Genomic DNA, 72,089 nt, shown 5'->3' on the forward strand with positions numbered 1-72,089 from the left:
TTCTTCAGATTGTTCAAATGTGGGGACTTCCAGAAATAGATCTGAGTAATTTCCAAGATTCTAAAGGAGTGCTTGTTTGTTCTGCTGGTGGCTCCAGCATGGCCTCACAGGTTTTGGTATGCAGATCTTGTCCGGATGGCCACTTGCCAACCGTGGACTCTTCCGTTAAGACCAGACCTTCTATCGCAAGGTCCTTTTTTCCATCAGGATCTCAAATCCTTAAATTTGAAGGTATGGAGATTGAACGCTTGATTCTCAGTCATAGAGGTTTCTCTGACTCTGTGATTAATACTATGGTACAGGCTCGTAAATCTGTATGTAGGAAGATATATTATCGAGTCTGGAAGATTTACATTTCTTGGTGTTTTTCTCATCATTTTTCTTGGCATTCTTTTAGAATTCCTAGAATTTTACAGTTTCTTCAGGATGGTTTGGATAAAGGTTTGTCTGCAAGTTCCTTGAAAGGACAAATCTCTGCTCTTTCTGTTCTTTTTCACAGAAAGATTGCTAGTCTTCCTGATATTCATTGTTTTGTACAAGCTTTGGTTCGTATAAAACCTGTTATTAAGTCAATTTCTCCTCCTTGGAGTTTGAATTTGGTTCTGGGGGCTCTTCAAGCTCCTCCGTTTGAACCTATGCATTCGCTGGACATTAAATTACTTTCTTGGAAAGTTTTGTTTCTTTTGGCCATCTCTTCTGCCAGACGAGTTTCTGAATTATCTGCTCTTTCTTGTGAGTCTCCTTTTCTGATTTTTCATCAGGTACCTAAGGTTGTGAATTCTAACAACATTAGTAGAGAAATTGTGGTTCCTTCATTGTGTCCTAATCCTAAGAATTCTAAGGAAAGATCGTTGCATTCTTTGGATGTAGTTAGAGCTTTGAAATATTATGTTGAAGCTACTAAAAATTTCCGAAAGACTTCTAGTCTATTTGTTATCTTTTCCGGTTCCAGGAAAGGTCAGAAGGCCTCTGCCATTTCTTTGGCGTCTCGGTTAAAGTCTTTGATTCATCATGCTTATATCGAGTCGGGTAAAACTCCGCCTCAAAGGATTACAGCTCATTCTACTAGGTCAGTTTCTACTTCCTGGGCGTTTAGGAATGAAGCTTCGGTTGATCAGATTTGCAAAGCAGCAACTTGGTCTTCTTTGCATACTTTTACTAAATTCTACCATTTTGATGTGTTTTCTTCTTCTGAAGCAGTTTTTGGTAGAAAAGTACTTCAGGCAGCTGTTTCAGTTTGATTCTTCTGCTTATAATTTCAGTTTTTTTCATTATAAGATTTAAACTTTGTTTTGGGACTTTGTTTTGGGTGTGGATTATTTTCAGCGGAATTGGCTGTCTTTATTTTATCCCTCCCTCTCTAGTGACTCTTGCGTGGAAGATCAGCATCTTGGGTATTCATTATCCCATACGTCACTTGCTCATGGACTCTTGCTAATTACATGAAAGAAAACATAATTTATGTAAGAACTTACCTGATAAATTCATTTCTTTCATATTAGCAAGAGTCCATGAGGCCCACCCTTTTTTGTGGTGGTTATGATTTTTTTGTATAAAGCACAATTATTCCAATTCCTTATTTTTTATGCTTTCGCACTTTTTTCTTATCACCCCACTTCTTGGCTATGCGTTAAACTGATTTGTGGGTGTGGTGAGGGGTGTATTTATAGGCATTTTGAGGTTTGGGAAACTTTGCCCCTCCTGGTAGGAATGTATATCCCATACGTCACTAGCTTATGGACTCTTGCTAATATGATAGAAATGAATTTATCAGGTAAGTTCTTACATAAATTATGTTTTTTTGGTGTGAATCCAAGGGCTACTCATGGAGTACAGTTAGGATTCCAAGGATTCTGTCTTTTCTCCAAGAAGGATTGGAGAAAGGGTTATCAGCGAGTTCCTTAAAGGGATAAATGTCTGCTTTGTCAATTTTACTACACAAACGTTTGGCAGATGTTCCAGACGTTCAGTCTTTTTGACAGGCTCTAGCCAGAATTAAGCCTGTGTTTAGACCAATTGCTCCACCCTGGAGTTTGAATTTAGTGCTTAATGTTCCGTTTGAACCCATGCATTCCATGGATATTAAGTTGTTATCTTTGAAAGTTTTATTTTTGGTTGCTATTTTTTCTGCTCGAAGAGTTTCTGACCTTTCAGCTTTACAATGTAACTCGCCTTATCTTATCTTTCATTCTGATAAGATGGTTTTACGTACCAAACCTGGGTTCCTTCCTAAGGTTGTTTCAAATAAGAATATCAATCAGGAAATTGTTGTTCCCTCATTATGTCCTAATCCTTCTAAGAAGGAGCGTCTGTTGCATAACTTGGACGTGGTCCGTGCCTTGAAAATTTACTTACAGGCGACTAAGGATTTCCGTCAATCATCTTCATTATTCATTGTTTTTTCTGGAAAGCGTAGGGGTCAGAAAGCTACGGCTACCTCTCTTTCTTTTTGGCTGAAGAGTATCATCCACCTGGCATATGAAACTGCTGGACAGCAGCCTCCTGAAAGAATTACGGCTCATTCTACTAGGGCTGTGGCTTCCTCATGGGCATTTAAAAACAATGCTTCTGTTGAACAGATTTGCAAGGCTGCAACTTGGTTGTCTCTTCATATTTTTTACAAATTTTACAAATTTGATATTTTCGCTTCTTCTGAGGCTGGTTTTGGGAGAAAGGTTCTTCAAGCAGTGGTGCCTTCCGTTTAGGTTCCTGTCTTGTCCCTCCCTTTCATCCGTGTCCTGTAGCTTTGGTATTGTATCCCACAAGTATGGATGAAATCCGTGGACTCGTCATATCTTGTAAAAGAAAAGGAAATTTATGCTTACCTGATAAATTTATTTCTTTTACAATATGAGTCCATGGCCCACCCTGTTATTTTTAAGACAGACATTTTTAAGATTAAACTTCAGTCACCTCTGCACCGTTGGCTTTTCCTTTCTCTTCCTAACTTCGGTCGAATGACTGGAGGTGGAGGGAAGGGAGGAGCTATATTTACAGCTCTGCTGTGGTGCTCTTTGCCACTTCCTGCTGGCAGGAGTTTAAATCCCACAAGTAAGGATGAAATCTGTGGACTCGTCATATCGTAAAAGAAATAAATTTATCAGGTAAGCATAAATTTCCTTTTTTTGTCAGCTGTAGGACCGCCCCTTTTAGGGAGGTTCTTATTCTTTGATGTCAGAGTTTTTTTGGGGGCTTTTCTTCACTTTCTGTAGAGGGAGGTGCGCATATTTCAGATGGCTCTGCTGTTTAGAAGCCTTCTTGCTGTTTTTGCTTCTCTGGAATCTTGATTGTAAACGGGATCGTTTTTTTCCTCAATTTGCTGCAGGTTGCAGGACAGGTAGGGCACCTCAGTAATTCTGCTGAGGTGTAGAGTGTTGCCTGGGGTATGTTTTTCTTGATTTGGTAAATTTAAAAGGAACATTTATTTATGAAAGGTTTTTTGTTCTGTCTTATATCCTTTGTTAAAAGGTAAAAAAAAAAAAAGTTAGATTTTTTATTTGCTTCTTTTTTGTATTATGGATCAAGAGGCTGTGCAGGATGTTACATGTAGCTTATGTTTTGATGCCCAGGGGAAACCCCCAGTACCTTTTTGTTCTTCATGTATTGAAAGAACTTTAGCTTATAGAAATAGACTTTTTGACCCTGAGCCATCATTAGCTAAGGCGTTCAGGAGCCTCCTGTTTCAGATGTGCCGCAGCTGTCTCCTCAAGCGTCCCAATCCTATTCATCTGCCTGCACATACAGTGCCCTGCGTTTCCTCTCATGCTCCGTCTGGGGTTACTTTGCAAGATATTGCTGCCCAGGTATCTTCTGCGGTATCTGAGGCACTGTCTTTTTTTTCTATGCTGCAGGGAAAACGCAAAAGGAAATTTTTAAAGAAACAGTAACTAAGGTTTCTGATCCTGATGTGGATAATCAAAGTATTTCCTCTCAGAAGTCTGAGGATGACAATTCTTTGGGTGCATCTGAGGGTGCAATCTCTTATTCAGGCAGTATAATTCCTTCTGCTGATGCTGAAGTTGTGTCCTTCAGATTTAAGCTGGAACACCTCCGCTTGTTACTTAAGGAGGTTTTGGCTATCTTGGATGACTCCGATTCTTCTATCGTTGTTAACCTTAAGAAGTCTAGTAAGCTGAACAAGTATTTGATGTTCCCTCTGCGGTGGAGGTATTTTCTGTTCCAGACCGTGCTTCTGAGATTATTGCACCGGAGTGGGAGAGACCTGGTATTCCTTTTTCTCCATCTCCTAATTTTAAGAAAATGTTTCCTATAGCTGACTATTAAAGAGTTGTGGCAAACGGTTCCTAAGGTGGAAGGAGATATTTTCACTGAGGATAGTTGTTCCTTTAAGGATCCAATGGATAAGAAAATAGAGGCATTATTAAAGAAAATGTATGTTCACCAAGATCTTCAATGGCAGCCTGCGGTGTGTATTGCTACTGTTACCAGTGCTGCAGCTTACTAGTTTGATGCCTTGTCTGATTCTTTTCAGACAGATACTCCTCTTGAGGAGATCCAGGGCAGGATTAAGGCTCTTAAATTAGCCAATTCCTTTATTACGGATGCTTCCTTACAGGTCATTAAACTAGGAGCAAAAATGTCTTGTTCTAGCTCGCAGAGCCCTTTGGTTAAAATCCTGGTCTGCGGATGTTTCTTCTAAGTCTAAGTTATTAGCTATTCCCTACAAGGATAAGACCTTGTTTGGGCCTGGTTTGGCTGAAATTATTTCAGATATCACAGGAGGAAAGGGATCTTTTCTTCCTCAGGATAAAAAGAATAAGCAGAAAAGGCGTTAGAGTAATTTTTGTTCCTTTCGTAACTTTAGATGTAAACTCTCCGCTCTCTCTTCCAAGCAGGAACTATCCAAGTTTTCCTAGAAGTCTGGTCAGTCTTGGAACAAGGGGAAACAGTCTAAGAAACCTTGATTTCAAGTCAACATGAAGGGTCGGCCCCTGATCCAGGAATGGATCTAGTAGGGGGCAGGCTTTCTCAATTTGCTCAGACTTGGATACGAGATGTCCCAGACCTGTGGGCTGTGGAAATTTTATCTCAGGGGTACAAGATAGAATTCAGGACGTTTCCTCCCAGAGGCAGGTTTCTTCTATCAAGATTATCTGTAGACCAGATAGAGAGGCATTCTTAAATTGTGTCAAGGATCTTTTTGCCCTGGGAGTTATAGTTCCAGTTCCTCCACAGGAACAGGGTCTGGGATTTTAGTCATATCTGTTTGCAGTTCCCAAGAAAGAAGGGACTTTCAGACCTATTTTAGGCCTAAAGTGTTAAAAAAAAGTTCCTCAGAATACTGTCCTTCAAGATGGAGACTATACATTCCATCCTTCCTTTGGTTCAAGAGGGTCAGTTTATGACGACCATAGACTTAAAGGATGTGTACCTTCATGTTCCCATTCACCGGGATCATCACAAGTTTTTAAGGATTGCTTTCTTAGACAATCATTTTCAGTTTGTGGCTCTTCCATTCGGTATTGCCACAGCTCCCAGAATTTTCTCAAAGGTCCTGGGGGCTCTTTTGGCAGTGATTCGGTCTCGGGGCATTGCAGTAGTGCCTTATCTGGACGACATTCTGATTCGGGCGCCGTCTTTTCAGCAAGCAAACTCTCATATGGAGATCTTGTCTTGTCTTCACTCCCACGGTTGGAAGGTGAGTCTGGGAAAGAGTTCTCTGATTCCAGCCACAAGAGTAGTGTTTTTAGGGACCATAATAGACTCCCTACTAATGAAGATATTTCTGACAGAGGTCAGAAAAACAAAGATCTTCGGCTCTTGTTTTGTCCTTCAGTCCTCTCCTCGGCCGTCAGTGGCTCTATGTATGGAGGTAATTGGTCTGATGGTAGCTTCTATGGACATCATTCCGTTTGCTCGGTTCAATCTCAGACCTCTGCAGTTATGCATGTTAAGGCAATGGAACGGGGACTATGCGGATCTGTCTCCGCAAATAGTTCTGGATCAGGCGACAAGGGACTCTCTTCTGTGGTTGTTGTCTCAGGAACACCTCTCCCAGGGAACTTGCTTTCGCAGACCTTCCTGGGTGATCGTGACCACGGATGCCAGCCTTCTAGTTTGGGGAGCAATTTGGGGGTCATTGAAGACTCAGGGTCTTTGGACTCAGGAGGAGTCAGTTCTCCCTATAAACATTCTAGAACTGAAAGCTATTTTCTATGCTCTACTAGCCTGGCCTCAGTTAGTCTTAGCCCGGTTTATCATTTTCCAGTCAGACAACATAACATCAGTGGCGTAAATCAACCACCAGGGGGGAACTCGGTTCCTTGGCCATGACAGAGGTGGCCCAGATAATCCAGTGGGCGGAGTCTCACAACTTTTGTCTTTCTGCGATCCACATCCCAGGAGTGGACAATTGGGAGGTGGATTTTCTGAGCTGACAGACCTTTCATCCGGGGGAGTGGGAACTCCATCCAGAAGTATTTTCCAGTTTAATCCTCAATTGGGGCAGCCAGAACTGGATCTCATGGCTTCTCGGCAGATTGCAACGCTTCTGAGGTACGGCTCGAGGTCAAGGGATCTACAGGTTTCAGTCTAGCTTACATTTTTCTTTTGTTCACTCTCTGTTATTCTGATAGCGCTGGCGTGGCCTCGCAGGATCTGGTATGCATATCTAGTAGAAATGTTGTCTCTACCTCTGGGGAGACTCCCTCTGAGGAAGAACCTTCTACTTCAGGGTCCTTTTCTTCATCCAAATTTCGTTTCTCTGAAGCTGACTGCTTGGAGATTGAGTGCTTTATTTTATCTAAGCGTGGGTTTTTATTGAGACCATGATTCAGGCTCGTAAGCCTGTGACAAGAAAGATTTACTATAAGATATGGAGTAAATATCTGTATTGGTGTGAATACAGAGGCTACTCTTGGAGTAGAGTTAGGATTCCTAGGATTTTGTCTTTTCTCCAGGATGGTCTGGAGAAGGGTTTGTCAGCTAGTTCTCTGAAAGGTCATATTTCTGCGTTATTGCATAAGCGTTTGGTGGATGTGCCAGACATGCAATCTTTTTGTCAGGCCTTGGTTAGGATCAGGCCTGTGTTTAAGCCCGTTAACCTTGTTTTTAGAGTTGTACAGCGGGCTCCGTTTGAACCTATGCATTCCTTAGATATTAAGATGTTATCTTGGAAAAATTTGTTTTTTTGTCGCTATTTCTTCTGCTCGGAGAGTTTCGGAACTCTGGGCTCTGCAGTTTGATTCTCATCTTATTTTTCATTCTGATAAGGTGGTTCTACGTACTAAATTAGGTTTCCTACCTAAGTTTGTTTCAAACAAGAATATTAATCAGGAGATCATGGTTCCTTCTTTGTGTCCTAATCCTCCTCCTAAGGAGCGTTTGTTGCACAACCTAGATATTGTGCGTGCTTTGAAGTTTTATCTTCAAGCGACTAAGGACTTTCGTCAGTCTTCTGCTTTGTTTGTTTTTCTGGGAAGCGCAAGGGTCAAAAAGCTACGGCTACTTATTTCTCTTTGGCTAAGGAGTATTATTCGTTTGGCCTATGAGACTGCTGGATAGCAACCTCCTGAGAGAATCACTGCTCATTCCATGAGGGCTGTTTCTTCTTCCTGGGCATTTGAAAATGAAGCTTCTGTGGAACAGATTTGCAAGGCTGCAACTTGGTCCTCTTTGCATATCAGCGGAGCAGTGGTTTGTGTCTCAGCCTCTCTAGAGATCTTCAGGAAGACTTTTGCTGTGATCTGCAGGATTTCTCCTTGATGCAAAATCGTATTTACTCAAAAGGGTCAGGTTGGCCACCTCAGACTGTCTGAGGTGTTGATGTCCTCATTTATATATTTTTTTAATCTGAAGTACAATTCGCTCTGAGAGAATTTAATTTTTAAAGTGACAGTCTCATTTTAAATATAATTGTCATTCCAATAATTTTTGGGAATTATGTCTACTATGGATATGGAACAGGAGTCTGTTCTTATGGATAAATGTTTGTGTCTAGAGGCCCAAATTGTTTTACTTATGCAATTTTGTTCCTCTTGTTTAGAAAATACATTGAAATGTAAAGATAAATTTCTTTTTTTTTTAGCCTAATGTCTTTCAGGATGATGCTGTTCAGGGAATGCCACAGCTTTCTCCTCAAACGTCCCAAGCCTCAATGGCGTCACATACAGTGCCCTGCAGTTCCTCTCAGCCTCCTGGAGGCGTATATTTGCCTGTAGATTTTGCGGCACAGATATCATCTGCAGCATTATCTGCTTTTCCCATGTTGGGGAAGCGCAAGAGGAAATCTAAACATTTTTCTGATAGTAAGGTGTCTGTCGCCTTTGCTGCTGCAAAGGACCTTCATCTTAAGTCTGATGAGGAGGATACCTCGGTAGATTCTGAGGGTGATATCTCAGATTCGGACAGAATAATTCCTTTGACTGACTCTGAAGAGGTAAACTTCAGATTTAAGCTTGAACACCTCTGTGTACTGTTAAAGGAGGTACTGTCTACTTTGGACAACTCCGATTCTTCTTTCGCTGTAAAACCTAAGAAATCTAGTTAACTTAACAAATACTATGATGTTCCTTCCCCTGTGGAAGTGTTTCCTGTTCCAGACCGTGTGTCGGAGATCATTGCTCAGGAGTGGGATAAGCCTGGGATATCTTTCTCCCCATCTCCCATTTTTAAAATGATGTTTCCTGTTGCTGACTCCATTCAAGACTCATGGCGCACAGTGCCTAAGGTAGAAGGCACTATTTCTACTCAGGCTAAGAGAACCACAATGCCTATTGAGGATAGCTGTTCCTTTAAGGATCCCATGACAAAAAGCTAGAGGCTTATTTAAAGAAAATGTATGTTCATCAGGGTTTACAATGGCAACCTGAAGTCTGTATTGCCACAGTTGCAAGTGCGGCATCTTATTGGTGTGATGCTTTGTTAGTTGGTTTTAGAGGAAACTCTGTTGGAGAAGATCCAAGATAGGATTAAGGCCCTCAAACTAGCTAATTCCTTTATTTCTGATGTGAACATGCAAGTCATTAGACTGGGAGCCAAGATCTCTGGCTTCACTGTTTAGCCCCCAGGGCTTTGTGGCTGAAATCTTGGTCAGCTGATGTCCAAATACTATGATGTTCCTTCCCCTGTGGAAGTGTTTCCTGTTCCAGACCGTGTGTCGGAGAGCATTGCTCAGGAGTGGGATAAGCCTGGGATATCTTTCTCCCCATCTCCCATTTTTAAAAAGAGGTTTCCTGTTGCTGACTCCATTCAAGACTATTGGCGCACAGTGCCTAAGGTAGAAGGCACTATTTCTACTCTGGCTAAGAGAACCACAATTCTTATTGAGGATTGCTGTTCCTTTAAGGATCCCATGACAAAAAGTTGGAGGCTTATTTAAAGAAAATGTATGTTCATCAGGGTTTACAATGGCAACCTGCAGTCTGTATTGCCACAGTGGCAAGTGCTGCATCGTATTGGTGTGATGCTTTGTTAGAGTTGGTTTTAGAGGAAACTCTGTTTGAGAAGATCCAAGATAAGATTAAGGCCCTCAAACTAGCTAATTCCTTTATTTCTGATGTGAACATGCAAGTCAGTAGACTGGGAGCCAAGATCTCTGGATTCACTGTTTAGCCCGCAGGGCTTTGTGGCTGATATCTTGGTCAGCTGATGTCCAAATCCAAGCTTCTGTCGCTACCTTACAAGGGTAAGACCATGGTTGGTCCTGGTCTGGCAGAGATAATTTCTGAAATTACAGGTGGAAAAGGGTCTTTTCTACCACAAGACAAGAAGAATAGACCTAAAGGGTGTAAATTTTAATTTTCGCTCCTTTCGTAACTTCAAAGGTAAGAAGTCTTCCTCTTCCAAGCCGGAGCAGTAAAAGTCCTCTTGGAGACCCAATCAATCTTGGAATAAGGGGAAACAATCAAAGAAGCCCTCATATGAGACTAAGTCAGCATGAAGGGTCCGCCCCCGGTCTGGTACTGGATCAAGTGGGGGGCAGACCTTCCTTGTTTCATCAAACTTGGATATGTGATGTCCCAGACCCTTGGGCTGTGGACAAGTATCCCAGAGTTACAAAATACTTCAAGTCTTGTCCTCCCAAGGGCAGATTTCTCCTCTCAAGATTATCTGCAGACCAGATAAAGAGAGGCATTCTTGAACTGCGTTCAGGAGCTTTTCTCCCTGGGAGTGATTGTTCCAGTTCCACTAATGGAACAGGGACTAGGATTTTATTTAAATCTGTTTGTGGTTCCCAAAAAAGAGGGAACTTTTCGTCCCATTTTAGACCTGAAGTGTCTCAACAAATTTCTCAGGGTATCATCCTTCAAAATGTAAATCATTTGTTCCATTCCTCCTTTGGTCCAAGAGGGTCCGTTCATGATGACCATAGACCTGAAGGACGCATATCTTCATGTTCCCATCCGCAGGGATCATCACAAATTACTGAGATTCGCTTTCCTGGTCAAGCACTTTCAGTTTGTAGCTCTTCCCTTTTTGCCTTGCCACAGCTCCAAGAATTTTTTCAAAAGTTCTGGGGGCTCTTTTGGCAGTTGTCAGGTCTCAGGGAATCGCGATGGCACCTTATCTGGACGACATGTTGGTTCAGCCACCATCTTTTTATCTAGAAGAATATCATGCAGAGAGATCGTTGTCTTGTCTTCGTTCCCATGGATGGAAAGTGAATCTGGATAAGAGTTCCCTTTGTTCCAGCTACAAGGGTGGTTTTCTTAGGAACCATCATAGATTCCCTATCTATGAAGATTTTTCTGACGGAGGTCAAAAAAGCAAAGATTACCTCTTCTTGCCTCTCTCTTCAGTCTACTGTCCGGCCGTCAGTAGCTCAATGCATGGAGGTAATGGGTCTGATGGTCACCTCCATGGACATCTATCCCTTTGCTCGGTTTCATTTGAGAGCTCTACAACTCTGCATGCTCAGAAAGTGGAATAGAAACCATTCAAATCTGTCCCAGAGAATAGTTCTGGACCAGTTGACAAATCGATTATCTATTGTGGTGAATATTTCAGGATCATCTGTCTCAGGGAACATGCTTCCATAGACCCTCCTGGGTGATTGTGACCACGGACGCCTGCTAGGTTGGGGAGCAGTTTGGGACTCACTAAAGGTTCAGGGTCTATGGACTCGAGAGGAGTCTACTCTTCCGATAAATATCTTGGAGTGGAGAGCGATCTTCAATGCTCTAGTGGCCTGGCCTCAGTTGTCTTTAGCCCGGTTTATCAGATTCCAATCGGACATCACCACCTCAGTGGCTTACATCAACCACCAGGGAGGAACTCAGAGTTTCTTGGTCATGAAGAAGGTGACTAGCATTCTTTCTTCTATCTGCCATCCACATTCCAGGAGTGAAAAACTGGGAGGCGGACTTCCTGAGCAGACAGACCTTTCATCCCGGGGAGTGGGCTCTGCATCCAGAGGTGTTCTCCAGGTTAACCCTCAAGTGGGGGGTGCTGGAGTTGGATCTGATGGCGTCGCATCAGAACGCCAAGCTTCCAAGGTAGGGTTCAAGGTCAAGAGATCCTCAGGCCGCTCTGATAGATGCTCTGCTGGTTCCGTGGGATTTCGGTCTAGCATACCGGTTTCCTACGTTTGCTCTCCTTCCACGACTCATTGCTCGTATCAAACAGGAGAAAGCGTCTGTAATTCTAATAGCTCCTGCATGGCCTCGCAGGATCTGGTTAGTGGACCTAGTGAGGATGTCATCTTTTCCACCTTGGAGGTTACCTCTGAGGAAGGACCTTCTAACGCGGGGTCCTTTCCTCCATCCAAATCTTGTTTCTCTGAAGCTGACTGCTTGGAGATTGAAAGCTTATTTCTGGCTAAGTGTGGGTTTTTGGAGTCTGTCGTTGATACTATGATTCAGGTGTGCAAGCATGTTACTTGTAAGATTTACCATAAGGTATGGCGTAAATACCTTTATTGGTGTGAATCAAAGGGCTACTCTTGGAGTAGTGTCAGGATTCCTAGAATTTTATCTTTTCTCCAGGATGGTCTGGAGAAAGGGTTGTCAGTCAGTTCTTTGAACTGCCAGATCTCTGCATTATCCTTTTACATAAGCGTCGGGGGATGTGCCAGATGTTCAATCTTTTTGTCAGGCCCTACTTAAAATCAGGCCTGTGTTTAAACCTGTTACTCCTCCTTGGAGTCTTAATCTAGTTCTTAGTTTTGCAGCAGGCTCCGTTTAAGCTATTGCATTCAATATTAAGCTGTTATCTTGGAAGGTTTTGTTTCTTATTGCTATTTCTGAACTCTCGGATTTGCAGTGTGATTCGCCTTACCTTAGTTTTCATGCCGATAAGGCAGTACTTCGTACTAAATTGGGGTTTCTCCCTAAGGTGGTTTCGGATAGAAATATTAATCAGGAAATTGTTGTTCCTTCTCTCTGTCCTAATCCTTCCTCTCATAAGGAATGTCTGTTGCACAACTTGGATGTGGTGCGTGCTCTAAAATTCTACCTACAGGCTACTAAGGATTTTTGCCAGTCTTCTGTCCTGTTTGTTTGATTCTCTAGAAAGCGTAAGGGTCAGAAGGCTACTTCTCTTTCCCTCTAGTTGAGAAGTAGGATTCACTTTGCTTATGAGACTGCTGGACAGCAGCCTCCTCAGAGACTCACAGCTCATTCCACTAAGGCTTGTCTCCTCTTGTTGGGCTTTCAAAAATGAAGCTTCTGTGGAACAGATTTCCAAGGCTGCAACTTAGTCTCTGCATATTTTTTTCAAATTCTACAAATTTTATACTTTTGCCTCGGCTGAGGCTTCCTTTGGGAGAAAGGTTCTTCAAGCGGTGGTGCCTTCTGTTTAGGTCTGCCTGTCTTATTCTCCCTCCCTATTGTCCTCTAGCTTGGGTATTGGTTCCCACTAGTAATTGGAATGACGTTGTGGACTCTCCATGTCTTAGGAAAGAAAAGAAAATTTATGCTTACCTGATAAATTTCTTTCTTTCTGAACATGGAGAGTCCACGACCCCAACCTTTAGATTAGACAGTAATTTTTTACTAAACCTCAGGCACCTCTACACCTTTGTGTTATCTTCTTTATCCGTTTCCCTTCGGCTGAATGACTGGGGGTTATGTGTAAGTGAAGTGACACTTAACAGCTTTGCTGTGGTGCTCTTTGCCTCCTCCTGCTGGCCAGGAGTGAATATCCTACTAGTAATTGGAATGACGTTGTGGACTCTCCATGAAAGAGAGAAATTTATCAGGTAAGCATAAATTTTGTTTTTTCTTTCATGATTCAGATAGAGCATCAATGGCGAACCTATGACACGCGTGCCACAGCCGGCTCGCAGAGGCCTTTCGGTTGGCACACAAGCCATAAGTTCGCAAACATTGCCTACTGTTTACTAAGAGACTCTGGCCGCTTGTCATGTAAAGAGCGCGCATTATTTAGGCTTAGAGTATGACAGAGGGGCGGAATAAACCAAGCCAAACTTCAGTGAGGGCACACAGTGAGAAGCAGGTGGTGTTGAAAGACTGATAAGCAGTAGCAGCGGCTGTATGTTTGGTTTTTCTGGGTGTTTAATTTTACATTGCTGCTGGTGGACTACTATATAGTTGTGTGTCACAAAGTTTTCAGGAGGAAAATCTTTCTGCCTACACTTCAGTAAATTTATGTTCGTTATGGGTTCATAAAGGTTCTCAAATCTTTAGTTTCTCTTGTTAAGTGTGTTCAGTCCACGGGTCATCCATTACTTATGGGATATATTCTCCTTCCCAACAGGAAGTTGCAAGAGGATCACCCAAGCAGAGCTGCTATATAGCTCCTCCCCTCACATGTCATATCCAGTCATTCTCTTGCAACTCTCAACAAAGAAGGAGGTCGCGAGAGGAGTTGGAGTTTTTACTTAATTATTCTTCAATCAAAAGTTTGTTATTTTAAAATGACACCGGAGTGTGCCGTTTTTTGTATCTCAGGCAGTATTTGGAGAAGAATCTGCCTGCGTTTTTCTATGATCTTAGCAGACGTAACTAAGATCCGCTGGCTGTTCTCTACATTCTGAGGAGTACTGTAACTTCAGAAAGAGGGGAATAGCATGCGGGGTCCCCCGCAAATGAGGTATGTGCAGTACATTATTTTCTGGGAATGGAATTGACTAAGAAAATACTGCTGTTACCATATGATGTAAGTACAGCCTTAAATGCAGTAGTAGCGACTGGTATCAGGCTGATAAATGTATGCGCAGTTGAGCTATTTTCTAGGGACTAGAATTTGACTGAGAAAATACTGTTAATACTGAAATAATGTTTAAGCCTTATCTGCAGTGGAAGCGACTGGTAGCAGGCTTAGCGATAACTTTGCATGACATTCAAAATGTTGTTTTTAAAACGTTTACTGGCATGTTATTCGTTTTGTGAGGTTTTTGGTGATAAATCTTTTTGGGCATGATTTTTTTCCACATGGCTAACGTATTTTCTGCATAGAAACCGTTATATCAGGTCTCCCACTGTTGTAATATGAGTGGGAGGGACCTTGTTTTAGCGCCTTGTTGTGCAGTTAAAATTCTAGCACAGTCTTCCTGTTTCTTCCTCCTTGATCCAGGACGTCTCTAGAGAGCTCAGGGGTCTTCAAAATTCGTTTTTGAGGGAGGTAATCAGTCACAGCAGATCTGTGACAGTGTGTTTGACTGTGATAAAAGCGTTAAATCTTAATTTGATATCCGTTTTTGGGTATTGAGGGGTTAATCATCCTTTTGCTAATGGGTGCAATCCTCTGCTAATTAATACTTTTCTCGTTAAGAATTGTTGACTATAACTGAATTAGTTTTCCTTGTTATTCAACTGTATTTTTAAAAGCGCTGCAGCGTTTTTTATATTGCTTGTAAACTTATTGAAAGTGATTTCCAAGCTTGCTAGCTTCATTGCTAGTCTGTTTAAACATGTCTGATACAGAGGAATCTGCTTGTTCATTATGTTCAAAAGCCGATGTGGAGCCCAATAGAAATATGTGTACCAATTGTATTGATATTACTTTGAATAAAAATCAATCTGTACCGATAAAGAAATTATCACCAGACAACGAGGGGGAAGTTATGCCGTCTAACTCTCCTCACGTGTCAGTACCTGCGTCTCCCGCTCGGGAGGTGCGTAAGATTGAGGCACCAAGTACATCAAGGCCCTTACAAATCACTTTACATGATATGGCTAATGTTATGAAAGAAGTATTATACAATATGCCCGAATTAAGAGGCAAGCGCGATAGCTCTGGGTTAAGGACAGAGCGCGCTGATGACACGAGAGCCATGTCTGATACTGCGTCACAATTTGCAGAACATGAGGACGGTGAGCTTCATTCTGTCGGTGACAGTTCTGATCTGGGGAGACCGGATTCAGAAATTTAAAATTTTAAATTTAAGCTTGAGAACCTCGCGTGTTACTAGGGGAGGTGTTAGTGGCTCTGAATGATTGCGACACGGTGGCAATCCCAGAGAAATTATGTAGGTTGGATAGATACTATGCGGTACCGGTGTGTACTGATGTTTTTCCTATACCAAAAAGGCTTACAGAAATTATTAGTAAGGAGTGGGATAGACCCGGTGTGCCCTTTTCCCCTCCTCCGATATTTAGAAAAATGTTCCCTATAGACGCCACCACACGAGACTTATGGCAGACGGTCCCTAAGGTGGAGGGAGCAGTTTCTACTTTAGCCAAGCGTACCACTATCCCGGTGGAGGATAGCTGTGCTTTCTCAGATCCAATGGATAAAAAATTAGAGGGTTACCTTAAGAAAATGTTTGTTCAACAAGGTTTTATATTGCAGCCTCTTGCATGCATTGCGCCTGTCACGGCTGCTGCGGCATTCTGGTTTGAGTCTCTGGAAGAGGCGATTCGCACAGCACCATTGGATGAGACTTTGAGCAAAGTTAGAACACTTAAACTGGCTAATGCGTTTGTTTCGGATGCGGTAGTGCATTTAACCAAACTTACGGCTAAAAATTCCGGATTCGCCATACAGGCGCACAGGGCGCTATGGCTTAAATCCTGGTCAGCAGATGTAACTTCTAAGTCTAAACTACTTAACATTCCTTTCAAAGGGCAGACTTTATTCGGGCCCGGCTTGAAGGAAATTATTGCTGACATTATGGGAGGTAAGGGCCACACCCTTCCTCAGGACAGGGCCAAATCAAAGGCCAAACAGTCTAATTTTCGTGCCTTTCGTAACTTCAAGGCAGGAGCAGCATCAACTTCCTCCGCTCCAAAACAGGAAGGAACTACTGCTCGTTACAGACAGGGTTGGAAAGGCAACCAGTCATGGAACAAGGGCAAGCAGGCCAGAAAGCCTACTTCCGCCCCTAAGACAGCATGAAGACAGGGCCCCCTCTCCGGAGACGGATCTAGTGGGGGGCAGACTTTCTCTCTTCGCCCAGGCCTGGGCAAGAGATGTACAGGATCCCTGGACGTTGGAGATCATATCTCAGGGATACCTTCTGGATTTCAAAACTTCTCCACAAGGGAGGTTTCATCTGTCAAGGTTATCAACAAACCTAGTAAAGAAAGAGGCATTTCTACAATGTGTACAAGACCTCTTAGTGATGGGAGTGATCCACCCAGTTCCGCGAACGGAACGAGGACAAGGGTTTTACTCAAATCTATTTGTGGTTCCCAAAAAAGAGGGAACCTTCAGACCAATCTTAGACTTAAAAATCTTAAACAAATTCCTAAGGGTTCCATCGTTCAAGATGGAAACCATTCGGACCATCCTGCCCATGATCCAAGAGGGTCAATATATGACCACAGTGGACTTAAAGGATGCCTACCTCCACATACCGATTCACAAAGATCATTATCGGTACCTAAGATTTGCCTTTCTAGACAGGCATTACCAGTTTGTAGCTCTTCCCTTCGGGTTAGCTACGGCCCCGATAATTTTTACAAAGGTTCTGGGCTCACTTCTGGCGGTACTAAGACCACGAGGCATAGCGGTGGCTCCGTACCTAGACGACATTCTGATTCAAGCGTCAAGTTTTCAAAATGCAAAGTCTCATACAGAGATAGTTCTAGCATTTCTGAGGTCGCATGGGTGGAAAGTGAACATGGAAAAGAGTTCTCTGTTACCGCTCACAAGGGTTCCTTTTCTAGGGACTCTTATAGATTCTGTAGAGATGAAGATTTACCTGACGGAGTCCAGGTTATCAAAGATTCTCAATGCTTGCCGTGCCCTTCACTCCATTCCAAGCCCATCAGTAGCTCAGTGTATGGAAGTAATCGGCTTGATGGTCGCGGCAATGGACATAGTGCCATTTGCGCGCCTGCATCTCAGACCGCTGCAACTATGCATGCTAAGTCAGTGGAACGGGGATTACTCAGATCTGTCCCCTTTGCTAAATCTGGACCAGGAGACCAGAGATTCTCTTCTCTGGTGGTTGTCACGGGTTCATCTGTCCGAAGGAATGACCTTTCGCAGACCAGATTGGACGATTGTAACAACAGATGCCAGCCTTCTAGGCTGGGGAGCAGTCTGGAACTCCCTGAAGGCTCAGGGATCGTGGACTCAGGAGGAGAAACTCCTACCAATCAACATTCTAGAATTAAGAGCAATATTCAATGCTCTTCTAGCTTGGCCTCAGTTAGCAACACTGAGGTTCATCAGGTTTCAGTCGGACAACATCACAACTGTGGCTTACATCAATCATCAAGGGGGAACCAGGAGTTCCTTAGCGATGTTGGAAGTCTCGAAGATAATTCGCTGGGCAGAGTCACACTCTTGTCACCTGTCAGCGATCTACATCCCAGGTGTGGAGAACTGGGAAGCGGATTTTCTAAGTTGCCAGACATTTCATCCGGGGGAGTGGGAACTACACCCGGAGGTATTTGCTCAACTGATTCGTCGTTGGGGCAAACCGGATCTGGATCTTATGGCATCTCGCCAGAACGCCAAGCTTCCTCTTTACGGATCCAGGTCAAGGGACCCAGGAGCGGTGCTGGTAGATGCACTTGCAGCCCCTTGGGTTTTCAACATAGCTTATGTGTTTCCACCTTTTCCGTTGCTACCTCGACTGATTGCCAGGATCAAACAGGAGAGAGCATCGGTGATTCTGATAGCGCCTGCGTGGCCATGCAGGACCTGGTATGCAGACCTAGTGGACATGTCGTCCTGTCCACCATGGTCTCTACCTCTGAGGCAGGACCTTCTAATTCAGGGTCCTTTCAACCATCCAAACCTAATTTCTCTGAGGCTGACTGCTTGGAGATTGAACGCTTGATTCTATCAAAGCGTGGGTTTTCGGATTCGGTTATTGATACATTGATACAGGCTCGGAAACCTGTTACCAGAAAAATTTACCATAAGATATGGCGTAAATATTTATATTGGTGTGAATCCAAGAGTTAGTCATGGAGTAAGGTTAGGATTCCTAGGATATTGGCTTTTCTACAAGAGGGTTTAGAAAAGGGCTTATCCGCTAGTTCACTAAAGGGACAGATTTCTGCTCTGTCTATTCTTTTACACAAGCGTCTGGCAGGGAATCCAGACGTCCAGGCTTTTTGTCAGGCTTTGGCTAGGATTAAGCCTGTGTTTAAGGCTGTTGCTCCTCCGTGGAGCTTAAACTTGGTTCTTAAAGTTCTTCAGGGTGTTCCGTTTGAACCCCTTCATTCCATTGATATTAAGCTTTTATCTTGGAAAGTTCTGTTTTTGATGGCTATTTCCTCGGCTCGAAGAGTCTCGGAGTTATCTGCCTTACATTGTGATTCTCCTTATCTGATCTTTCATTCAGACAAGGTAGTCCTGCGTACTAAACCTGGGTTTTTGCCTAAGGTTGTTTCTAACAGGAATATCAATCAAGAGATTGTTGTTCCATCATTGTGTCCTAATCCTTCTTCAAAGAAGGAACGTCTTTTGCATAATCTAGACGTGGTCCGTGCCCTGAAGTTCTACTTACAGGCAACTAAAGATTTTCGACAAACTTCTTCCCTGTTTGTTGTTTACTCTGGACAGAGGAGAGGTCAAAAGGCTTCGGCTACCTCTCTCTCTTTTTGGCTTAGTAGCATAATACGTTTAGCCTATGAGACTGCTGGACAGCAGCCTCCTGAAAGAATTACAGCTCATTCCACTAGAGCTGTGGCTTCCACTTGGGCCTTTAAAAATTTGCAAGGCTCCAACTTGGTCTTCACTTCATACTTTTTCCAAATTTTACAAATTTGACACTTTTGCTTCTTCGGAGGCTGTTTTTGGGAGAAAGGTTCTACAGGCAGTGGTTCCTTCTGTTTAATGTTCCTGCCTTGTCCCTCCCTTCATCCGTGTACTTTAGCTTTGGTATTGGTATCCCATAAGTAATGGATGACCCGTGGACTGAACACACTTAACAAGAGAAAACATAATTTATGCTTACCTGATAAATTTATTTCTCTTGTAGTGTGTTCAGTCCACGGCCCGCCCTGTCTTTTTGAGGCAGGTTCCAAATTCTAAATTATAACTCCAGTCACCACTGCACCCTATAGTTTCTCCTTTCTCGTCTTGTTTCGGTCGAATGACTGGATATGACATGTGAGGGGAGGAGCTATATAGCAGCTCTGCTTGGGTGATCCTCTTGCAACTTCCTGTTGGGAAGGAGAATATATCCCATAAGTAATGGATGACCCGTGGACTGAACACACTACAAGAGAAATAAATTTATCAGGTAAGCATAAATTATGTTTTTTTTTTATGGATGTCTTTAATATGATTGGGTATGTGAGAGGAAGAACCATTTGACTGGTTATAAAATGTTAAAAGTTGTATGTAGACTTTGTTTTGTGCTGGGGTGTAGCATGGTTAGTGGAGTTACTGTGCATCTGCTGAAATAGCAGCATGTGTTTTACACTGGTAAATAGCTATTTGACATACATGTATCTAATCTAATTGTGGACTGCATATGCTTAAAAGTTTGATCTAATTTTGTTAGATTCTAACACGTTGTATTTGGAGGAGAAAGTCAATTGAAGGGATATGCTTGTGTTGCACAGTTGTAGCAAACTATAACAGAGCACTTTTGCTGTGCATTTTATTTTTTTAATCAGTGCCCCATGCCTTGATTAGTTATTTTGTATGCACAGCCCTCACGTAAGCAGAGTATGCACATAGTGCCATTGTTAAAAGAAATAAAATGTTTTACAAATGTGTCTCTCCTCTCTCTCCCTCCTTCTCCTTTTTTCTCCCTCCCTCCCTCCTTTTCTTCCTCCCTCCCTCCCTCCTTTTCTTCCTCCCTCCCTCCCTCCCTCCCTCCTTTTCTTCCTCCCTCACTCCCCCTCTTCCTTTCCCTCCCTTCCTCTCCCTCCCTTCCTCTCCCTCCCTTCCACTCTCCCTCTCTCTCCCCATCTCTCTCTCTCCATCTCTCTCCCTCTCCAACTCTTATTCTTTCCCTCTCCCTTACTCTATCTCTTTCCCTCTATCTTTCCCTCTCCCTCCCCCCCTAATATAAGGACATGACACACAATACGATCGGGCTGATTGACACCACCTGCTAGCGGCCGATTGGCCACAAATCTGCAGGGGGCGGTATTGCACCAGCAGTTCACAAGAACTGCTTGTGCAATGATAAATGCCGACAGCGTATGCTGTCGGCATTTATTGATGTGCGGCGGACATAATACGCTACATTGTATTATGTCCGTCCGCACTTTAATAAATTGGCCCCTTAGAATGAGAATATATAGTGAGAATGATATTATATATTCACTCATAGGAAATGAACTAATATAAGGACATGACACAAACATTTTATTTAATGATTGAGGCAGAACATACAATTTAAAACAACTTTCTAATTTACTTCTATTATCAAAATTGTTTCATTCTCTTTGTACCTTTTGTTAAAGGGATAGTCTAGTCAAAAATAAACTTCCATGATTCAGACACAGCATGCAATTTTAAGCAACTTTCTAATTTACTCCCATTATCAAATTGTCTTTGTTCTCTTGGTATCTTTATTTAAAAAAGCTGGAAAGTAAGTCTAGGAGCTGACCCATTTTTTATTCAGCACCTGGGTAGCGCTTGCTGATTGGATGGCTACATTTAGACACTAATCAGCAAGCGCTATCCAGGTGCTGAACCAAAAATGGGCTGGCTTCTAAGCTTACATTCCAGCTTTTTAAATAAACATACCAAGAGAATGAAGAAAATTTGATAAAAGGATTAAATTAGAAAGATGCTTAAAATTGCATGCTCTATCTGAATTACGAAAGAAAAAAATTGAGTTCAGTGTCCCTTTAAAGTACACCTATTTTCACATCAATTTTAATGCTTTGTTTACCATGCAGACTGACTTTACTTTCACTTTAATAAGCCAATTAGCTACTTTATTAAAGTGCCATAGAACATGTTGAGATCTGTGCATATCCTAAAAGGGTTAATTAAGTTAAAATAGTTTGCATAAAAAAATGTTTAAAAATTGCTGGCGAGTATTTTTAAATAATTTTCAAAAATTAGCAAAATTACTTACATAGCCATGCTGTCTGGAGTAGTCTGATCCACCCCCCTTATCAGTATTTCACATCAGAAACACAGGCATTATATTTCACCGCAGCTTATTTGCTTCTAGGCATGCTCCAGCAGATAATGACTGTACATTACTGCATTCTACCAAATCAAAGGTAGATATAGATGCAGCCTATAGAAAATGTGTGGGCGGAGTTAGAGCTGTAGAATTTGGAAACTTTAAAGAAAGGGTTAATAGTGAGGCACTGCAGTATAAATGTACAGGTAAAGTAATTACAGTACATATTATTATATTTTGTCTCTATCCCAACTTGTTTTATGTCCCTTTAACGGAGCATGACACCACCATAGCAGACATATGCATCAGGTTGGCTTATGCTTAACTGCACATGCCCAGTGTGGTTTTTGCTGTCATCAGTATGCCCTTTTAAAGGAAACCAGACAGCAGCCAAAAAATGCTTTACTTTCACAATATTCCAAGGCTACATTACAGATATGTATAACAACATTTTTAATTCATAATTTAATCTGTCAATATATGTACTTTTTTTTTCTATGTTAAACTCTGCAGCCTTTTCTGACAACCAAGGGGTTAAGAGATGGATTTCCTAGCTCTTGTCCTAGGGGAGTAAATGGGCAGAGGATAATACCAAGAAAATAATTTATACCATGGCTTTAGCTTCACTATTATTCTCTGCCTTATTAACATTGTATTTCTTTGGAGAGGCAAATTGTTTGTTATTTAAAAAGTGCAAAATGAACACATTAATTATATGAATATGTGGTATGTAGCTCATTAGATAAATTGCACCCAGGGGAGGAAAATTACAAAGCAAACAGGTAATGCTGGCTTAGTATTAGAAATTCTTTCTTTGTGTATTGTAGCAAGTCCAGGCTTGCAGATCCGTTACCTGAACTGGTCATTCTGTTTGTGTTGTATAGGGAGACGACCAGGAACAGTAAATCACGCGGAAGCCAGTGGCATTTTGAGAATGTCAATACTTAACTAATCAAGTAGTGTAAATATTCTAGAAACTTGCTAATGAGTAGCCCTTTTTGTTGGTGTGGAGTGACCAGAGAGCTGTCAAACAACTTTGTGAACTGAGTTACTCTAAGTCTAAGCAAAAGAGCAACACTTATGTACTTGTGAGAATCCTTTTTCTGCTCTACCAATGTGAATTATTAAAACAATGGAATCCACAATACAAAATGGATCAAACAACTGCAGTTTTGTGTCTGAAAAGTATCCAGAGAAGTTGCTTGCTAGGATCTGCCAGCTTCGTTCCCAAAATGATTTCTGTGATATCAAGTTGGAGGCTGATGGAACATTATTCCCTGCTCACAAGATCATTTTGGCATCTGCAAGCACCTATTGCAAAATGCTCTTTGCTGATTCCAAGGTGTGTGATATTATCCGACTAAAGGATGTCAGCAGTACAGGACTGAAGAACGTACTTGATTTTATCTACTCAAATAAGCTTAGTCTATCCATCGCCAACATAGAAGATACTTTAAAAGCTGCGGAAGTCTTGTTAGTCCGTGAGGCTATAAAACTATGCTTTCAATTTTTAGAAGATGGCTTGAATCAGAATAAATGTTTGGAAATCCTAAATATAATCAAGAAGCACGGAGCAGAAAAGCTAAAAGAGAAAGCTATGAAATGTGTTGGTCAGCATTATAAACACATATTGGATAACCCAAAGGAATTGCATGAATTGGACAAAACTACACTTTGTGAAATATTGGATAGAATGGATATTCCTGAATACAGTGAGCTTGAACTATTTAATTATGTAGTTGCTTGGTTAAACCATGAACCTTCAAGGTTTAAGGAAGCTGGGGACCTTCTCAAAAGAATACGATTTCCACTTATTTCTCTAGAAGATCTTCAAAGACATGTAAAGGAAAAAACAGTTATGAAGACAGACTCCAACTGTTTCAGATACCTACAAGATGCTCTGAGTTACCACTCTCAACTATACACCCAACCTGCATTAAACTGGGAAAGTACATCTATTCGGTCAAGTTCTGAGAAGCTAGTGGTTCTCGGTGGACGGACATTGGACAACCAAGTCTGTGGACGTATTTGGGTTGGAGACCAAGGTGGTAGCTCATGGAGTGACCTTGGGGAACTCTGCACCCCAGTGTATAATCATTGTGTGGCTGTCATCAATGGCTTTCTCTTTGTACTTGGAGGGCAAACAAAGTATGACCCCACAGGCAAACATCCATCAAATGAGGTAACACAATTAGACCCACTTCACTAAAGTCTGAAAGAATAACATCTGCTATCTGGAAAAGGTTCAATTAACCTTTTAACGCCGTTATGCCGTTCTATTCCGTCATATTTACACTGGGCTTTAAAGCCGTTATGACGGAATAGAACGTCATAACAAACGGCTGTCCTGAAGCCTTCTGTGCTTCAAGGACTTGATCGCGGTCTGGAGGGCGTTCCTAGGGTTGTAGGGACGCCCCCCAGATGCGATCCAATAATTGAAATCTTGCGATCGTATGCACGATCGCGTAGTTTCAATTTGTCTACATCGGAACAGGTGTTCCGATGTAGGCACTTTAACCCTGTCACGAAAGGGTTAAAGGGATATAAAATAGTCTGTTTTGTAATAAAAAAAAAAACACTAAGCAGCTGGTTATACTTAAAGTCATAATATTAATTATTAAAATAATATTAATTGAAGCAATATAATATTCATCATTCTAAAAGGATTTTACTTTTTATGTATTTATTTATTATCATTTGTGTGTCCATTACTTCCTGTCTCAGTCTGACAAGGGGGCTGGGGTCTCTACAGGAAGGCAAAGGAATAGTTTTTCTTTTGATGTGGTTACTAGGAAACAATTGCTCTAACTGCAGTCAAATAATTAACACGCTCAGTAGAAAACATTTCCTGCAAAAATCATGTGAAAGTAGAACTATGCCGTTCCAATTTAATTCCATTATTAAATTAACACAATTCTATAATATTAACTCTTTTTATGGCACCACTTACTACTGAGCATGCGCAAGAGTTCACAGTGTATACGTATACAAGTCTGTGATTGGCTGATGGCTTTCACATGGTACAGGAGGAAATTTGTAAGAGAAAAACCTATCGCTCATTTCGAATTCAGAGTAAATGCAATTGTGTTGTTGTTTTATTATGCACTTGCTGGTTATACATTTCTACTGTGTTGTCTTGCTCCTTTAAAGGGACATTCCGGTCAAAATTTAAATGCACACAGATGAATTAAATCTTTAAAATAAAAACATATTTACAATATACAGGTATTGGCAAATATGCTTCTAGTAAAAGTTATCACTGTTTTAGTGTTTAGCATTTTTCTCTGCACGTGCATGTGAAGCATAGCTAAATATTCTCAGTGCACCAGCATTTTAAATACTGCAGCTGATCAGAGCACCAGTGGGGCTTGTATTATGTCAGCAATTAATAAATTGAGTCATTACCAGATGGTACAAGCACTTTAGTCTCTGTGTTTAAAATACTGGTGCACGGTGCATACTTAAAGGGACAGTCAAGTCCAAAAAAAACTTTTATTTTTCAAATAGGGCATGTGATTTTAAAGAACTTTCCAATTTACTTTTATCAACAATTTTGCTGTGTTCTCTTGGTATTCTAGTTGAGAGCAAACCTAGGAAGGCTCATATGATAATTTCTAAGCCCTTGAAGGCCGCCTCTAATCACATGCTTTTGTATTTGCTTTTCACAACAGGGGAGAGTAGTTCAAGTAAACCATATAGATTACATTGTGAGCATGCCCGTGGATTGTGGCAGACACTGCACTAATTGGCTAAAATGCAACTATATGCAAAATAACTAAAAGTCATGTGATTAGGGGTGGTCAGAAGATTCTTAGATACAAGATAGTCACAGCAGTAAAAAGTGTATTAATATAACAGTGTTGGTTATGCAAAACTGGGGAATGGGTAATAAAGGGATTATCTATCTTTTTAAACAACACAAATTCTGGTGTTGACTGTCCCTTTAAATACACTTTTAAAACAGCTATAGCTTTTACTAGAAGAATTTTTGCAAATACAAGTATATAACAAAAATGCTTCTATTTAAAACTGAAATGCATCCATGTGGATTCCAATTTTGTCTGGAATGTCCCTTTAAGTTTTTATACAAGCTCCCTTATCTAGCTGCAGGCACTGTCTATGCTACGCTGGTAATTCTAAGTGCTCATTTTGCAAGAGATTTCCTTTTTTTTTTTTTTTTTTTTACACATTGTTTCTTTTTATGGGTACTTTGACTTATTTATTTTAACAAAGAAGAACTGTTTAATATCCCTTTAAAGAGAGTAAACTGAAAACAATTTAAAATGCATACAAAAAAAATCAGACCATAAATCATACCTCCTAACACTTCAAAATTCAAAAGATGGCTCACATGAACTAGCAGTCTCCTGTTGTGAAAAGCTAATAATAAAGCATGTGATAAGAGGCTGGCTTTAGTTGCTTAGAAACAGGCAGAAATTTAGAGGTTTAAAGGTTATAAAGTATATTAATATAACAATGTTGGTTGTGCCAAGCTGGGGAATGGGTAGTAAAGTCATTATCTATCTTTTTAAACAATAACAATTTTTGTGTTGGCTGTCCCTTTAAGTATTGCAATTTTCAATACAAATACAACAGGTAAAAATATATATTTCAAATGTCAAAATAAAGGTAAAGGAATTGTTTGTAAACAAATTAATACACTCCAGCAGATAAAAATGCATAATTATGAACACATTAATATACACTGTACCTTTAAAGATTTGGTTATGTGATATGTTATTTTACTAGTTTATAAGACACTAAGTTTAGACTAAGAAATTATTCTATTTTAAAAAGAATGGGTTTTACCAAACGTTTTCTCTGACATCTTCTACAAGCCTCATACTTAGAAGCATTAAACTATCTTATCAGAGAGATTCAAGTCACTTAGACAGAGCAATCTTCCAGTCACCATTTCTATTCAGAGCACCTTAATCTACAGTTATAAGAATAATAGAATGCGCTCGATTTTGTCACGCTTGTGAATTAATGCGCAACACATTATTATGCCTTCACAAATAAAAAATACAGCAGCTTAAAGGGAAAGTAAATAACGAGATGTTTATATAAAATATTTAGTTATGCATAATGAAACAACTTGGCAAGTTAATTGTTTATTTTGCCCCATTTTCATGTAATGTACAGTTTAAATGTAATTAAAATAAAATTGAGAATTTTGAAATTCTCAGAATTTTGAAATTCACCCTGCTGACTTCTCAAGGCTAGCACTGTTACATATATGTCCCTAGTTGGCTTTAACTGATAACAACTGCAAAACAATGCTCTTTATATTAACATAATGATTGTGGCTAGTCTTGTTGTCTGCAGACTAAAGCCCAGATTGGCTCCTTCAAAAAAGGCAAATGGTGAGTGGAGTTTTCCTTTTGAAAACTAATTGCAGTTAAAAGGATGTTAATTTGTTTTAAAAACATTAAAGGACCAGTCAACATAGTAGATTTGCATAATCAACAAATGCAAGATAACAAGACAATGCAATAGCACTCAGTCTGAACTTCAAATGAATAGAAAAAAATGTTCTGACAATTTTAAAAGTTATGTCTATTTCCACTCCCCCTGTACCATGTGACAGCCATCAGCCATTCACAAATGGATACACGTACCATGTGACAGCCATCAGCCAATCACAAATGCATATACACTTATTCTTGCACATGCTCAGTAAGAGCTAATGATTCAAAAAGTTTAAATATAAAAAGACTGCACTTTTTTAATGGAAGTAAATTGGAAAGTTGTTTAAGATTGCATGCTCTATCTGAATAATGAAAGTTTAATTTTGACTTAAGTGTCCCTTTAAGACTTAGCATATATGTCATTCTATAGCAGCACAACAGGAATGTATTGTAATTAAAAGGTGTCTAATATCCCTTTAAATAGGGTTTAGCACATTTCTGTTAGGAGTTTTCATTGTCACCATCTGACTAGGTCACTCTTGAGGTTGAGGGAGCAGTTTCCCTTTTGCATTTTAATACCCCCCCCCCCCCCCCCCAAAAAAAAAATCCTTAAACATTTATTTTTTTATTTTTAGGGAGGAATTATTCAGTTTAACTATTTATCAGAATAACAATTTACACTTCATCAAATAGAAATACAATTACACGCCATCAATATCAATTAACATGTTGGTTTTTGGAACTACATTTCCCGTGATGCTCAGCCGCTGATACGCTGGCTGAGCATCATGGGAAATGTAGTTCCAAAACCTCTGGAGGACTACGTTTGAGGATGTCTGTGTTAAAAGGACATACAAATCATTTTTTTTCTTTCACTATTCAGATAGAAGATTTATAATACAATTTTAAACAACTTTCTAATTTACTTCTATTATCAAGGAGTGTTCAGGACCGTATCTGGAGAACTATATGAGAACTATATGGCAGCAGTTTCCTTTTGCAAGAACACTAGATGGCAGCACTGCAGTGTAGAGGTCAATAAACCTACCTAGGTATCTCTTCAACACAGAATAACAGAAGAAATTCAATTGGAAACTTATTTGAAAAACATTTGCTTCCAGCGGGGGCGCTAAATACCGCTCCACTTGTAATCTGGCCTATTATAGTCTCCGACTTCATTTGCAAGGGGGAAAAAAATCTTACTGATTTGTCCAAAGTTGCTTGGTCTCTCTTCTTGAATGATACCATGATTGAAGATTTTAAGAAAAGTGTAATATTTGTTTTTTGTATGCTATATCCAGAAGCCCTGAGCAAGACTAATTTGTGGTGCTTTTCAACCATGAATACCAAGAGAACAAAGCAAATTAGATAATAGATGTCAATTGAAAAGTCAATTCAAATTGCCTGCTATATCTGAATCATGAAAGTTTAATTTTGATATGACGGTCATCCTGACTGCAGCAATATGCAAATGCTGATTATGTGCAGGCTGCATACGTACACCTCTCGCTGTATGCAGGAATACTGGCTTCTGTGCACAGTGCTGCCAATAGCAGGCGATCTCATAGTACTTGTTTATGATGCATTTTTAACTCCAATCCAATAATAAAACAAGTATACTTGTGTTTTAAAGGGGCATTAAACACTTTGAGATGGTAATATAAAATAAATCATATACATAAGAAAAACTTTGCAATATACGTTTATTGTTTATTTTGTCCCCTTTTCCTGTAATTCCATTCTGCAATTGTGAGCTTTTCAGTTCCTGTTAGAAATAGAAGTACAGAACACTGTTATATACCACACAGCCATTGGCTGCACACTCTAGTGACCTATTTATAACTGTCCCTAATTGGCCACAGCAGAGAAGGTAACCTAAGTTACAACATGGCAGCTCCCATTGTTTTATAGACACTAAAACTTTACACTTTTTTTGTCAATATTTAAACAGCTAATGAAACTTTAAAAAAATACATCTACAAGTTATTCTCAGACGAATCTTTTCTTTGAATGCCTCATTCTATCTAGCATTTATTTAGTTTTTAATATCCCTTTAACATAAAATGAGCTGCTGTTTATTTACACCAATTCATTGTCTTGCTATCATTTCCTTTTAAAATCTTCACATCAGTAAACAGGTGCAATAATGTATAACTTTGGCAAATTCTTTTTTGACACACCAGTTCTGTTTAACTCTTGCATGCCCCGTTACCGTGTTCCATTCTTTTGCGCAGGTATTTCGTTTTGATCCACGAAATGGGTCGTGGCTGCAAGTTGCTGGAATGCTGGAGAGACGGACACGATTTCATACAGAGGTCATTTCAGATCACATAATTGCAGTTGGAGGAGGAACCTTGTTAGGAAGCCTCACTAACACTGTAGAAGAATACAACCCATCTGAAAATAACTGGGAACTCACTGCACCTTTCCCAGTATCTGTGGCTGATCACGCTGGAACCACTCATAAAGGAATCCTGTATATTTCAGGTGAAAAAAAATCAATAAATGTGGCTAAATTAAAGGACAGTGCACTGTAACATGTTATGCCTTTCAATGTGGTCCCTAGTTATCGATTTTACTTGCTGGAATGTATTCAATTTTATGCAAATAGTTCCTTTTGCTTTATTTTGACATTTGAAATAGCTGCTTTTTCCTGCTGTATCCCCACCTATATTGAAAATATCAATACTTAAGTATTGGCTATGGAAAAGCTATGTACACATAACCAGGATAGGAAAGTACACTCCCAGTGGGTAGGGGAGATAAGTACTAAAATGTTAATTTTCAGTCCTCTTTTAAGTATACATACAAAGATAATATAAGGAGGCTTTGTGTGTATGTATAAAGAGAGATAAGGTAAGATTATTGATCTCCCAGTACGTTCAGCCCATTTTAATGGGTTGCCGTTTCAAAAAGCAAAACCTGTTAGTTCATGTACAAAAATAAACCTAAAGGAACTATTTCACATTCATTTTATACCCTTCAGCTAGTACAAGTCATAAGAAACACATTAAAAGGAAAGGAAAGTCAAATTAAACTTGCATGATTCAGATATGTCATTTTCATACACTTTTAAATTCTATTTTCAAATGTGCTTTGTTCTCTTGGTATCCCTTGTTGAAAACAACCCTAGTGGGAGCTGCTGCTGATTGGCGCATGTGGGGATAAGAGAGATAATAAAGAGAGCCTAGCCCATTTGAAAGTGTGTTTCTGCAGCTGCCTGGAAAACAATAAACTTTCATCAGCTACTACTTGCCTAAGTGTAACCCTCCCCCCAGTAACATTTAAAGGGACAGTCTACTTGATTTTTTTAAGATAACGCCTTTACTACTCATTCCGCAGCTTTGCATAACCAACATTGTTACATTAATATACTTTATAACCTCTAAGTTTGCCTGTTTCTAAGTCCCTGCGCTTTTTAATTAGCTTTTTAAATCTTTCACAAAAGCTAGACAGTGCTATCTCATGTGTGCCATATAAGTAACATTGTGCTCACTCCCGTGGAGAATGATAATAGTTATACAAGAACCAGCACTGATTGGCTAAAATGCAAGATTGTCAAATTCACTGAGATAAGGGGGCAGTCTGCAGAGGCTTAGATACAGGTCATTATAGAGGTAAAAAGTGTATTGATATAACAGTGTTGGTTATGCAAAACTGGGGAATAGGTAATAAAGGGATTATCTATCTATTAAACGTTAACAATTTTTAGAGTAAAATGATTGTTTCAGAGTATGTTAGCAACTTATGGAATTTTGTAAAAGACTGGTTTTGCCATTGAAACCTTCACCTGTGATCGACTAGACACACAAATAGTTTTTTAAGTATGTACTAAACTAATTCATTTACATCTTTCTTAGACTCCTATATTTAGCTAATATAATTGTCTTCATAGCTTTAAATAATACATTTAAATAATACAGTATGAATTATGATGTATTACTTTAATAGATTATTTCAGTATGTAATATATTAAATAATATCAGCAATATAAACTATCTGTTCTTTCGCTACACTCTAAATAAAGAGTTCTCTGTCATTACTCCAGCTCATCCTCTAGGGGGAGTAATTGTTTTAGGTAACTCAAAAACTAACAACATGAGATCTAGCCATACAACCTATTTAGCGGCACTAACTATATGACAAATTCAAGTGAAGGTCAAGTTTAGCTGACTCGCTCACGCCGTTGGATACCTTATTAAAAATGAGTGCTACTTTAATTCATCAATTGTTCAAATTATTAATATTAAAGGGACAGTCTAGTATAAATTAAACTTTCATTATTCAGATAGGACTTTTAATTTGAATCAACGTTCCAATTTACTTTTAGCATCAAATTTGGTATTCTTAGTAACATAGGTAGGCTCATATGCTAATTTCTAAGTCTTATCACAGGCTTTTTAAATCTCTTTTCAACACAAAGAGACAGAAAGTACATGTGGGCTATATAGATAAAACTGTGTTCAGGCGCAGGGGGTTATTTAAGATCTAGCACAAACCAATGCTAAGTTTAAGACAATAGATAATAAACAGTCACAGTCATGTGATCAGGGGGCTGGAAGAAGGTTCCTAGATACAAGGTAATCACAGAGGTAAAAAGTGTATAACGGTGTTGGTTATGCAAAACTGGGGAATGGGTAATAAAGGGATTATCTATCTTTTAAAACCATAACAATTCTATGGTAGACTGTCCCTTTAATGTTGTTTTTTACCTTTTAAACAGCCTCCGATACACTTCTTTCCTCCGTACGTCATTTTCTCAAAGTGATTGACAGGCTAGTTCTATTCAATACACCAATGGTGGTTTCACCCCCAGGGCATTCAGCACCTTTCGGTCAACGTCATGCGATCGTTATGCGCATGCGTTAAACCTGCAATAGCCCTGTCTCTTCCTCATGCTCGATCATGAGATGCTCATGCGTAGTCTGCATTCTCGTCAAAAACTTTGATACAAAAAACCTATTATACCCATTGCGTTACAAGTACTAAATCTGCAAAAATCTGTAATTATCCAATTACAGTTATATTATGTACTATAATTCGTTAAAATATTTTAGCAGCCAACGAAATTGACCTATTCTTTGTATAATACTGGATAAATGTGAAAAATGTAAAAAAAATAGACAATGTTCTATAACCAAAGGCTTATAATATGGTTATACATGTTGCTTATATATTTAAAGCGATTATAATAAACATATTCGATTTATGTTTTATAAAAATCGTATAACATAAAAATCTTTCAACATTTATTCTTTTATATATCGATAATATGAATAAAATGTTTGATTACTGAATGAGTTAATATTTTTTACAATAAATATTAAAAATATTTTAGTTATGTTATATAGCACCTAATAAATCCAAAATTGTTTGACCAATCTTTGTCTTGGTATTAGAATTCCTATAAGACGTTCTGTTTAAATGCACAGCAAAATAAGGGCATTCTGTGCACCCTTTTAAAGGGACAGTATACTGTAAATTTGCGACTTTCCAATTTACTTCTATTATCAATTTTGCTTTGTTCCTTGGTATCCTTTGTTGAAGAAGCAGCAATGCACTACTGGGAGCTAGCTTAAAGCATCTATAAGCCAATGACAAGAGGCGTATATGTGAATCCACCAATCAGCAGATAGCTTCCAGAGACAAAAAGTAAATTAGGGAAATATATTGGAAATTCTTAAAAAAAGTGCTATCTGAACCATAAAGGAAACATTTTTGGGCTTTGCATCCCTTTAAGAGGGTAACACATGGATCCTGTTGAGAACCTGTGTGTAATACACAAAATTAGATCATATTACACTTTAAACTATGAAATGTGTACTCAACTTAAATAAACATTTTTTTGGAAGATTTCAAAGTTTTTTAATAACATTATGCAAAGTAATAAAAACCAACAACGCATGAATTGATAATACCGGCAAATAGGAAAAATAGATTAAAACATATTAATATTTAAATCAATAAGCTAACAATTGGTTGTATATATTTTGCTATCATATAGTTGTGCAGGATGCCAGCATGGGGGTGAAATCAGGGTGGACTTTGGACGTAGCCATTGGTTACATGGGTGGAGCTGATGCAGGTCAGGCTGTACCTGGTTTTACTTTGTGAAGCTGGGGCATTTAAGGTGAGGGGGAGAGGCAGGAAGGACAGCTGGACAGATCTACTAAACTAGTTCCATCTCACAAAATGCAAGACTGTTGGAATTTATGGAATTAGAGGGCTAGAAGAAACATTGGAGAGCCACACTTTAGCGTATGGGCGCAACTTCAGTAAGTTCTAATTAGTCGCAGTGTAACCTGTTATTTGTATAAACCTAACCATTTGTGTGAGAAATTAACAGGTGTGGCAGTGGGCAGAAATCCTGGCCCTGCAGACTCTGCAATGTAGGGGGAGGCCTGCAGGTAAAAAGGGCCCACCCCTTATCCAGCTTTTTAGGACAACAAACAATTTTCTCCAGCTTTCCAAATTTTAAAACAGACCGTTATTCAGCAAACATGGATCCAAAGTAAAGATAGCAACGTGTTGGGCTAATGCATGCCCTTAATCATGCTTACCTAAGGATAACCCCACCTGTTTTAAATAGTCTCACAATGTTCACAAACCACAATATTTAGTGTCATATCATAACAGGACCACATCACCTGCTGGGGGGGCAGGGAGCATTGGGAAATCACAGAAAGACCTGTGAGCATGGTGCATTTTGCAAGGCTGTTCTGCTGCTGGCCAGGAAGGGGGGGGGGGAGCCACCTGTGCGCGCAGTGCATGTTGCAAGGCCACATCGCTGGAGACCAGACAGCAGTAGGGTGGTAAGGGGAAGGTTAGGGGTCGGGGGGTCTAGAACAATAATTGCTAGGAGCCTAGAAAAAAAATTCCGCCCCTGAGGTATAGCAGCACAGGGCTGTCAGAGCTCATCATAGACTTGGGGCCACCGTGCAACCTTCCCTGTGTTGTATTTGGCTCCTACTCCTCAGCTTTTTCTTATTTGCAACACACATAGCAAAGCTTGCCATTGTAACACATTTTGCAGGATGTTCATGGTTTGGAACCTTTGTCCTTCTGCTTTTCCCCTTACCTATAAATGTCCCTATTTCATAAAGTAAAACCAGTGACCGCCAGACATGCTTCCTGACCACTGTAGCTGTTCCTTTCAGACTGTCCAGCCATTGTGCATCAACCCATTCTTACTCTATCGCCAGGTCACAAGGGCTCCGCCCCAGAACAAGCCTGGTAAAGATCCAAAATACAAGAAGTAAGCAGGCACTGCAACGAGGGTTTCTTGTAGATAAAAAGTATCCTTTATTGAAGAAACAAGGTTAAAAAGATTTTAACCAGCTACAAACGCTGGATAACACGCTAAAAAAGACAATGGCAGGAGTGTATGAGAGACACTGTTTGCTGTCTGACTAGTTTCGCGTCCCTCTTGGACGCTTATTCATAGACTGATTTGTGATGTAGGGAAGGCTGCATAAAAAGGGGAACTTTCAGTTCAATTGGCTGTTTGCTAAGTATCATTTAATTAGCAACAGCCATTTATTTGTTAACCCTTTGTAAGCAGACCTTTCTCTTGGTACATCACAAAGTACAAAGTTAAAAAACAAAATTAATGAACCTCAGTGAATTTGAAATATACAATTATATACATTGATGTCAATTTGAACAAGATTACATTGTGTCAATGGAGAAAGCAAAATCCAAAATGTAAATTAAACAAAATAAGAAAATATATGAAAAAATAAATGGAAAAATAGAAACATAGGAAAAAATTGACCAACAGACTAATAGAACTGTCAGGGCAGAACCATTAACCCTAAAATTAAAAACCATAATGTGTATAATAGTAAATAATGAAAATAATTTTAAATCTAATAAATGAAAATAATAGACCATGTACAAAATTGCGTACATATGATGCAAGGATCAAGGAAGGATTAACATGGAACACTAAATTAATTATCAATAAAATAATTGATGTCACATTCACGGTTCATCCCTAATGGTGACCGAGTTTTTAGTTTCAACATCCAGAACAGTTCCTTTTTCTCTAAGATTTTAAATGTATTACCCCCTCTAATGGATGTAGTTGCGATATCTATGATTTTAATACTCATGTTGGCTTTGTTTGTCATATGGTAGCCATTGAAGTGATTGGCCACTACTGAATCCTTATTGTAATTTTTAACATCTCTAGTGTGCTCATTGAATCTTTCTTCTGTTATGTGTGATCAGTCCACGGGTCATCATTACTTCTGGGATATAACTCCTCCCCAACAGGAAATGCAAGAGGATTCACCCAGCAGAGCTGCATATAGCTCCTCCCCTCTACGTCAGTCCCAGTCATTCTCTTGCACCCAACGACTAGATAGGATGTGTGAGAGGACTATGGTGATTATACTTAGTTTTTATGACTTCAATCAAAAGTTTGTTATTTTAAAATAGCACCGGAGCGTGTTATTACTTCTCTGGCAGAGTTTGAGGAAGAATCTGTCAGAGTTTTTTACTATGATTTTAACCGGAGTAGTTAAGATCATATTGCTGTTCTCGGCCATCTGAGGGAGGTAAAGGCTTCAGATCAGGGGACAGCGGGCAGAGGAATCTGCATTGAGGTATGTAGCAGTTTTTATTTTCTGAATGGAATTGATGAGAAAATCCTGCCATACCGTTAAAATGACATGTATGTATACACTTCAGTATTCTGGGGATGGTATTTCACCGGAACTACTCTGTTAAAGGTCACTAATCCTTTTTAATAACTATTTATCATGTTAAACGTTTTTGCTGGAATGTAGAATCGTTTACATTGCTGAGGTACTGTGTGAATAAATATTTGGGCATTATTTTCCACTTGGCAGTTTTTTTGCTTTATTTGTGACAGTTTCGTTTTCTCTTCACTGCTGTGTGGGAGAGGGAGGGGCCGTTTTGGCGCTCTTTGCTACGCATCAAAAAATACCAGTCAGTTACTTTTATTTTTCCTGCATGATCCGGTTCATCTCTGATAGATCTCAGGGGTCTTCAAACTTCTTTGAAGGGAGGTAATTTCTCTCAGCAGAGCTGTGAGAATTCTTATAGTGACTGTGAATAAAAACGTTGCTTTGTATTTTTTATGTCAAATTTAATTATTGTTATTTTACTAATGGGAACAAACCTTTGCTAAAAGTTTTGTTGTTTTAAAGTTTGATGCTATAACTGTTTTTCAGTTCACTATTTCAACTGTCATTTAATCGTTAGTACCTCTTTGAGGCACAGTACGTTTTTTGCTAAAAAAGATTATAACCAAGTTGTAAGTTTTTTTGCTAGTGTGTTAAACATGTCTGACTCAGAGGAAGATATCTGTGTCATTTGTTCCAATGCCAAGGTGGAGCCCAATAGAAATTTATGTACTAACTGTATTGATGCTACTTTAAATAAAAGTCAATCTGTACAATGTGAACAAATTTCACCAAACAGCGAGGGGAGAGTTATGCCGACTAACTCGCCTCACGCGGCAGTACCTGCATCTCCCGCCCGGGAGGTGCGTGATATTTTGGCGCCTAGTACATCTGGGCGGCCATTACAGATAACATTACAAGATATGGCTACTGTTATGACTGAAGTTTTGTCTAAATTACCAGAACTAAGAGGCAAGCGTGATCACTCTGGGGTGAGAACAGAGTGCGCTGACAATGCTAGGGCCATGTCTGATACTGCGTCACAGCTCGCAGAGCATGAGGACGGAGAGCTTCATTCTGTGGGTGACGGTTCTGATCCAAACAGATTGGACTCAGATATTTCAAATTTTAAATTTAAATTGGAGAACCTCCGTGTATTACTAGGGGAGGTCTTAGCAGCTCTCAACGATTGTAACACCGTTGCAATACCAGAGAAACTGTGTAGGTTGGATAAATACTTTGCGGTACCGGCGAGTACTGACGTTTTTCCTATACCTAAGAGACTAACTGAAATTGTTGCTAAGGAGTGGGATAGACCCGGTGTGCCGTTCTCACCCCCTCCAATATTTAGAAAGATGTTTCCAATAGACGCCACCACTCGGGACTTATGGCAAACGGTCCCCAAGGTGGAGGGAGCAGTTTCTACTTTAGCTAAGCGTACCACTATCCCGGTGGAGGATAGCTGTGCTTTCTCAGATCCAATGGATAAAAAATTAGAGGGTTACCTTAAGAAAATGTTTGTTCAACAAGGTTTTATATTACAACCCCTTGCATGTATCGCGCCGATTACGGCTGCGGCAGCATTTTGGATTGAGTCGCTTGAAGAGAACCTTAGTTCATCTACGCTAGACGACATTACGGACAGGCTTAAAGTCCTTAAACTAGCTAATTCCTTCATTTCGGAGGCCGTAGTACATTTAACCAAACTTACGGCTAAGAACTCAGGATTCGCCATACAGGCACGTAGGGCGCTGTGGCTAAAATCCTGGTCAGCTGATGTTACTTCTAAGTCCAAATTACTTAATATACCTTTCAAGGGGCAGTCTTTATTTGGGCCCGGTTTGAAAGAGATTATCGCTGACATTACAGGAGGTAAGGGCCACGCCCTACCTCAGGACAAAGCCAAAGCTAAGGCTAGACAGTCTAATTTTCGTCCCTTTCGGAACTTTAAAACAGGAGCAGCATCAACCTCCACTGCACCAAAACAGGAAGGAGCTGTTGCTCGTTACAGGCAAGGCTGGAAGCCTAACCAGTCCTGGAACAAGAGCAAGCAGGCCAGGAAACCTGCTGCTGCCCCAAAGACAGCATGAACCGAGAGCCCCCGATCCGGGACCGGATCTAGTGGGGGGCAGACTCTCTCTCTTCGCCCAGGCCTGGGCAAGAGATGTTCAGGATCCCTGGGCTCTAGAGATCATATCGCAGGGATACCTTCTAGACTTCAAATTATCTCCCCCAAGAGGGAGATTTCATCTGTCAAGGTTGTCAACAAACCAGATAAAGAAAGAAGCGTTTCTACGCTGCGTACAAGATCTGTTATTAATGGGAGTGATCCATCCGGTTCCGCGGTCGGAACAAGGACAAGGGTTCTACTCAAACCTGTTTGTGGTTCCCAAAAAAGAGGGAACTTTCAGGCCAATCTTAGATTTAAAGACTCTAAACAAATTCCTAAGAGTTCCATCGTTCAAAATGGAAACTATTCGGACAATCTTACCCATGATCCAAGAGGGTCAGTACATGACCACAGTGGATTTAAAGGATGCTTACCTTCACATACCGATCCACAAGGATCATCACCGGTATCTAAGGTTTGCCTTCTTAGACAGGCACTACCAGTTTGTAGCTCTTCCATTCGGATTGGCTACGGCTCCAAGAATCTTCACAAAGGTTCTGGGTGCCCTTCTAGCGGTACTAAGACCGCGAGGGATTTCGGTAGCTCCGTACCTAGACGACATTCTAATTCAAGCTTCAAGCTTTCAAACTGCCAAGTCTCATACAGAGTTAGTTCTGGCATTTCTAAGGTCGCATGGATGGAAAGTGAACGAAAAGAAGAGTTCTCTCTTTCCTCTCACAAGAGTTCCATTCTTGGGGACTCTTATAGATTCTGTAGAAATGAAGATTTACCTGACAGAAGACAGGTTAACAAAGCTTCAAAATGCATGCCGCGTCCTTCATTCCATTCAACACCCGTCAGTAGCTCAATGCATGGAGGTGATCGGCTTAATGGTAGCGGCAATGGACATAGTACCTTTTGCACGCCTACACCTCAGACCGCTGCAATTATGCATGCTAAGTCAGTGGAATGGGGATTACTCAGATTTGTCCCCTACTCTGAATCTGAATCAAGAGACCAGAAATTCTCTTCTATGGTGGCTTTATCGGCCACACCTGTCCAGGGGGATGCCATTCAGCAGGCCAGACTGGACAATTGTAACAACAGACGCCAGCCTACTAGGTTGGGGCGCTGTCTGGAATTCTCTGAAGGCTCAGGGACTATGGAATCAGGAGGAGAGTCTCCTTCCAATAAACATTCTGGAATTGAGAGCAGTTCTCAATGCCCTTCTGGCTTGGCCCCAGTTAACAACTCGGGGGTTCATCAGGTTTCAGTCGGACAACATCACGACTGTAGCTTACATCAACCATCAGGGAGGGACAAGAAGCTCCCTAGCAATGATGGAAGTATCAAAGATAATTCGCTGGGCAGAGTCTCACTCTTGCCACCTGTCAGCAATCCACATCCCGGGAGTGGAGAACTGGGAGGCGGATTTCTTGAGTCGCCAGACTTTTCATCCGGGGGAGTGGGAACTTCATCCGGAGGTCTTTGCCCAAATACTTCGACGTTGGGGCAAACCAGAGATAGATCTCATGGCGTCTCGCCAGAACGCCAAACTTCCTCGCTACGGGTCCAGATCCAGGGATCCGGGAGCAGTTCTGATAGATGCTTTGACAGCACCTTGGAACTTCAGGATGGCTTATGTGTTTCCACCCTTCCCGCTGCTTCCTCGATTGATTGCCAAAATCAAACAGGAGAGAGCATCAGTAATTCTAATAGCACCTGCATGGCCACGCAGGCCTTGGTATGCAGATCTAGTGGACATGTCATCCTGTCCGCCTTGGTCTCTACCTCTAAGACAGGACCTTCTGATACAGGGTCCATTCAAACATCAAAATCTAACTTCTCTGAAGCTGACTGCTTGGAAATTGAACGCTTGATTTTATCAAAACGTGGTTTTTCTGAGTCGGTTATTGATACCCTAATTCAGGCTAGGAAGCCTGTTACCAGAAGGATTTACCATAAAATATGGCGGAAATACCTATACTGGTGCGAATCCAAAGGTTACTCCTGGAGTAAGGTTAGGATCGCTAGGATACTGTCTTTTCTACAAGAAGGTTTAGAAAAGGGTTTATCAGCTAGTTCATTAAAGGGACAGATTTCAGCTCTGTCCATCTTGTTACACAGACGTCTGTCAGAAAATCCAGACGTCCAGTCCTTTTGTCAGGCTTTAGCTAGGATCAAGCCTGTGTTTAAAGCTGTTGCTCCACCATGGAGTTTAAACTTAGTTCTTAACGTTTTACAGGGTGTTCCGTTTGAACCCCTTCATTCCATTGATATAAAAATGTTATCTTGGAAAGTTCTGTTTTTAATGGCTATTTCCTCGGCTCGAAGAGTCTCTGAGTTATCAGCCTTACATTGTGATTCCCCTTATCTGATTTTTCACTCAGACAAGGTAGTTCTGCGTACTAAACCTGGGTTCTTACCTAAGGTAGTCACTAACAGGAACATCAATCAAGAGATTGTTGTCCCATCCTTGTGTCCAAATCCTTCTTCAAAGAAGGAACGTCTTTTACACAATCTGGATGTAGTTCGTGCCCTCAAGTTCTACTTGCAGGCAACTAAAGATTTTCGCCAAACTTCTTCCTTGTTTGTCGTTTACTCTGGACAGAGGAGAGGTCAAAAAGCTTCTGCTACCTCTCTCTCTTTTTGGCTTCGTAGCATAATACGTTTAGCCTATGAGACTGCTGGACAGCAGCCTCCTGAAAGAATTACAGCTCACTCCACTAGAGCTGTGGCTTCCACTTGGGCCTTTAAGAATGAGGCCTCTGTTGAACAGATTTGCAAGGCTGCAACTTGGTCTTCACTTCATACTTTTTCCAAATTTTACAAATTTGACACTTTTGCTTCTTCGGAGGCTATTTTTGGGAGAAAGGTTCTTCAGGCAGTGGTTCCTTCTGTATAATGAGCCTGCCTTTCCCTCCCGTCATCCGTGTACTTTTGCTTTGGTATTGGTATCCCAGAAGTAATGATGACCCGTGGACTGATCACACATAACAGAAGAAAACATAATTTATGCTTACCTGATAAATTCCTTTCTTCTGTTGTGTGATCAGTCCACGGCCCGCCCTGTTTTTAAGGCAGGTAAATATCTTTTAAATTATACTCCAGTCACCACTTCACCCTTGGTTACTCCTTTCTCGTTGATTCTTGGTCGAATGACTGGGACTGACGTAGAGGGGAGGAGCTATATGCAGCTCTGCTGGGTGAATCCTCTTGCATTTCCTGTTGGGGAGGAGTTATATCCCAGAAGTAATGATGACCCGTGGACTGATCACACAACAGAAGAAAGGAATTTATCAGGTAAGCATAAATTATGTTTTTGCGAGCCTCTCTGGAGGTTTGACCTGTATATTGTAGTTGACATAGGTTGCAAGTGAACTTAAACATGGCTGCCTCACCTTTTTACTGCTCCTCAACCTCTCCAGAAAAAGCATTAAACAATACGTTTTCCTGCAAAAGACATCAAATACCACATAATTTTATTTATTTTATCACTGACCGTGTCACAAATCTCCTTACAAAGTAAATGGATTGGTATACGCAGAGGATAAACTGGAGACATCCTTTCTATAGTGGAGAATCTAGAATCGCTTCATTGGATGCAACGGGACACATCTTGCTTCAAGGAAAATGGTAAAACCTCAGTGAATACAGCTGGATACATCCTCACTACATTACAGAAAATATCTAAATATCTATCTATCATCTATTTATAATATATCCATCATCTAATTTCCCTGCAAGCTCAGCCTATTTTAGAGAGCTGTGGTGTTAAAGAACCAAAGTAGCTATGCTATATAAAGAAATAAGCCTAAAGGAGTACTTTCTCATAAATGTTATATTCTGCAGCTGGTATAACAAGTCATTGGAAACACATTAAGAGGAAACCAGTTTTACAGTTCTACACCAGAATTTGTATTGTTTTAAAAGATAGATAATCCCTTTATTGCCCATTCCCCAGTTTTGCATAACCAACACCGTTATAATAATATACTTTTAACCTCTGTGATTATCTTGTATCTAAGCCTCTGCAAACTGCCCCTTTATTTCAGTTCTTTTGACAGACTTGCAGTTTAACCAATCAGTGCCTGCACCCAGATTAATTCACGTGCCAGAGCACAGTGTTATCTATATGAAATACGTGAACTAACGCCCTCTAGTGGTGAAAAACTGTTAAAATGCATTCTGAAAAGAGGTGGTCTTCAAGGTCTAAGAAATTAGCATATTAACCTCCCAGGTTAAGCTTTCAACTAAGAATACCAAGAGAACAAAGCAAAATTGGTGATAAAAGTAAATTGGAAAATTTATTGTTTAAAATTACATGGTCTATCAGAATCATAAAAGTTTATTTTGGCCTAGACTGTCCCTTTAAGTTTCAGCCAAACCCCCATCAAGGATCCAGCACTAATCACAATTTAAAAACATTCACACCCCTGCATTAAAACTGTACTCTGTAATGTAAGCTCAATAAGAAATACAACTGCTATTATCTATTACCTTATTAAATCAGCAGACCTGGGGCGCATCACAGAAACCTGGCTTGATGGAAATGCAGGCCCAATTCTAGAAGCAGCAGTGCCACCAAATTATTTAAAAATCCACTGCCCAGTGCAGAACAAAAAAGGAGGAGTGTCAATCTGTTTTAAAACAAGCTTAAACTTAAAGGGACACTAAACCCAAATTGTTGACTCCTATTATCAATTTTCTTAGTTCTCTTGGTATCTTTATTTGAAACACAGGAATGTAAGCTTAGGTTGCGGCCCATTTTTGGTTCAGAATCTGGGTAGCGCTTGCTTGATTGGTGGCTAAATGTAGCCACCAATCAGAAAGCTCTATCCAGTGTGCTGAACCAAAAATGAGCCAGCTCCTTGGCTTAGATTACTGCTTTTTCAAATAAAGATAGCAAGAGAATGAAGAAAATTTGATAGTAGAAGTAAATAAGAAAGTTGCTTAAAATTGCCTGCTCTATCTGAATCATGAAAGAAACAATTTGGGTTTAGTGTCCTTTTAAGGCCCATTTCTGTTGGGTAACCAAAATCATTTGAATGTTTTGCTGCCAGGAATGCAACATGCATTGGGCTTAACATTCTCCTGATCTATCGCCCACCTGGAGATGGAAAGCAATTCTTGCATGACTTCATAGAGCTGGTGTCTGCATTCATTTTAGATCCTCACAGATTACTTATATTGGGTTATTTCAATGCATGGATAGATGATAAGTTTTTACAGTTTGGACAAGATCTACTTTTCATGATGCATTCACTGGGTTTTACCCAAGACGTCCCCTCTACTACCCACAAAAGGGACACTAGACCTTCTATTCTTGACTAAACCTAATAATAAACCCACTTATGTGGTCTGACCACCATTTCATTCACTTTTTGATAAATAGTCACTCAAATACTCCAGCATCTGTAGATATGACTAGTTACTGATCACTAAAGAATAACAAATTGGTGACTTACCTGAAACATCATATATCTGCCACAGTCCAGGCCTCATTCTTTTATTTAAAGAATATAGCCAGGATCAATTACCTGATTTATGCAGCAGATCTTCATACTATCAGCCATGCTTTGGTGACATTGAGTTAGGACTATTACAATGCACTTTATTATGATCTTCAGAAAAACTACTCCATCTCCATAAGTTGGTTCAAAATGTTGCAGCACCTAACTAATTGGCCAGTTAAAATTCTGCCATGTGACACCCATCCTTAACTCCCTTCACTAGTTGCTAATACAATGTCACATGCAAATTAGGATAGGTCTGCTATGCTACAAAGCTTTGCACAACCAGGGACCAAGCTATCTATGTCCTATGTCCCAACTTGCACTATTTGATCAAAGTGTGCCCTAAACCTAAATGGGCCAAGAATTCAAGATTTTAGCCATACTGCTCCATCTCTATAGAACACTCTCCACAGCACTGTGAAATAAGCTGCTTCCCTGGACATTATTAAAGACTCAAGACCTTCTTGATCACACAAGCCTTTCAAGACTAAAATCTCTAACTTCAAATGTATGATATGTAAAGCCTTATGAATCTAATCAGGAGGAAAGATCTATATAAATTATTATTATTATTATTATTATTATTATGTGTAAGAGTGAAATTTCTGTGTATCTACAAACTCTATAATCATTTTGAATTTGTCCTTAATCTGTTTACCAAGCCAGATTTAACATTAATTATCGTTTTCAGCAAGTCCCTTGGGTTGTCTTCATTAGAAGGGGGGGGACCTTCCTCACTGATCAAGTAATAAAATTCTCAAACCACTCTTTGGCTGCGTTCGAGTAGTGCTTAGACCCAGCGCCGGCACATATGCAGTAGTGATGACGTGGCACTGTGGATACCAGCTCACCAGTTAGGGAGCTTTGACAAAACGCTCCCATCGCAACGTCCCACGTCACCACGCATTGACAGAATAGTAGGCATGCACAAAGGGATCTGCATAGTACAGAGACGCTTCTATTTGCATGCAATATTTCTAATACCTTTTAAGTAATAGAAATTTTGCATGCAAATAGAAAAGTCTCGCATATGAATTATATATGTGTAATCCATAATAATTTAATAATACTTTCACAAATCGTGATAATAAATAATGCAGAGACACAATTAACTTTTTACATTATTGTAATCATGGCAGCCTTTACGAGCAACACGTGTGTATATAAATATTCTTTATATATATATATATATATATATATATATACACACCTGTTGCTCGTGGAGGCTGCCATGTTTACAAGTGTCTGAGCTTTCTCTGTAAAGTCCCAGCTTTATCAGCACGCTAAAAACGCTGGGACTTACGTCATCAGAGCACTGAGGGAACGCCCAGCGCCTCCCTGGCAAGTGTTCACCGAACGCTCCAAGCGAGTCCCAGTTTGCTTGAAGCAATTGCCGAACGCGGCTTTTGACATCTTATATTTAGAGCTCAGTACACTTAATTAACCAATACAGCCAGAGACTATACTGGTGATTTTTGTAGGTTTTTAAGCAAGTCTACGCAGATGAAAGAATGTATTAATAGGGACATCCTAAAATACAACTCCACCTTAAACCTCATTATGTCTTAAGAGTACTGTAAAGAACACACTTGATTTTTTAGGAATATATCAATAATGTATCAATAATAACCATGTGTTGAAGAAAAAATGTGTACTGGATAACCATAATTTATGAAACCTTTAAGATAATAGTAACATATTTATATATTTTTTTTAATAGGGGGCTATTCTACGGGAAAGACTTTAAGAGACGTGTACAGCTATCTCCCAAGACTCAGGCGTTGGGTGGTCAACCGAGCCATGACTTTCTCTAGATGTGACCATGGTATGGCAACTATTGGAGATAAAATCTTCTCTATCGGTGGACGCACGTTAAACGAGGTAAGTGGACAAGACTAAAATTTTACGTTGTGATGTTTCAGAAGCTAGTGTTATTGAATTGAACAACATTTCTGCTAGATTTAAATAAATCATTGGGTAGGGTACATTTACTTGTAGGCCAATTTCCAATGTCAGAATTCAATAAGCTTTCCTAGAACAATTCTTCAATTAAACTACTTAAAGAGATTATGCTGTCACATTTGCTGCATTGTATTAACAGGAATGACACTGCTCATCTTTACCATATTTCAATAAATAAGCATCTTAGTCAGAAAGGTTCTGTTTTCCAAAACGTGTGTGTCCAAATTAATTCACAAGAATGCATAAACTCACAGTCACGAATGCTCATTACAATTTAGAAGTTCAATAATGTATGCACTGTTGCTGACGAGTTTGGACTTAGAGTTCACGGAAGCATAATCAAATTCACGTGTCTCATAACAAGATACAAAGCAGCAAGGCAGCGGCGTCACGAATTACAGTTTAAAAAAAGTTAATGTCCTGTAAAAAAAAAAAAAAAAAAGATATTATAAGCATAGAAACTCATAGTCGCCATCTTGTGTACAGTTAACGCCAAATTGGAAACAAGCCTTTAACAAACAAAAGAAATAGATATTTTTTTTAAAGAATCCTTTTGAAAGTTGTAAAGCGACCATATAGCGATACAAAAATAGAGCACAGTGTGCACATCCTAACAACATAAAAGATGGAAAAAAAGACCCACTCAGTAGAGCCAGGAGCAGAGTTCAGGAAAATGTATCCTTTGATTTATAAAGTTGGCGCTAAGCTAATGTTATATAATTCTGCACTATATTTAATATGTGCTATATAAAATGGGCTGTGTGTTGCTTTAATGATTTTTTAACTGTAAGGAACTAGAATAGAGACTAAAGAGATGTATGGATAATTTAAAGTTATTTATTATATAAGACCCAGATTACAAATGGAGCGCAAAAATAGTTAAATCAATATTGCTCCTATTCTTGCGCTTATATAACAAGTTGAAAATAAAACGTTTGCTCTTGAGCAAAAGCCTCAGGTGAGCTAAAATCTGGAGGTCGGTAAGTGTGGCCGCACTAACTCCCTTTTCCCATAGACTTCAATTGGGCGCACTACAAAAGCCTGTTCTGACTTTCGCTCACACGCTACCCCAAAGGTGCACTAGGCCAACTGCGCTAAAGCCGAAGATGTCTTAACAAATACTTTACTTGGTTCTTCACTTAATAGAAAATGCTATTTTAATTTTAAATATAGATATTTATATATTTATGTGCATATATATATATATTGTGTTTGTCTATATATTTATGTATATGTGCACCTACATATGTACACATATAAATACATACAGTATAACATATCCCTTTAAAAAATTTTATACATTTATTTCATAAATAAATATACATTTTACATTTAATATGTGTATATATATATATATATATATATATGAGTAAATGAGTGTGATACTTTATTTCAATATGTTTAACATGTGTTTTGTTAACCTTAACACTTAAATTCAGGTCTGAAGTTGCGCTAATTTTTCCGTGTACCGTTATGTGTTTTGCGCAACCTTTAACTTGTAATATGAGTAATGTTTAGTGAGGCCGCGCTATCCATTGAAAGTGTAGAATGTATGACAATTAGATTGTAGGTTTCACAAGACACAGCAGGTGTTTTATTGTCATTTCAGAATAATGAAAGATAAATATGCAGGTAAATAATTCAGCTTATATCTTGAGATTATAAAAACTGCACCGATAGTTTCAATCCAACTTTCTCTGTATCTCTTTAAATAACTGATCACTAACACTGGTGAAATAATCATCCATTTCTGTCTCTTTCCCCTATAGTCTAATCAGTGGGTTCATGTAAATGAAACAGAATATTACTGTCCCGCAACAGACCAGTGGAGTACCCTGACGCTTTCTCCTTTCGATTGCTGTCAGTTCAGCATCATTTCTCACCAGTCAATGTTATACATTATTGGAGGAGGCTCTTTAAGACGAATGAGCAAAGAAGATGGTGTATTCTTATACAATCCTGAAGCAAAGACATGGAGAAAGGCTGGCTCTCTTCCCCAGCCCCTGGTAGATCACGCCTCCTGCACTATAAAGTTGCCACATCACATGGTAGGACAACAGCCAAGGAAAGAAGAGGAAATTCATTCAGGCTCAAACAAAAAGAAATCTACTCTCAAACTGTTTATAACAGGCAAACAGGAATAAGGTTTCTGTGAAACAGGACATAAGTGATTGGTTAACATTCTGTTGTACACCTGTTTAGGGTTGGTAGTTTTAGCCCAGATTAATCTTCCAGATTTAACCCCTTTACTACTGGGAATTTCAGAGAAAAACTCGCTCAAAGTACCGGAGAATTGATCTAGGTCCATTTTGTATATTAGATGATACTATTTGGCCACCAAATAAGATCATATAAAAAAATAGTTAACTTTTTGCAAACTTTGGGTTTCCTCACTGAAATTATTTACACACAACTATTGCAGTCATATGACAAAAGGTTGTAAAAGCTTCTTTGTGATCCCCTTTGTTCAGAAATAGCAGACATGCATGGCTTTGCTTTTTGCAATTAGAAGGCTGCTAATTGCAGCTGTGTACCACTCTTCTGAAATTCCTGGCAGTGAAGGTGTTAATCAGTTAGGTGTTAAGGTTATATTTGCTCTAGTGTGTAAGGATTACCCTCTCACCTGACATCCCCCACCCCCTGATCCCTACCTGATCACTCCCAAACAGCTCTCTCTCTTGCCCTCCCCCCCATACTGGTCACTACCATCTTAGGTACTGGCAGACAGTCTGCCAGTGTGCAGTTTAGGGCTTTTTAAATATTGATTATTATTTTTTTTATTTCTGTAGTGTAGGGATCCATCCTTAGCCTCTGACCTCCATGAGCCCCCAAACAGCTTTAGACCTTTCCCCATTCCCACTGAACCCCTTCCTGTTTGTTACTGACAACCAGTCTGCCAGCAACAAATTATTCATTTTTTAATTTTATTTTTTTATATTTGTTTCTGTGCATGATTAAGGGAATTATTCCCGAAACGTTGCTACTGTTTGTACCTAAATAAATTTCTTCTTTTGAATCCTGGGTGCTGTGGATCTTCATTATACTGACATATGAGAGAGGATTGCAGTTCCCTCTGTACCACCGGTCACCAGGAAACCCTATTAAGGGCACAAGGATACTAAGGTGCTGTTTGAGCATTGTTTGTTGCTACCTTCCTGTTTGTTACTGACAACCAGTCTGCCAGCAACAAATTATTCATTTTTTAATTTTATTTTTTTATATTTGTTTCTGTGGTGTAGGGTTTCCCCCTCCCCACCTCCCCCTCCAAGCGATCAATACTTTTAGTAGTGTAGGGACCCACCTTCCCCTACTACAACCCATATTTTTCTGCAGCATAGTGGCTCATTCCTCCCTTTCCCATCCAAACCATTTTTTTGCCATAGTTTAGGGAACAACGCCCCTCCCTCCTCTCTCCTCCACTGAGCCACACACCCGCCTCCCTCATTCCCTCCCACCACTCCCTCTCTGCACCAACGGAAGATCATTACATTGGCGATCTGGATTCATATTGGGAGCCCCTGATTGCGGCTCCCTCTGTCTAAGCTGACTGTTGGGACCACAACATGCGCCTCTGTGCTGGATGTAGGTACTATGTCAACACAGTATGGTGGGAAAGTAGGTGGGACATAGCACCTACATCCATTTGTCACAAGGGGTTAACCCCTTAATGACCACAGCACTTTTCCATTTTCTGTCCGTTTGGGACCAAGGCTATTTTTACATTTTTGCGGTGTTTGTGTTTAGCTGTAATTTTCTTCTTACTCATTTACTGTACCCACACATATTATATACCGTTTTTCTCGCCACTAAATGGACTTTCTAAAGATACCATTATTTTCATCATATCTTATAATTTACTATAAAAAAAAATATAAAATATGAGGAAAAATTGAAAAAAACACACTTTTTCTAACTTTGACCCCCAAAATCTGTTACATATCTACAACCACCAAAAAACACCCATGCTAAATAGTTTCAAAATTTTGTCCTGAGTTTAGAAATACCCAATGTTTACATGTTCTTTGCTTTTTGTGCAAGTTATAGGGCCACAAATACAAGTAGCACTTTGCTATTTCCAAACCACTTTTTTCCAAAATTAGCGCTAGTTACATTAGAACACTAATATCTTTCAGGAATCCCTGAATATCCCTTGACATGTATATATTTTTTTTTTAGTAGACATCCCAAAGTATTGATCTAGGACAATTTTGGTATATTTCATACCACCACTTCACCGCCAAATGCGATCAAATACAAAAAATCGTTCACTTTTTCACAAATTTTTTCACAAACTTTTGGTTTCTCACTGAAATTATTTACAAACAACTTGTGCAATTATGGCATACATGGTTGTAAATTCTTCTCTGGGATCCCCTTTGTTCAGAAATAGCAGACATATATGGCTTTGGCGTTGCTTTTTGGTAATTAGAAGGCCGCTAAATGCCACTGCGCACCACAAGTGTATTATGCCCAGCAGTTAAGGGGTTAATTAGGGAGCTTTTAGGGAGCTTGTAGGGTTAATTTTAGCTTTAGTGTAGTATAGTAGACAACCCCAAGTATTGATCTAGGCACATTTTGGTATATTTCATGCCACCATTTCACCGCCAAATGCGATCAAATTGAAAAAAAAGTTAAATTTTTCACAATTTTAGGTTTCTCACTGAAATAATTTACAAACAGCTTGTGCAATTATGGCACAAATGGTTGTAAATACTTGTCTGGGATCCCCTTTGTTCAGAAATAGCAGACATATATGACTTTGGCGTTGCTTTCTGGTAATTAGAAGGCCGCTAAATCCTGCTGCGCCTCACACGTGTATTATGGCTAGCAGTGAAGGGGTTAATTAGGGAGTTTGTAGGGAGCTTGCAGGGTTAATTTTAGCTTTAGTGTAGAGATCAGCCTCCCACCTGACACATCCCACCCCCTGATCCCTCCCAAACAGCTCCCTTCCCTCCCCCACCCCACAATTGTCCCCGCCATCTTAAGTACTGGCAGAAAGTCTGCCAGTACTAAAATAAAAGGGTTTTTTAAAAAAAATAAAAATTTTTTTTAGCATATTTACATATGCTAGGGTGTAGGATCCCCCCCTTAGCCCCCAACCTCCCTGATCCCCCCCAAAACCGCTCTCTAAACCCTCCCCTCTGCCTCATTGGGGGCCATCTTGGGTACTGGCAGCTGTCTGCCAGTACCCAGTTTGCAAAAAAAAAGTGCTTTTTTTATTTTTTTGGGGCTTTTTTCTGTAGTGTAGCTTCCCCCCCCACACAGACAAACCCCCACCACCTTGCTGATCTTTTTTTTTTTTAAATATTTCGAAATTTATACATTTTTTATTAATTCATTTTCTGTAGTGTAGCGGTTCCCACCCGCTCCCTCCCCGTGCACGCGCCCGCCCCCCGCCCTCCCGTGCACGCGCGCGCGTCCGTGCGCGCCCCTGCTCGTCCCCGCCCACGATCCCGCCCCCCCTGCACATAACCAGGGCCATCGATGGCCGCCACCCGCCTCCCGGTCCGGCTCCCACCCAACAGCGCAGGGAGCCACCGATCTCCGGTGCAGAGAGGGCCACAGAGTGGCTCTCTCTGCACCGGATGGCTACCAAAGGTTATTGCAGGATGCCTCCATATCGAGGCATCACTGCAATAACCGGAAAGCAGCTGGAAGCGAGCAGGATCGCTTCCAGCTGCTTTCCAAACCGAGGACGTGCAGGGTACGTTCTCAGGCATTAACTGCCTTTTTTTTGAGGACGTACCCTGCACGTCCTCGGTCGTTAAGGGGTTAAATGGACAAGAAACCCCAAATTTTTCTTTCATGATTCAGATCGGGCATACATTTTTAAACAACTTTACAATTTAGTTCTAGTATATTTTTTCTTTATTCTCTTTGTATCCTTTGTTGAAGGAGCAGCAATGCAAATACTGGGAGCTACACATTGGTAAGCCAATGACAAGTGGCATATATGTGCAGCCACCAATCAGCAACAAGCACCCTTGATAAAAATTAAAAAAAAAGTGCTATATGGAGAAAATCTTACTTTGATCTGACACATTATTTAAACATGATTTTTTTTTATTTGTGTTTACCAAACTAGAACATAATCCTCTTAATTTATCCCAGAATTAAATATTAGCAGTTAAGATTCACGTATAATAATTTCCTGTTGTTTGATTAAAAATATGTTCCAATGTGTGGAATAACTTTGTACACAGTATTACTTGCCATAACTTTATTTATTGTTTAAATAATACAATTTCATAGGGCTCAATAATCAAAAACTCTCTAACATAGGGGCCGATTTATCAACCCCGAATGCAGCCATATGCTGCTGTTTTCACGCAAGCCTTCAGGTCACCCCCTGCTAAATTGTCCATGAATCTGCAGGGGCTGGTATTGCACAAGTATTTCATGAGAAATGCTTGTGCAATGATAAATGCCGACAGCATATGCACAATGATAATCATTGTGAAAGACCTTCAGGCACACCCGAGGAACTCCCCTGTCCAGAGCACTTTCTGAAACTGTCAGGTATATTTCACACAGGAAAAATAAAAAGTAAAGTGGACATTGTAAAAGATACACAGAAATATGTATGTATGATCCTAATTTGTTAAAGTTACACAGAAACATTCAAAGCACAAACACAATTTATAAAATCGCTATCCTAGATAGACTGTTGTATATAAAATATAAATGCAGTAAAACACAAAATAGAAAGTGCTAAGCTTAAATGAAATAAAACATAAAGGACAAAATCTAGAGTGCAAAGAAAATTAACCCCTTAAGTGGGGACTCCTTCAGCCCTGTACTGAGCTGTTTTGGAGTTTTTAGATGCTGTTTACATCTAAATTCTACTGGAAATCATTTTTAGAAACCCAGACAAATTATATATTGGGGTTTTTTTCCAGCAGGCCCTGCAAACTATATAATTTTATGTATATATCATGACAAAAATATGTGAAAAATTAATATTTTATTAAAATTTTAAACAAGATTGTAAACAATGGAGTATGTATGTTTTCTTTACTCTATAGGCTGTTGATGAATTTGAAATACGTATTAAATAATATTTATTAATATTGACCAAAGATAGTCACTGGATAACAGGAGTAACTATAGTTCAGAATTAAGTTGAATGATTCCTACGTATTTGGCATATACACTTAGTACTACTTATGGCACAAATAAGACATATTGGTTGAAATTTTAGAATTTAATAACATAGAATATACTAATTGGTTGCAAAAACAATTGCAAATTAGCACATCCGGTGCAACTATTTTTACTTAAAGGGATAGACTACAATATAATTTTTATTGTTTTAAAAGATAGATAATCCCTTTATTACCCATTCCCCAGTTTTGCATAACCAACACAGTTATATTAATACACTTTTTACCTCTGTGATTACCTTGTATCTAAGCATTTTCTGACAGTCCCCAATCACATGACTGTGACTATTTCAAATCTATTGAGTTGCATTTAGTACTGTGTTGTGCTAACTCTTAAATAACTTCCCGGGCATGAGCACAATATTATCTATATGGCCCACATGAACTATCAGTCTCCTGTTGTGAAAAGCAAATACAAAAGCATGTGATTAAGAAGCTGTCAATAGAGCCTTTTGAAACAGGCAGAAATGTAGTGGTTTAAATTTTATAAAGTATATTAATCTAGCAATGTTGGTTGTGCAAAGCTGGGGAATGGGTAGTAAAGGCGTTATCTATCTTTTTAAACAATAACAAGTTTTGTGTAGACTGTCCCTTTAAAGAACCCGTAAATACAGTAGATTTGCATAATCAACAAATGCATGATAAAAAGACAATGCAATAGCACTTAGTCTGAACTTCAAATGAGTAATAGATTTTTTTATGTCAAATTTAAAACTTATGTGTATTTCCACTCCCCCTGTATCATGTGACAGCCATCAGCCAATCACTAATGCATATAAGTTTATTCTGTGAATTCTTGCACATGCTCAGTAGGAGAAGGTGACTCAAGTGAAAAAATAAAAATACTGTGCACATTTTGTTAATGGAAGTAAATTGGAAAGTTGGTTAAAAATTGTGTCCTCTATCTGAGTCATTAAAGTAAAATGTTTGACTTGGGTGTCCCTTTAATGTTAAAGTACTAATAGCAGATTAGATGCAACCACAGGCTACTAATGTAATATAATGTAAATGGTTAACAATATTCAATTCAGTAAATATTAGGAAATACTAGATCACCTACATAACTATTCAAGGTTAACAGTTCTATGAATTAATTCTCGTTAAAATTTATTATAAAAATTAAATTTCTTCTAAAGCCAATAATAAGGGCACTTAAGTATATAAATCAGATAACATTTACGTTAGTAAATTTAGTTAAATAGCCCATTGCATAGTTGCCAAATCTGTATGGTTGTAACATAATAATAATATTTGGGTATTACTGACACAATATAATTAAATCTACTACACCAGGGGCTAATATACAGTTCATTTATTTTTAGCTACTCTGTAGGGATAGCCCATATATATGAGTGTGCCCATATTAGGTACCGTTCTCTGCAAATTAAATTAATATACTAACATATGAGAGTTATCTGTATTCTCTGTTTAAAGGGATATGAAACCCTAAAATATTATTTTGTGATTCAGAGCATACAATTTTAACCCCTTAATGACCAGCGACGTACCCTGTACGTTGATGGACTTTAAATGGGGATTGCATTTTTGATTGCGATGTTCAGGTTTCTAGTCAGCTTTTTACAGCTATGCTGCATCACTTTCAAATGCTTGAACATTTGGGTATCATGTCCCTTTAAACCATAACAGCCACCATTAAAGGGACATTAAACAGCTGGGTACAACTACAAGTGTATGGTTACAGGGTACAAGAATACTTAAATTCCAAAATGGCGGCACCCAGAGTGAAGATGCAGAACTTCACTAACCAGCACTTTTAAAGTTCCGCCCTGCATATGCGTCTGTAGGGAATCATGTTAAAAATGGTTTTGGAATCAGAGAGAGCATGCGATAAGCAGTTGGCGCTTTCCGTGAGATGCTGTGGTAGCAGGTTTTGAAACTTTTTTGTGACTAGATTATTTTAAACTCGCTCAATAGTTTACATATGCAAATAGATATCATGTATGCTATATTCCATTACTCCATGTGTAGTGGAGGCTTTATGGCTTTATAACTATTGTGTCCACCTTAATTTAAATGAAACTTGTGCATTCAAATTAGGTTAAAATAGGCATATTTGTTTCTAAGAGACTAAGGTCAAAGGTTGTTATTATTATGAGTTTCAGTTCATTTTCTCTCTTAGTAATAGTGAGTTGAAAACTAAGGGTCAGATTATGGGCTCCATTATTTAAAGGGCCATGATACCCAAATATTGAAACACTTGAAAATGATGCAGCATAGCTGTAAAAAGCTGACTAGAAAATATCACCTGAACATCTCTATATAAAAAAGAAAGATATTTTACCTCAAAATGTCCTAAGTTTTCACACCTCATTGTAAAGGACTTTAAGCAGCAAATCAGTATGTCTGTCCCAGGACTGGCAAGGGAGTGAGCCTCATGCACACTCATGTTATTTCCCTATTAAGTTTAAGGAAGTTTACAATGAAATCTCATGAGAGTTAAGTTAAATCTCACAAGATCACAGTAAAAGAGTTCATGACCTCAGCACTGTTTGGCTGCTGTTCATTTCTTTATTTTTATTTTACCTGCAGCTGAAGTATAACTTTTTACACATAACTTACTCTGCTGAGCTGAGGAGATTGTGAAGTAAAATATCTTCCTGTCAGCTTTTTACAGTTTTACTGCATCAGTTTCAAGTGATTTATCATATGAGTATTATGTCCATTTTGAGTGCTAACAACGGCTCAGAGCCATCGCTAGCACTCAACCACCTTTTTAGCAATCTGTGGGCTTCTACCTACTCCCACACCGGCGATCGGGCCTGTATAGTGACAGGCATCGCCGGGGCTTCCCGTTACGTGCGGTGACATTACGCGCAATGACTTGATAAGGTCACCACACAACTTTATTTAAAATGTACAATACAAAGTATAGGGAAAGGAGGCATACTGCTTAGAAGCCTGTATTTTAGGCATCTAAGCAGCTACAGATCCCCAAGACCCACTGTTGGAAAGGTAATCTTAGGGATCGGGGGGGTAAACAGTAATAAAATGAAAAAAATGAAATCCAGCTTAGCACTCAAACGGTTAAGCAGCGGATGCTGCTCCAGAGCCTCATTGTTTCAGGTCCGCCTGAAACGGAAGTTAAGAAGCAGTGGTTGTAACACTGAAATCATCCCGATCCAATCGGGATGAGTGACACCCCCTGATAGCGACCGATTTTAAGCAATTTCCTAATTTACTCCTGTTATCAATTTTTCTTCGTTATCTTAATATTTTTATGTGAAAAGCAGGAATGTAAGTTTAGGAGCTTGGCCCATTTTTGACTCAGCACCCTCGGTAGCGCTTGTTGATTGGTGGCTACATTTAGCTACCCGGGTGCTGTACCAAAAATGGGCCGGCTCCTAAGCTTACATTCCTGTCTTTCAAATAAAGATAGCAAGAGAACAAAAAAATTGATAATAGGAGTAAATTTGCTTAAAATTGCATGCTCTATCTGAATCACAAAAGAAAAATTTGGGTTTAGCATCCCTTTAAAGGGAAACTGAACCCAAATTTTTTCTTTTATGATTCAGATAGAGCATGCAATTTTAAGCAACTTTCTAATTTACTCCTATTATCAATTTTTCTTTGTTTTCTTGCTATCTTTATTTGAAAAAGAAGGCATCTAAGCTATTTGTTTGGTTCAGTACCATGGAAAGCATTTGTTCATTGGGGGATAAATTTATCCACCAATCAGCAAGAACAACCCAGGTTGTTCACCAAAAATGGTCCAGCATCTAAACATAAATGTTTGCATTTCAAATAAAGATACCAAGAGAATGAAGAAAATTTGATAATAGGAATAAATTAGAAAGTTACTTAAAATTGCATGCTCTATCTGAATCATGAAAGAAACAATTTGGGTTCAGTGTCCCTTTAAGTACTCCCAGTCCACCTATGGTGGTAGATGGTGTGATTGTCTGAATTTAATAAGTACTCTTTTGTCTATATATTGATAAAAAAAAATTGATGGCTTATTTTAATTTGTTCTTCTGCTAGAGAATGCTATTATTTTTAAGGCAGTTTCACAATTCATTTTTTTTTTTAATCTTGTTCAAAGGAGAAGTTTAACGATCCTTAATTCCCCTGTTCGTCACAAACGATGTCACTAATCAATAAGATTGACATCTGTGATAAAGAACTCAAGGATGTGTCAGTCACATGATTCTACCCTGTTAAGAAAATTAATGAAGTCATTTCAATATGCCTCTAAAGAGATGCAAAGTCTTTTTTTGTTGCTTATGGTTACATTTAGGATGAAAGGCTATTAAAGGATTCTATTTATGTGCCAATCTTTCCTTTGTGATGGATGAATAAATCCACTTCTATATGCCCTGCTGTTAAGAGATTTAAACGTAGAAAAAAAACCCTGACAGTGTGAGCATAACATCTTATCAATATAAATCCCTAAAATAAATGTACTTTAAATATTAATCTGTTCATACACTTAGGGCTCGTTTCCTTGAATCGGTAAAAATTTAGCTATAAGCTACCAAAGCGGCCGACAGCTAAAAGTAATTTATGGCTTAATTTAAAGGGACATAATTCTCATATGCTAAATCACTTAAAACTGATGCAGTATAACTGTAAAAGCTGACAGGAAAATATCACCTGAGCATCTCTATGTAAAAAAGGAAGATATTTTACCTCACAATCTCCTCAGCTCCGCAGAGTAAGTGCTGTGTAAAAAGTTATACTCAGCTGCAGCCAATCAGCATCAACAGTGCTGAGGTCATGAACTCTTTTCACTTAACTCTCATGAAATTTAATTGTAAACGTCCTTACACTGAATAGGGAAATAAGATGAGAGTGTATGAGGCTCAACCCTTTGGCTGTCCCGGGACAGACATACTGATTTGCTGCTTAGAAGTTCTTTACAATGGGGTATGGCTACTTAGGAAGTTTTGAGGTAAAATATCTTTGCTTTTTACAGCTATACTGCACCACTTTCAAGTGTTTAAACATTTGGGTATTATGGCCCTTTAAGTACCAGGTTTCCATTGAAATAATTTGTGCAGTGTGTGCTATTTCTCTTTTCATGTAGGTGTAATTTAAAGGGACAGAAAAGTCATAATTAGACATTCATGGTTTAGACAGAACAATATTAAACAACTTTCCAATTGACTTCTATTATTTAATTTGCTTCCTTCTCTTGTTATCCTTTGCTGAAAGGTTTATATAGGTAAGATCAGGAGCAGCAAAGAACCTAGGTTCTAGCTGATTATTGGTGGCTGCATATATATACCGATTGTCATTGACTCGCTCATGTGTTCAGTTAGAAACCAGTAGTGCATTGCTGCTCCTTCAACAAATGATACCAAGAGAATGAAACAAATTTGATAATAGAAGTAAACTAGAAAGTTGTTTAAAATTGTATGTTCTACCTAAATCATCAAAGAGATTTTTTGGGTTTCATGTCCCTGTAACGTTTCAGCTAATGCTTCCATCAAAAGTCGTGTTTCTCGAAAATCGCACCATAACAAGTCTGTTACACTAAAAAATTTACGTTTAACAATCACCTCTATAGAGAAAAATAAAACAAAGATACACATACTTAATTAAATGAATTTGTTTAATGAGAAAACATTATTTTTTGTTTTATTACATTTTTAAATGTATGGATATATGTAATATTTAGTGCTGCCCTAGGCATACTTAGAATTATGGAGATATGTGCTTGATTATATTTTTATATGTAAATACATATCAATATTTAAATAGGAATATAACAATAAATATTACATATAACAATAATTGTATAAAGTCAAACACTTGTATTGTTTGAAAACTTTAAAATCTCAATGGAAAAGAGGCCTCAGAAAGCTTATTTTTCCTCTTTTATGCCATAATGTTTCAGATCTTATCGACCGATTCTGATTGTGTTTAAACAGTTGGCGCTTTCAATGGAAACCTGGTGTAAATTTGTACTTTTCGGCTTCTATTATTTTCTATGCTACAGGTAATGATAGTAATTAAGGAAGACGCCATCGGAAACTATCGATAAGCAAAAAGGCTTTCCGACAGCAGTTTTTTTGTTTTGCGACCTCGTGAAAATCCAATTACTTGGCTGTCCGATATAAGTTTAAAAGGACACAAAATCCCAATTTTTTTATGATTAGAACAGAGCATAGACTTTGAAAAAGTTATCTAATTTACTTCTTTTTTAAATTTGCTTTGTTCCCATGGTATTTGTTGTTGAAGAGATTCATTAGGTCTGGAGCTCTACATGGCAGAAACAAGTTCTGCCATCTAATGCTCTTGCCAAAATTGCTGCAGGCATGTGCACGCTCCTGAGCTTACCTCCTGCTTTTTTCAATAAAGGATACCAAGAGAATGAAGCACATGATAATAGAATAAAATTAGAAAGTTGTTTAAAATGAAATGCTCTATCTGAATCATTGTTATATTAATATACTTTATAACATTTAAACCTCTAAATTTCTGCCTATTTCTAAGCTTCTACAGACAGCCTCTTATCACATGCTTTTTTTATTAGCTTTTCACAACAAGAGACTGCTAGTTCATGTGGGCCATATAGATAACATTGTGCTCACTCCCGGAGTTGTGCAGGAGACAGCACTAATTGGCTAAAATACAAGTCAATAGATAATAAATAAAAAGTCATGTGATCAGGGGGCTGTCAGAAGAGGCTTAGATACAAGGTAATCACAGAGGTTAAAAGTATATTAATATAACCATGTTGGCTGTGCAAAACTGAGAATGGGTTATAAAAGGGATTATATATCTTTTTAAACAATTTTTTTTTTTTTTTAGTTGACTGTCCCTTTAAGCTATTAAAATTATAATTTTTTTAAAATTAAAATATTTATTTATAAAATTGCCCTTAACATCATTCCTAACCTTTGCAGTAGTGTAGTGACGTATAGTGCGGTCATCTCATAAACAGGACGATAATGCATTATATGGTAATTTAGAAGAACAAAGTTCCTTTAAGGGGTAATTGATTAAAGTTTTTGTTTTTTTTATTTATATCCTTAATGCTTTAGCCTTTTAACGCCGTTAGGATGTTGTATTCCATCCGAATTTTGCTGGTCTTTAGCACCAAAGGACGGACTACAACGTCTTAACCACTTGGCTTTCCTGAAGCCACTGGCCCTTCCCTGATGGGATCGCCATCTGGAGGGCATGCCTAGCATCATAGGGACGCCCCCCTGATGCAATCTTGTGATCACATGCACGATCGCGAGATTTCAATTTGTTTACATCGGAACAGTTGTTCCGATGTAGACACGTTAACCCCGGCACGAAAGGGTTAGGTAACTATCCCAGTAAACAGTAAATCTCTAGTATTGTGCCAGTTCAGGCCTAGATCACAAATGAACCACAAATATATTTGCGCTATTGTGTGTGAACATCGCTCAAGCACAGTCAATAGTGCTTCTATTTTTGCACTTATAATAGTATTAAATCGTTATTCACCACTTGCATAGTTGTCAACTGTCCCTTTTTTCCGGGACAGTCCTATTTTTTTAGATCCCTGTCCCTGCCTTTTAACCTTTTCACGCCGTTATGCCGTTGTATTCCGTCACAGCGGCACTGGACTTTAAAGCCGTTATGACGGAATACAACGTCGTAGCTAACGGCTGTCCTGAAGCCTACTGCGCTTTCAGGATTTGATTGCGGTCTGGAGGGCGTTCCTAGCGTCATAGGGATGCCCCCCAGACCCGATCCCATAATTGAAATCTCGCAATCGTTTGCATGATCGCGTGATTTCAATTTGTCGGTCACGAAAGGGTTAAGCTTGTCCCTTGTCCAATTCAGTCTGCTTATAGTTTATAATTATTGTGTGCAGTGCAGTACTCCCACCACAGAGGGCGCTGTGGCATTAGTCTCATTGCTTACAGTATAGTTTTTTCTGCAGTTTTCTATGGTCTTCTGTCACACTGAAGTTTATTTGTGTGAGGTCAGGTAAGGGGAAGCCATGATATGTGATTTATATAATAATACCAGGGTAGGAGACAAGGGGAGATGAGTCAGGCAGCTCAGTAGTGTTGCACAGTATGTAACCTGTGTAATTTCCCTCATGCATATACTGAGGCTTTTATTAGCAGAGACCTAACACATCAGGCTTGTCGTGCTGGCACTGGGGTCATGTCTGGGTCTATTATACTATTGTTATCAATCACTGCAGCAACAAAGATACAAACCTGACTATTTACCTCATAAAATGCCACTTTAGTTGTGAAACTCTCAACAGTGTCTTAGCAAAAGTAAAACATTATTAAAAAGTCAATATATCTGTATTCTCAGCAGCCCCAAGACAGCAGTTAACAGGTTAAACACATTATTATATTATATATTATAATATATATATTATAAGTCCAAATTAAACTGCCATGATTCAGATAGGGCATGTGATTTTAAACAACTTTGTAATTTATTTTTATCAGCAAATTTGCTTTGTTCTCTTGTTATTCTTAGTTGAAAGCTAAACCAAGGGTAGGCTCATATGCTAATTTCTAAGCCCTTGAAGGCCGCCTCTGAATTTGACAGTTTTTCACAGCTAGAGGGTGTTAGTTCAGATAACACTGTGCTCATGCACGTGAAGTTATTTAAGAGTCAGCACTAATTGCCTGAAATGCAAGTCTGTCAAAAGATCTGAGATAAGGAGGCAGTCAGCAGAAGCTTAAATACAAGGTAATCACAGAGGTAAAAAGTGTATTAATATAACAGTGTCAGTTATGCAAAACTGGGGAATGGTAAATAAAGGGGTTATCTATCTTTTTAAACAATAACATTTTAGGTGTTTACTATCCCTTTAATCTCATTATAAACTAGGGTATTTTATGGTGTCCTGCTATACAGATGCTGAAGGGTTAATAATTTAACCCTTGTACTTGCTATGTCAGTTATGTGCTTGAGAGTAAGGGAGGTGATGTGGAGCTTAACCTGCATTAAAGGGCTGTAACTGCATAAAGAAAATGCTCTATGTTAGGGAAATTTTCAATGCTCTGCTCGGAGCTAGCTAAACACATCTGGTGAGCCAATGACAAAAGACAAATCAATGTGTGTAGTCACCAACAGCTAGCTCCCAGTAGTGCATTGCTGCCTCTTAGGATTAGTACGTATCCTTTTAAAAAAAGTTACCCAAGAGAACAAAGTAGAAGTGAATTTAAAAATGAAATACTCTGTCTGAATTATAAAAGTTTAATTTAATCATTCATGTCCCTTTAAAAAATCAGTATTGCTAAATTATACTACTAGAATTTTAGATGCTTGTTTTGGAGGTCGATCGGAGTGGGCGGAGCTATGTGAACAGTAAATAGGCGTGGCACTGCTGCAAAGTGTCCCTGGAAATATTTTCCATATGTTGGCAACCATGCTCTTGTAATATGACTGCGATGAGTGTTTTAATAGTTTCAACTGGACTAGCATGCTTTGACTGAAATATTTAAAGGGACAGTCTACACCTATACAAACATTCGCCCATACCTTAGATGCGTTGCATATTTTCATAACGCACCCCTTCAACCCTAACGAGTCAGCGACACAACTGAAGTTATTTGAAATCAAAAGTTAAATTAAACAGTAAAAAATGGCCGCCCAGCTCCGCCTATGAACGACATCATACACTGTATTAATTTCAATGGTCCAATATCAAAAGTGGATCACTTGTTAAAATTTGTGTCTCGCGCTTTCGTTGTTTTGTGCATGCGCAACAGTAGTGGAACCAAATATCCGGAACCAAAACATCTTTCCAATTTTCACACGGATCAAATTATTAGTAGGACCGTCAATGTATTGTGTAAGTAGATTGAGAATCTGCGATACGCTTTATTTATTTTTTATTCCAGATGCGCAGACGGACTTCTGCTTCCTCACTTCCCTAAAGATGCGCATGCGTATTTTGATGGTCCTGACGTCACTTGGTGCTACGTGCACGAGTGTTAGCTAGAAAGAAAACACCACTATAAGGTAGGTGGAGAAGAGATTGGGCGGAGATTGTCGGCCATTTTTAACAAATAAAATATAACTTGATTTTAAATAACTTTAGTTATGTCACTGACTCGTTAGGGTTGAAGGGGTGCGGTATGAAAATTGGCAACGGATCTAAGATATGGGTGAATGTTTGTATAGGTGTAGACTGTCCCTTTAACACCTTGTAGTTACAAGATATTTCTGCTTTTTGCACATGACGGGAAGCGCGCATATTATAAGTTGAAAGTAAATATTTTTTGCTAACCCAACACGCAGAAGTTAGAATATCGCGACCACATTAACATACTCTCCCATAGACTTCAATGGCAAGAGAAAGTGGAAAAACCATCCATGCTTGTGCGCCAACCCAAATCGCAATAAGCCCCCTACTCTAACACCTTAACCATCACATAGCCCACTGTAAAGTTCCCACTACACTATTAACCCCTAACCCACCGCATAGCCCACCCAAAAGTCCCCACTACACTATTGAAGAGACAGTCTAGTCAAAATTAACCTTTCATGATTCAGATAGGGGATGCAATTTTAAACAACTTTCCAATTTACTTTTATCATCAATTTTGTTTTGTTCTCTTGGTATTCTTTGTTGAAAAACAGGAATGTAAGCTTAGGAGCTGGCCTATTTTTGGTTCAGAACCTGGGTAGTGCTTGCTGATTGGTGTCTAAATGAACTTCTTATGTTCCTTCTCCATGAATCACAACGTATAAGCCGTATCTTTTCACGTGTCCTCCAGGTCTTCAGGGCTGGTGCCCTCCTTCACTTACACTCGGTTAGATAGCGTTTTTTTACACCACCCCTCCTCGGGTCACATGATCGGCTACAAACAGTCTGAGGTCACTATACTCACACAGGCTGCATATAGTACTCATTTACCTGGGCTGTAAAAATGTGTATAATTCAGTGCTCAACTGCAAGCCACTATGTAATCCATGAAGAATTGAAAAAGGAGCACCGGAATAATCATAAATTCAAATGTGTGCCCTCACTACATATTGTGAAACAACTGACGCGTTTTGGCTGGGGCCGTATTCATTGCTGTGACTTCACTCTATAATGTCCACATTCTTTAAAAATCCATTTACAAACTGATTGGCTAAAAACAATGCAAAGTTCCACAATGGGGGATGGTCCCTCCTACTTCCACCATTTGCTTAAGGTAGCAATCTTTAAAGGGACACTGAACCCAATTTTTTTCTTTCTTAATTCAGATAGAGCATGCAATTTTAAGCAACTTTCTAATTTACTATTATCAATTTTTCTTCGTTCTCTTGCTATCTTTATTTGAAAAAGAAGGCATCTAAGTGTTTTGTTTGGTTCAGACTCTGGACAGCACTTTTTTATTGGTGGATTAATTTATCCACCAATCAGCAAGGACAACCCAGGTTGTTCACCAAAAATGGGCTGGCATCTAAACTTACATTCTTGCATTTCAAATAAAGATAGCAAGAGAATGAAGAAAATTTGATAATAGGAGTCAATTAGAAAGTTGCTTAAAATTGCCTGTTCTATCTGAATCACGAAAGAAAAAATTTGGGTTCAGTGTCCCTTTAAGGACTTATTTGGTTCTTCACTATACCCATACATAATATTCAAATATTTCCTGCATCATATACACTATTGTTTTCTATAGAGCTATCTGCACTGTGATTATACATGAAATGCATGTGTATTCCAGCATCCATTTGGCTTAAAGAGACAGTCAACACAAAAATTGTTATGGTTTAGAAAAATAGATAACACCTTTACTACCCATTCCCCAGCTTTGCACAATCAACATTGTTATACTAATATACTTTATAACATTTAAACCTGTAAATGTCTGCCAGTTTCTAAGTCACAATAGACAGACTCTTATCACATGCTTTTTTATTAGCTTTCACAACAGGGGAGTGCTAGTTCATGTGAGCCATATAGATAACATTGTGCTGATGCCTGTGGATTGTGCACAACACAGCACTAATTGGCTTAAATGCAAGTCAATAGATAAAATTATTTGATCAGTGGGCTGTCAGAAAAGGCTTAGATACAAGCAGGGCCGGACTGGGAAACCAGACTGGCCCTGGAAATGTTAGAAGACCAGCCCCCCTCCTGAGCTCCTCCCCCTTGGCCCCAGATCCCCCAAGGTAAAGGTCTGGTAAAGAGCTTTCTACTGCTATAAGAACCTAGGCATGGAGGGTCAGGATTACCCTCAATATGCGCTTTTCCATTAACTTCCCAACAGACTCCCTCATCATATTAGACAACTGTGTGTGTACATTTTTATGGCAGTCAAATTGGCAATTGCCAGAGCCTGGTGCCAACCCAAGGGCCCAGGGTGGAGCCAGGTGCTGTCAGTACTATCACATATTGAGTCAATGGAGAGTACTGTGTTTGCTGCCAACAACAATCTAACACTACACTGTATGTGTTGGGAAATTTGGAGACAGTGTCCGGGGGGATGATTGGGGCATAATTAGTGGGTCTCATGCGGATTGAGCCATAACCCAATTATGATATAGTCAACCTGGAGCGAGTTGGTGGTTTTTCTCCCCCTTAGCTCACAACCTTTAATATTTACCTACAATATGCCCTTTACTACAATTATTGTGACCTTATGTGTCATGGTGATCTTGCTTAGACAATAGACTGGGTAAAATACACCCATGACAAGAAACATTAACTATTGATACAACCTGAGATAAAAGTTATATGTCTGAATTTTTCAGAGTAAGAATTTTGAGAAATACACCCATGACAAGAAACACTAACTATTGATACAACCTGAGATAAAAATTATATGTCTGAATTTTTCAGAGTAAGAATTTTGAGAAATACACCCATGACAAGAAACACTAACTATTGATACAACCTGAGATAAAAATTATATGTCTGAATTTTTCAGAGTAAGAATTTTGAGTGATAATCGATATAGGACTGACTATATACCAAAATAATATGTGATGTAAAACAAGGTATATTTCATGTATGCTTCTTTCTTGAACTTATGATACTTAATGCATTAAGTGTAAACTATACATTGTTGTATGCTATTGACTCTATATGCTGTATTATTTGAAAAACCTAATAAAAATGATATATTAAAAAAAAATTCAGTTGACTGTCCCTTTAATATCACAAATAGCAATATGGCTGTGCTAGCCACACTGCACTCAATGGTTCAGTGCCATTTGGCTAGCACAACTGTTGTAGAAGAGGTGGAAACGTCAGCTTTTTTAAAAAAAAAAAAGGTTAGCTTTGTGGAGGGCAGCCGGAGGGGGTTATGTTAAAACAGGGGTCAGCAACCTTGGCTCTCCAGTTGTTTTGGAACTACATTTCCCATGATGCTAAGACATTCTTTAGGCTGCCTGAGCATCATGGGAAATGTAGTTCCAAAACATCAGGAGATCCAAGGTTGCTGACCCCCGCGTTAGAAGAATGAGACATAAAATAATGGTACGTTTTAGCTCATGTTTAATTAAACATACCTTTATTTTATGCCTTGCATGCAGTCTAGCGATTCAGAAACGCTAACGTTTACCATCACTTTAAAACAGCAATATTTCCTTGAAGGGGATTTTAATAACCTGGGATTCATCGCACTGAAAAAGAGATTTAAAAATGCTCTAACTGATCAGTATGATAAGTAATGATCATATCTGAGGTCACCTATGCAGCTATTTTATTGCAGCATTTGCAAGTTACAGAATTAGCTATTTGGCTTCTCTAGTAAATGTGTGGGGTAAGTAAGCAGAGTTTTACACTAAGGGCTAAATTACAAGTGGAGAGCGATATTTGCACTCCACTTAGTAATATCAGCAGCACGCTTCCATAGGCTCCAATGGGAGCCTCGTTCTCATGCTGTCAGACATGGTATGAGAACCTAGCGCAGCGAGGAATGTAAGTCGTGCAGTGAGGGGCAGCAGATGTAAATATATATGTATATGAATATAGACATATATATTTATGTATTTATATGAGTATATACACATATTAACACATACATATATATATATATGTATATAAGCATATATATATATACATTTACAGGGAACACACAGTTCCACATAGACTGCAATGTAAAGGCCCTTTTCAGTGCCGTTTATTTTCTAACTCCTCACACCCACCAACTTTAACCCCATAAAACTTCTTTGTTCAGTTTTTTTATAACAAAAAAAAAGATGCTCATATTCTTATTTATTTTTTTAAAAGGTAAAGAAAACACCTGTGGTTAATTTTTGGAGCACTAATTGCTACTGTGATCTTGTGGTTGCAATAACCAACCATTTGTAATTTGCGAATTTGCCTGTTTATGGGAGCGCAATAAATTAGAGCTGCACTTGTAATCTTGCCTTAAATATACTAAGGGCTAGATTACAAATGGAGCGCTAATTTATTGTGCACCCGTAAATGGGCAAATTCGCAAGTTTACGGGCACGTGATACATAACCAGCCATTACAAGTGGCTGGTTATTGCTACCGCAAGCTCGCCATAGCAACTAGCGTTCCGGAAAATTAACCAGAGGTCAGATCTCTGGTAAATTTTTAAAAAGTGCCCCAATTGGTACCAAATTAAAGTATATTCTAATTTTTTATTTAAAAAATGTAGCTTTTTTAAAATAAAAAAATAACTGCATGAAGCAGTTTTAAGGTTTAAATTTGGTGGGTGTGGGGTGTTAGAAAAAAAACGGCACTGTGTGTAATCCCAGTAAATATATATGTAAATGCTTATCTACATATATATTTATGTCACTTAGAGATGAGTTTCACAAATCGCAACAGAGAAAAGAGTGCTGACCCCACAAAGATTATGTATTCTTTATGTATATTATATTACATCAAATAGCGAAACAACTCTATTTGTTTCTCCACTGGCAGTACAAGTAAGATCTATCCCTTCTGAGGATTGAAGTTCTGCCTTCCATGCTAGTGCACTATTCCACAGCACATCCTCTGTCACATGTCACAAGCATTATTTGAATCCCATAGAAGTATAATAACCCCATATCTTTTTTGAATTTGTGCAACTTAAGTGAGTCTTTCAAGTGTGTTTCCCCCTATAGGTGCTGGATATATTCTTCCTATAAATATAGCACTTATAGTACAATACTTTGGGTGCAACCTTACCAACCACTCTTTATATTATATATTATGTCTTAGTATGTGTATATACACATATTAACACATAAATATGTATGTATATATTCATACAAAAAGAAGAGGTAGACACCAAGCTGTATAGAAGGCAAATATATATGTATGCGATATCGCCAGATAAGTAATCACAGGAATTCCGGAAAAGACAGTTTCTTATAATGGTTCAAAAACCAGTAATATGATGCTCCAAAACAGCTCCCCCCCCCAACCTCCAAAATGCTGTGAATAAGATACCTGTCGCGTCTGCACATACTCCAGGACAACTCAAGCTCCGGCGCTGTACAGGGACCTGTAATACATTGCAATGGTCCCACAGCTTCTATCCGGCGATCCTGTAGTGCACGCTTCCTCACTGCACCAAACCGAGGCTCCACTCGACGTGTCCAGTGACGTACTTGCGGCGGGGGGGGGGGGGGAGGAGGAGGGGCTCCAACGGAAATCCTGGTAGACTGCAAAACACCCGGCCAGGCGGGTACAGCGGTTCCTGAACTGGTGGAAATAGATGCAAAAAAATGGATAGGAACCGCTGTTTAAAAGCATATAAATTTTATTCAGAACATGTATTAAAAACAGATAGCATCCAAACAAAAAAGGGCGGACAGGACTGCTAACATGTTTCGGCCCAATTGCTTTTAAACAGCGGTTCCTATCCAGTTTTTTGTATATATTCATATACATACAGTCATGGCCAAAAATATTGGCCCCCTGCATTTCTGTCAGATAATGCACCACTTCGCCCAGAAAATTGTTGCAATTACAAATGTTTAGGCATTCTCATGTTTATTTATTTTGTTTGTATTTGTACGACACAAAAAAAGTGGAGAAAAAAAAGCCAAATCTGACACATTCCACACAAAACTCCAAAAATGGACTGGACAAAATTAATGGCACCCTCAATTTAATATTTGGTAGCACACCCCTTGGAAAAAATAACTGAAATCAATCGCTTCATGTAACCATCAATGAGTTTCTTACACCTGTTTACTGAAATTTTGGACCACTCTTCTTTCGCCAACTGCTCCAGGTCTCTCAGATTGGAAGGGTTACTTTTACCAACTGCTGTTTTGAGATTTCTCCACAGGTGCTCTATGGGATTGAGATCTGGACTCATTGCTGGCCAGTTCAGTACTCTCCAGCGCTTTGTCTTAAACCATTTCTGGGTGCTTTTTGAAGGGTGCTTTGGGTCGTTGTCCTGCCGTAAGACCCATGGCCTCTGACAGGGACCCAACTTTCTAAAACTGGGACCTACATTGCACCGCAAAATTCTTAGGTAGTCTTCAGATTTCATAATGTCATGCACACAGTAAAAACATCCAGTGCCTGAAGCAACCCCAAAATATCAGTGAACCTCCACCATGTTTGACTGTAGGGACTGTATTCTTTTCTTTAAAAGCCTCATTTTTTTTCTGAAAACAGTAGAATGATGGGCTTTACCAAAAAGCTGTAATTTTGTTTAGCCTGTCCACAGCACATTCTCCCAAAACGGTTTTGGCAAACTCCAATCTGGCGCTTTTATGTTTCTGTGTCAGCAGAGGGGTCCCCCTGGGTCTCGTACCATAACGTCCCTTTTCTTTTAGATGGCAACGTATAGTGCGAGCTGACACATTTTTACCCTGTGCCTGAAGGTCAGCTTGAATTTGTCTGGGGTTGATCGAGGTTCTTTATCCACCATTCGAACAATCCTTCGTTGCAATCTTTGCTCAATTTTTCTCTTTCGTCCACATCCAGCTACAGTGCCATGGGCTGTAAACTTCTTGACAATGTTGCGCACAGTAGACACAGGAACATTAAGATCTCTGGAGATGGACTGATGGACTTGTAACCTTGAGATTGTCCATGCTATTCCATAATTTTTGTTCTCAAATCCTCAGACAATTTTTTGCTGCTCTTTCTCTTCTCCATGCTCAGTGTGGCACACAGAGACACACAACAGAAAGGTTGAGTCAATTTTTCACCATTTTAACTGGTTCCCGGTGTGATTTCTATATTGTCAGCACCCGTTAATTGATACAGGTGAGTTTAATTACAAATTACAGGAGCATCACAAACTTGGAATGCAATTATTTCTTACAATTTTGAGAAGGGGCCGATAATTTTGTCCAGTCTATTATTGGAGTTTGGCATGGAATGTGTCAGATTTGGCTTTTTTTTCTCCACTTTTTTTGTGTCATACCAATACAAACAAAAGAAATAAACATGAGAATGCCTAAACATTTGTAATTGCAACAATTTTCTGGGCGAAGTGGTGCATTATCTGACAGAAATGCAGGGGTGCCAATATTTTTGTCCATGACTGTATATATTTAAATTTGATGTGCAACTTTCCCCCTTCCCTGCGCTAGGTTCTCATGCGTGTTCTGGTATTACAAAGCCACACTAAAATCCGGTCATCCCCTCTCAACAATGCAGAACATAAGGAATTTACAAAAAAAAAAAGTGCCATTTTTAAACAAATATTTTATCAGATAGTTGAGTGAAGTTAGACTGCCCTATTCAGTACTTGACAACTCTCTGCATAAAAATCACTCATAAACTGGCAGCTTTGTTCAACTCCTTTGAATGTTTCTACTTAGCTTAGCTATGTTGTTATTCCCCCCCCCCCCCAGCAAAACTGATATTGTTCGTGCAAAAACAAAACAATGATGCTATCACTGTGAGAAAACACTTTTCAGGAATACATATATAGATGTAATCATGTCAGAATGAAATGTTCTGAAATTACATATTTCAAAACGACAGGGACGTACAGTGTGGGAGTACACCTTCTGAGAACGTGCTATACAAATGGAAATAATAGACAATGGAAATGAGTGCAACGAGAAGCAGGTGTGTATTTATCTGCTGGCAAACAAGGCGAACACCTACAGCAACGAAATATAAGGGACCAGCAAATCTTGGGAAGCATCTTGATGCTGTTCTCACTGTTTATTTACATAGTCTAAATCAAGGAGCATCTCAGTAATATGCTATTAAGCCACACCCAGAAGACACTTTTAAAGGAATAGAAAAGTCAAAATTGAAAAGTAATGGGTACATTTCAGTTTTCAATAGAAATTTGTTTGCAATCTTCTTCCATTAGCAAAAATTCTAGTAAGAGTTATTACGGTTTCAGCTGCATACTCAAATATCCTGTGAGGAAGCGTGTACCAGTATTTAATAGTAACTAAACTATCTCCGAGAGTCAAAGGTGGTCTGTATTACACAAAGTCTTTGCTGACACAATACAGACCACCCCCTGCTCTCTGAGCAAGTGTTGAGTTTATATCCTGATGCTCTAGTCACAAATACCAAATATGCGTATGCCGCTAAAACAGTAATAACTTTTACTAGAAGCATTTTTGGTAATGGAAGTATATTCTATACAGAAGAGACAGAGGGGCATATTTATCAATGTGCGAGCGGACATGATACGAAGTAGCGTATCATGTTCGCCGCACATCGATAAATGCCGACAGCATACTGCTGGTGCAATGCCGCCCCGCTAGCAGGGGGTGTCAATCACGGGGAGACAACGGAGTAACAAGGACACCTTTCAGGAAGTGAAGCTGAGTGACTGAAATCCTAGGAGAGGATCAGTCTATGGCACCGATTTTCAAACCTGCTCTCAAGCCTCCGTAACAGGCCAGAGTTTGATGATATCTTCATTGGAGCACAGGTGAAATAATCAGCTAAATAGTAAACTTGGTTATTTTACCTGCTCTCATCCAAAGTAATCCTGAAAACCTGTCCTGTTGGGGGAGGGCTGAGGTCAGATTTGAAAACCTGTGGTCTATGAGGATTACTTAATGCAGTGATGTGCAGATGGATTTTAAGTGAATTTTGTTGTGATTAATAAATTACTACCTTGAGTCTAGAAGACTGCTCTCTGTCTTTCTGTTTTATCTATTTAGAAACTTCTGCCTTGGGAATTCGCTTGATACTACCCATAAGAGAGCTGCATCTGACTTCTTGGTTTTTGCGCAAATAAGAAGTTTTAATACTCTTTATGTTCGTTCCCAGGTTGAGCGCTTCTCTGTTTTTATTTATGCAAATTATGACACTTAGGGAAGTCACCCTAAGTGTGATGGGGGAATCCAGACGTGGACCCGTTGCTCAGTGTGCCTAGAGGGATATGGCTGCACCTCACTGACGAGGCCCACAATAGGCCGAAACGTACATCTGGGGTTTTGCCCTTTTTCTCGTCCAGAGAGGGATTGTCTGGTATTTCGGGGCTGGACTGTACTGTTAAGTCAGCATCAGACTGGTATGCTTCAGGAAAGTTCTTCTTTGTGAAAGGCACATGTTGAGCAAAAAGAGGATGCTTCTTGGGTGGTAACTAGCCATAGAACAAGCTATTATGCTGTTGTTCGTTCCCAGGATGAGCGCTTCTCTGGTTTTATTTAATACTCTTTACCCTACAATACTTGTATAAGAGGATTTTATTACTTGACTTAAGAACTCCTAACGTTTGGTAACTATTGAGATACCATTCAAGAAGTAGACAGTATTGGTTTATTTCAAGAAGCAGTCTAGTCAAGTCAAAAATAAACTTTCATGATTCAAATAGAGCATGTAATTTTACGCAACCTACTAATTTACTCCTATTATCAAATTTTCTTCATTCTCTTGGTATCTTTATTTGAAAAGCAGGAATGTAAGCTCAGGAGCCAGCCGATTTTTGGTACAGCACCTGGGTAGTGCTTGCTGATTGGTGGCTAAATGTAGTAGGGTACTGAAAAAAAAATGGGCCGGCTCCTAAGCTTTACATTCTTGCTTTTC

The 72,089-nt window shown here is 39.2% G+C and overlaps 1 protein-coding gene across 1 annotated transcript; it reads left to right on the forward strand.

Annotated features, from left to right (window-relative positions):
- The first annotated feature begins 22,368 nt into the window (after window positions 1–22,368).
- Window positions 22,369–48,090, forward strand: LOC128642609 (kelch-like protein 9). Its single transcript, XM_053695386.1, has 4 exons — window positions 22,369–23,606; window positions 29,070–29,322; window positions 44,833–44,993; window positions 46,844–48,090. The coding sequence occupies exons 1-4, from the start codon at window positions 22,557–22,559 to the stop codon at window positions 47,216–47,218; spliced, it is 1,839 nt and encodes a 612-aa protein (XP_053551361.1). The 5' UTR covers window positions 22,369–22,556; the 3' UTR covers window positions 47,219–48,090.
- Window positions 48,091–72,089: the final 23,999 nt, after the last annotated feature.

Source organism: Bombina bombina, chromosome 12, assembly GCF_027579735.1.
Source record: "Bombina bombina isolate aBomBom1 chromosome 12, aBomBom1.pri, whole genome shotgun sequence".
NCBI lineage: Eukaryota > Metazoa > Chordata > Amphibia > Anura > Bombinatoridae > Bombina > Bombina bombina.

What these genes read in the sequence shown, in the direction of transcription:
- LOC128642609 (XM_053695386.1), top strand. Translation starts at nt 22,557, where the DNA reads ATGGAATCCACAATACAAAATGGATCAAACAACTGCAGTTTTGTGTCT. An exon ending in AGGAATCCTGTATATTTCAG is followed by an intron (nt 29,323 to 44,832) that starts GTGAAAAAAAAT and finishes TTTTTTTAATAG; the next exon opens with GGGGCTATTCTACGGGAAAG. An exon ending in GTGGACGCACGTTAAACGAG is followed by an intron (nt 44,994 to 46,843) that starts GTAAGTGGACAA and finishes TTTCCCCTATAG; the next exon opens with TCTAATCAGTGGGTTCATGT.